General features: G+C 36.4%; 3 protein-coding genes across 5 annotated transcripts; all 3 read left to right on the forward strand.

Annotated features, from left to right (window-relative positions):
* The first annotated feature begins 18,404 nt into the window (after positions 1 to 18,404).
* On the forward strand, positions 18,405 to 23,687 carry LOC127101514 (small GTPase LIP1). Of its 2 annotated transcripts, XM_051038948.1 has the most exons (8): positions 18,407 to 18,640; positions 18,726 to 19,002; positions 20,904 to 20,995; positions 21,088 to 21,229; positions 21,606 to 21,910; positions 22,939 to 22,992; positions 23,082 to 23,206; positions 23,275 to 23,687. In XM_051038948.1, the coding sequence occupies exons 2-8, from the start codon at positions 18,912 to 18,914 to the stop codon at positions 23,468 to 23,470; spliced, it is 1,005 nt and encodes a 334-aa protein (XP_050894905.1). In that variant the 5' UTR covers positions 18,407 to 18,640; positions 18,726 to 18,911; the 3' UTR covers positions 23,471 to 23,687. The 2 variants fall into 2 exon arrangements, with proteins under 2 accessions (XP_050894904.1, XP_050894905.1); XM_051038947.1 differs by having other exon boundaries at positions 18,405 to 19,002.
* Positions 23,688 to 38,557: 14,870 nt separating this feature from the next.
* On the forward strand, positions 38,558 to 39,578 carry LOC127101515 (uncharacterized). Of its 2 annotated transcripts, XM_051038950.1 has the most exons (3): positions 38,558 to 38,673; positions 38,765 to 38,968; positions 39,232 to 39,578. In XM_051038950.1, exons 2-3 carry the CDS (start codon positions 38,865 to 38,867, stop codon positions 39,413 to 39,415), a joined length of 288 nt encoding a protein of 95 aa, XP_050894907.1. In that variant the 5' UTR covers positions 38,558 to 38,673; positions 38,765 to 38,864; the 3' UTR covers positions 39,416 to 39,578. The 2 variants fall into 2 exon arrangements, with proteins under 2 accessions (XP_050894907.1, XP_050894906.1); XM_051038949.1 differs by having other exon boundaries at positions 38,600 to 38,968.
* Positions 39,579 to 58,607: 19,029 nt separating this feature from the next.
* On the forward strand, positions 58,608 to 60,470 carry LOC127101516 (uncharacterized). The gene is made up of 3 exons (XM_051038951.1): positions 58,608 to 58,859; positions 59,139 to 59,381; positions 60,225 to 60,470. The coding sequence occupies exons 1-3, from the start codon at positions 58,842 to 58,844 to the stop codon at positions 60,273 to 60,275; spliced, it is 312 nt and encodes a 103-aa protein (XP_050894908.1). The 5' UTR covers positions 58,608 to 58,841; the 3' UTR covers positions 60,276 to 60,470.
* The last annotated feature ends 11,619 nt before the right edge of the window (positions 60,471 to 72,089 follow it).

A 72,089-nucleotide genomic window follows, 5' to 3' on the forward strand; every position in this document is an offset into this window, starting at 1 on the left:
AATAGGAGCAGGCTTGGAAATCAGTGTCAAAGAAGATTGATTCAAATGCTACATGACTATGTGGAGATTTTTGCTTGGTCTTACGAAGACATGCCAGGGCTGGATACCGATATAGTAGTGCATCGTTTGCCGACGAAGGAAGATTGTCGTCCTGTTAAGCAAAAGGTTCGTCGCATGCGTCCTGAAATGTCCGAGAAAATCAAGGCCGAAGTCATGAAACAATTCGATGCTGGTTTTCTGGCGGTTACTTCTTATCCTCAATGGGTTGCTAATGTGGTACCAGTGCCAAAGAAGGATGGTAAGGTGCGAATGTGTGTGGATTACAGAGATTTGAATAGAGCGAGTCCCAAGGATGATTTCCCACTGCCACACATTGATGTTCTGGTAGACAACACCGCTCAACACAAGGTATTCTCCTTCATGGATGGATTCTCGGGTTATAACCAGATCAAAATGGCACCTGAGGACATGGAGAAGACTACGTTTGTGACGCAATGGGGCACCTTCTGTTATAAAGTAATGCCGTTTGGTTTAAAGAACGCAGGAGCAACGTACCAGCGTGCTATGGTGGTTTTGTTCCATGACATGATCCATCATGAAATAGAAGTATATGTGGACGATATGATAGCCAGGTCTCATACTGAAGAAGAACATCTCGATCATTTATACAAACTGTTTGAGAGGCTGAAGAAATACAAGTTGAGATTGAACCCGAACAAATGCACCTTTGGAGTAAGATCTGGTAAACTCTTGGGCTTTATTGTCAGTGGTAAAGGTATTGAGGTCGACCCAGCCAAGGTGAGAGCTATTCAAGAGATGCCAGTTCCCCGTACGGATAAAGAAGTCAGAGGTTTCTTGGGACGTTTGAATTACATTGCCCGATTTATTTCCCATTTGACCGCTACTTGCAAACCCATCTTCAAGTTACTGAGAAAAAATCAAGAGATGATATGGAATGATGAATGTCAAGAAGCTTTCGACAAAATCAAGAAGTACCTCCAAGAACCTCCAATTCTGGTGCCACCAGTTGAGGGAAGACCTCTAATCATGTATTTAACCGTTTTAGAAAACTCAATGGGGTGCGTGTTGGGACAACATTACGAGTCCGGTCGAAAAGAGTATGCCATATACTACCTTAGCAAAAAGTTTACCGACTGTGAAACACGATACTCACTGCTCGAGAAAACTTGTTGTGCTTTGGCCTGGGCTGCTCGCCGACTAAGACAGTATATGTTGAATCACACCACTTTGTTGATTTCTAAGATGGATCCTATCAAATACATATTTGAGAAACCCGCCCTCTCCGGAAGAATAGCAAGATGGCAGATGATTTTAACAGAGTATGATATCCAGTATACCACCCAAAAAGCAATCAAAGGAAGCGTGCTAGCTGATCATTTGGCTCATCAGGCCGTGAATGATTATCAGTCTATGAATTTTGAGTTCCCAGATGAGGATGTCATGCTTGTTACTGATTATGAAGAACCTGGACCGAATGAAGGACCCGAAGTGGGATCCCGATGGACTATGGTTTTTGATGGATCGTCTAACGCATTGGGCAACGGTATTGGCGTCGTGATCATTTCCCCCAAGGGTGGCCATACGCCTTTCACCGCTAGACTATGTTTTGAGTGTACCAACAATATGGCTGAGTATGAAGCATGTATTTTGGGACTCAGAGCTGCTATAGACCTGAGAATCAAGTTTTTGAGGGTGTATGGAGACTCAGCCTTAGTAATCAGTCAGGTCAAAGGAGAATGGGACACTAAACATCCGAACCTCATCCCCTATCGAGAGCAGGTGTTGACATTAATCCCATACTTTGAAGAGATCACATTCGAACATATTCCCCGAGAGGAGAACCAGTTGGCAGACGCATTGGCTACCATGTCATCTATGTTCAGAGTCAGATGGGACAATGAAGCTCCCCGGATTACCATTGAACGACTAGACGAACCAGCATATTGTTATGAACTTAACGCTGATGAAGTAGAAGAGAAGCCTTGGTTCCACGAGATAAAAAGATATTTAGAAGCTCAGGAATACCCTGAAGGGACATCCATCAATGACAAGAAATTTCTGAGGAAGTTCTCCGCTAAATTCTTTTTGAGTAATGGAATATTGTACAAACGTAACCATGATTCGACTTTGCTTCGCTGTGTGGATAGAAAGGAATCAGAGAAGATTATGGAAGACATGCACGACGGTATCTTTGGGACTCATTCTAGTGGACATACAATGGCCAAGAAGATTCTGAGGTCAGGGTATTATTGGTCTACCATGGAAACTGATTGCCACCATCACTCCAGAACTTGTCATAAGTGCCAGATCTATGCGGATAAAGTACATGTGCCTCCTGCTCCATTAAACGTGTTGACCGCGCCGTGGCCCTTTGCAATGTGGGGCATTGATATGATTGGCGAGATTAAACCTACCGCCTCTAATGGACATCGTTTCATCCTTGTTGCTATTGATTACTTCACAAAGTGGGTGGAGGCAGCCTCATTTGCTTCTGTTACTAAGAATGTGGTGGCACGATTCATCAAGAACAGCCTCATCTGCCGATACGGCATCCCTGAGAGAATTATCACTGACAATGGCACTAATTTGAACAATAAGATGATTACTGAACTCTGCACGCAGTTCAAAATAAAACACCATAACTCTTCTCCGTACCGGCCAAAGATGAACGGCGCTGTAGAAGCGGCTAATAAGAATATTAAGAAGATTATACAAAAGATGACGGTAACATACAAAGACTGGCATGAGATGTTACCATTTGCTCTTCATGGTTATCGTACTTCCGTGCGAACTTCGACAGGGGCAACTCCTTTCTCTTTAGTCTACGGAATGGAAGCCGTTTTACCAGTGGAAGTTCAGATTCCCTCTCTAAGGATCATGAAAGAGGCGGACTTAGACGAGGACGAATGGATTCAGACTCGACTCGATCAGATAAATTTGATGGATGAGAAGAGACTTGCGGCTGTATGTCACGGGCAGATATATCAGAAGCGCATGACCAGGGCATTCAACAAAAAGGTCAAGAGACAAGTGTATCAAATTGGCGACTTGGTAATCAAACGCATCATCCTACCACAAACTGACCCCAGAGGCAAATGGACTCCCACATACGAAGGGCCATTTGTAGTTAAGAAGGTATTCTCAGGTGGAGCCATGATACTCGCTACAATGGATGGTGAAGACTTCCCACATCCCGTGAACGCGGACATAGTTAAAAAATACTACGCATAAAAGAGACCCGCTAGATCGACGTATCTAGGCAAAAGTAAGGGCATCCCGGCGAACCAAAAGGGTTCGGGCAAAAATTAGGGATATATAAAAAAAAATGTACACCCGGCAAGTCGAAAACCTGAAAAGGCGGCTTGGGCAAAAAAGGGTATCCTGGTGGACTGAAAACCTGAAAAGGCGGTCCAGGCAAAAATTAGGGATTAAAGCGTATGACTATGTCCCGTTCTCAGTCAACTTTCATCCAAGTTCGAGGGACTGACCAAGCCAATCACTTCTATCCGACAGCAAAGGATGAGATGCTCGAAGACATAATGACAGTAGTAGGCTTAAAATCAATAGGACTTCTTCCACATAGCTTTCTCTTTGTTTTCGACAATTTCCTCTTACTAGGATTTCTGTCTCCTTGTACACAAATTGCCTGTTTATAGGCCTCCTTTCAAAATCAATACAACCCTCTTTCAAAAAAAAGATGCTTTTGTTTTTACTTTTCTGTTTTGGTTGCGTAAATGTCCATTGATTTAATTTGAATTAATATGTGCATTTGAATATGACTGATGTTTACCAAAAATACATGCATAGAATAGCAATAGCAATTACTACCCGACTTCAGGATCAAGGAAAAGGTCTAATCATGCTTCCAATGAATCCGCTACCAATTCTCTTCCCCAGCAAGCCTTTTTTTTTCCTCAGAAAATGGCAGTATCCCCAGGCACAGCCAGTTACTCCCCAACAGAGGTCGGCGTCACCAGACAGATTGATCATCTCATCCATCCCCAGCCAGGCTCTGTTGAATATTTCCACCATCAGACAGAAATCAAGCATCCCCAGCCGAGAAAGGGTCATCGACACAAATGTCTCAAATCAGTAGATGGGGATTTATTTTCCCCAGTAGAGTCCCCAAGCAGAACTTCTCATACGCATAACTCATTCATTACATCCTTTCACAGCATACGCATGCATACAACATTCACATTTATTTTAGCATAACACGAAACATCTCATGCATCATGACATAGCATGAAGCTAACTTTTTCTTTGCAGGTTAATTATCCTCCTGATATAGTCAAAGTAGAAGGTTCATTCAGACAGACACCTTTATCAATCACATTCAAGATTCAGATACATATTTCAAATACAGTTCATGGGAACATTCATTCTGACAACACTTTGATATCCTCCTAACGATGGCATCTCTAAGCCCATCGCAGACATTTATTGCAAGTACAACATATACAGGTTATCAGATACAGCCTAACGTACGGTTCATTCTGATTCAGCCCAACATATGACTTCTTCAGCAACTCCAATGCGGTCTAACGTACGACCCATTTGGACCTTCAAATCCTCAGATGTTGCCTAGCGTACGGTACATTCAGGGGTGTAGTCTAGCGTACGACTACTTTCTTTTTCAGATGCAGCCTAACGGACGGCTCATTCTACAACTCGGATACGATCTAACGTACGATCCATTCTGAACTTCAACAACCCCAACGCGGTCTAACGTACGACCCGTTTGGATCTTACAACCCTCAGATGCTACCTAACGTACGGTACATTTCTGAAGTGTAGTCTGGCGTACGACTACCGCTTTCATCATCAGATGCGGCCTAACAAACGACTCATTCTGCGACGGTCTAACGTACGACCCGTTCGGATGTCCATCCCCTCAGATGCTACCTAACATACGGTACATTTCTGAAGTGTAGTCTAACGTACGACTACCCCTTTCATCATCAGATCCTACTTAACATACGGTACATTTCTGAAGTGTAGTCTAACGTACGACTACCCCTTTCATCATCAGATCCTACCTAACATACGGTATATTTCTGAAGTGTAGTCTAACGTACGACTACCCCTTTCGTCATCAGATTCAGCCTAACGTACGGCTCATTCTGCAACTCAGATACGATCTAGCGTATGGTCCATTCTGATCCTTTATCCCCAACAGCATATGACACACTCCGACTCCCCAGCGAAGTCGGCAGCCTAATGGATGACTCATTATACGGTCTAACGTACGACCCAGTGTGGCACCCATGTCTTCAAATTGGCCTAATATACGGCGCGATCTGAAGCTTTCGTCATCAAACCTCCCGGATGGCATCTTTAAGCCCATCTCCATCAAGACTAACTGTCGATTCTCAAGTGCAAATTTTTGGGGCATTCTAGTGTTCAATAATCTTCCACCTCCAGACCACGAATGGCGTATACACCATTCTAACTCTCTCGGTCCAAGAATATTGAACAGGGGCAGCTGTCATACCCCAAAATTTGCCCATTAATATTTCAAGACATTTTGCAAGGCATTCCGACTCATATATAACACTGATCTTGAAGAAACAAAGGCCCAGCTCACGGATGGCCCAATCCAGAAAATGGCCCAAACTGGCCTGTTCGCTACGCGCTCGCCTAGCGAAGCTGACAGACAACAAAAATTTCGGGCTTCATTCTGAGCCCCAAAAAAAAAAAAAAAAAAAAAACGAGAAACGAAAAAAAAAAAAAAAAAAAAAGATTTTTTTTTTAATTAATTAATTAATTAATTAAATAATTAAAATAAATAAATAAATAAAATATAACAAATTATTTTGGACTTGGGTCTCCCTCATTCCAAGCCCATTACCCACGAAATTAGTCTATAAATACTGAAGTTTCAGTAGGGGAGTGACACTTGGAGTTACACTGGGAGATTCACTGGAAATAAAAAGAGGAGGAGAACAGAGAAGAACGAATAGAAGTTTTGGCATAGGAACCCTGCCTACCCGGAGAATTCAGAATAAAGAAACCCTGAAGGCAGCCCATCTGCACCGAAGCCATCGCCGTCCAATTCCCGCTGCCTAACTTATTCCGATACTACAAGTGGTCAATCCCTTCAACCTTGAATTGGCAAACAGGTTTGCGTATCTCTATTGTTTATACTTTCAATTGGCCATATCTACATATATAATGCATCATGATTAAATGTTGATATATAATTTGCTTTCGTATGGGAATTTAAATATGCCTGAATACCCTGAATGTTTGATCATGTTATTCCTGTGATAAAATGCCATAAAATTCAAAGTTCCTAATGTGGGGCTGTTTTCAAATTCAAAATCCGTGGCCGCTCGCTAGCACCTCGCTAGGCGAGCCTGGGGCGAGTATTCGCCTGGCCTTCGCTAGGCGAGGCAGAGGCGAACGAGACAGTAACTGACTTTTCTATTCTGTTTTTTTTATGTTTTATCATAGCCATGCATTATTCATCCTATCCTATTTATTGTTGTGATATTTCTCCGGTGTAATCTTCGATTGCACCCTGATTTGGTGTTCTGACATGTTTCTTTTTTTTTGAGTTTCGTAAAGGTTCACATATCCCAGGAAAAGGTTATTGGCTAGGTATTCCACTTTATTTGTGGGATACCCTTGTGGAGTTTCACCCTAAATTAATTTTTAATGTATTAATTTCTAATGTATTAATTTTTTAATATATTATTTTTAATAATTTTAATGTGGAGTTTCATCCTAATTATATAATTAATTGTAAAACTTTGCCTTTGAATAAGTGATCTTGGACCTCTCTTTGTTGCCTTACGATTACGATATTACGGTCATGTCCCGCGAACGTGGGGATACCCTTAGCAAAGACCCTTCGGTTAAATCATCATAAAATAAATTATAGTCCCTCGGATGTTGCCTTCGAATATACAACTTTGTCCCTCGATGACCCTCCGATGTTGCCTGTAACACCCCGATTAAAATAAGAGAATTATTTAATTGAGTTAATATTATTTTATTAATTTAATTAAATAAAGTTGAATTATTGGATTATTATTATTATTATTTGGAGTAATAATTATTTGGAAAATATATAAGTTGGAAATAAGAGAAAGAGTCTCATTTTGGAACAGAAGGGTTTTACGTGAAAAAGCAGAGAAGCATCGTGAAAGAGGAAAAGGGCAAGAGAAGGAGCTGTAGAGCAAAGGTTGGAGAACGGAAAAGCTTGAAGCTCGAAGAGTTGCCGGATTGTTAAGGTAAGGGGGGTTTATCGTCGTTTAATGGGTATTATCGATTAACATGTAATGGGTAGTGATAAGCCGTCGATTGACCCTAATTGGGATTTAGAATGCTGAGAAATTATGTTGAATAAGTTGTATTAAAGCTGAAATTGAATTTGTGTTTGAGTGTATTGTGAATTTCTGAGCGTATAGCTTTTTACGGAAGTTGAATCGGAGGTCCGGAAGTCCTCCAACGGCGGAAAATGCGGAAACTCTGCATTCTGCCTTGTGTTAGCGCAGGAACTGCTGTTTCGCCTGCGTTAACCGGTTAACCCAGGGTGTTAACCGGTTAACACTGTTATAAATTGTGAAAAATGTTGAGTTTTGCCTGCGTTAACCGGTTAACCTATAGCGTTAACCGGTTAACACTGTTGCGTTTTGCCTGGAAGTGTAATTTTCCTGCGTTAACCGGTTAACCTATAGCGTTAACCGGTTAACACTGTTGCAGTATGTAAAAATGGTTGATTCTTATGATGTAAGTGTAATTGGTGATTGGCCTATTGTATCCAATTGTGATAAATAAATTCGTGGAGTCTATGTTGTGAAATGTTGATGCAAATATGTTGATAAGTTGTTTTGTGGAAAATATTAAGTTGTAGGCTGATGAGCCAAAGTTGAATATAAGTTGTTTTGTTGAAAATGTTGAGTTGTAGGCTGATGAGCCAAAGTTGATTTTTAAGTTGTTGTTGCTGAAAAAGCTGTTATGTTGTCGTTGTTATTATGTTGTTGAACTTTCAAGTCGTACATGCCATATACATTCATATGCATTAAGTCGGGGCTTTTGCTCACACCACGTTGGCCTGGATTGGCAAAATTATGGGGCTTTTGCTCACACCACGTTGGCCTGGATTGGCAAAAATTTTAAGTTGAAAGTTGAAGGCTTATGCCTTGATGCCCACTAAACTGGCAATGATTTTAAGTTGGGAGTTTTACTCCAAATGGTACCACATGCATGAAGAGTCGAGTCTCATTTGAGTTGCATTTACGTTGTGTTTGAATATGATGTTGAGTTGAATATGCTGCTACCGAATGCATGATATGATGTGGGTGATTAACGTGTAAAGTTACTTAACATAACATGATGATTTATAATATTTGTTATATCGATTGAGGAACTCACCCTTACAGTTATATTTTTCAGGTAACGAGCAGTGAGTTGAGTAGAAGCTAGTGCTTGAAGTCTAGAGTGGTTTTAGTGGGTCATGCTCTGATAGATGTAACATCGGGACGGGATGTTTTATTTGTTGAATAAATGTTAATTTTAAGATATTACAGATGTTGAATGTTTCTATCCGCTGCGAATTTTTAAAGAAGTGTTTATGTTGAATTAAATAATGAACATGACTGATTTTTACGGTGAATTATGTGAAGTATTATGTGACACCCTTGGTGCATGATTACTCTGATATTGATTTATATGCTGTTGTTTTAATTAAATATTTGGGGTATTTAGAAGGGTGTTACATTAGTGGTATCAGAGCAGGTCGGTCTGTCCGGCCAGTTGTCGTGTCGTTACTGTCTAACAATTGTGTAATTGTTATTAATCTAACGTTAAGTTGTGTTGTATTGATAAGTTGAAATGGCTGAGTTGTATATTGAGAAGATTGTAAGTTTGCATGGTATTCCGTCGAGTATTGTTTCGGACAGAGATCCTAGATTTACATCGAAGTTCTGGGAAGGTTTGCAGAGAGCTTTGGGAACTAAGCTGAGATTGAGTTCTGCATATCATCCGCAGACTGACGGTCAGACTGAGAGGACGATTCAGTCATTAGAAGATCTTTTGAGAGCTTGCGTTTTGGAAAAAGGAGGTGGTTGGGATTGTTATTTACCGTTGATTGAGTTTACCTACAACAATAGTTTTCATTCGAGCATTGGTATGGCGCCGTTTGAAGCTTTGTATGGTAGGAGATGTCGGACACCGTTATGTTGGTATGAGTCCGGTGAGAGTGCTGTGGTCGGACCGGAAATTGTCCAACAAACTACGGAAAAGATTAAGATGATTCAGGAGAAGATGAGAATTGCTCAGAGTCGTCAGAAGAGTTATCATGACAAGAGGAGGAAGTCACTTGAGTTTCAAGAGGGAGATCATGTGTTTCTTCGTGTTACTCCGATAACAGGTGTTGGTCGGGCTTTGAAGTCGAAGAAGTTGACACCTCGATTTATTGGTCCTTATCAGATTTTAGAGAGGATAGGAGAGGTAGCCTATCGTGTCGCTTTACCGCCGTCACTTGCGAATTTGCATGAGGTTTTTCATGTGTCTCAGTTGAGGAGGTACATTCATGATCCGTCGCATGTAGTCCAAGTAGATGATGTACAGGTGAGAGATAACCTGACTGTTGAAACATCACCTATGAGGATCGAGGATCGGGAGTTGAAGCAGTTGCGGGGTAAAGAGATTGCCTTAGTGAAGGTAGCTTGGGGAGGACCAGCAGGTGGCAATGTGACTTGGGAACTGGAGAGTCAGATGAAGGAGTCTTATCCAGAGTTGTTCGCTTGAGGTATGTTTTCGAGGACGAAAACTCTTTTAGTGGGGGAGAGTTGTAACACCCCCATTAAAATAAGAGAATTATTTAATTGAGTTAATATTATTTTATTAATTTAATTAAATAAAGTTGAATTATTGGATTATTATTATTATTATTTGGAGTAATAATTATTTGGAAAATATATAAGTTGGAAATAAGAGAAAGAGTCTCATTTTGGAACAGAAGGGTTTTACGTGAAAAAGCAGAGAAGCATCGTGAAAGAGGAAAAGGGCAAGAGAAGGAGCTGTAGAGCAAAGGTTGGAGAACAGAAAAGCTTGAAGCTCGAAGAGTTGCCGGATTGTTAAGGTAAGGGGGGTTTATCGTCGTTTAATGGGTATTATCGATTAACATGTAATGGGTAGTGATAAGCCGTCGATTGACCCTAATTGGGATTTAGAATGCTGAGAAATTATGTTGAATAAGTTGTATTAAAGCTGAAATTGAATTTGTGTTTGAGTGTATTGTGAATTTCTGAGCGTATAGCTTTTTACGGAAGTTGAATCGGAGGTCCGGAAGTCCTCCAACGGCGGAAAATGCGGAAACTCTGCATTCTGCCTTGTGTTAGCGCAGGAACTGCTGTTTCGCCTGCGTTAACCGGTTAACCCAGGGTGTTAACCGGTTAACACTGTTATAAATTGTGAAAAATGTTGAGTTTTGCCTGCGTTAACCGGTTAACCTATAGCGTTAACCGGTTAACACTATTGCGTTTTGCCTGGAAGTGTAATTTTCCTGCGTTAACCGGTTAACCTATAGCGTTAACCGGTTAACACTGTTGCAGTATGTAAAAATGGTTGATTCTTATGATGTAAGTGTAATTGGTGATTGGCCTATTGTATCCAATTGTGATAAATAAATTCGTGGAGTCTATGTTGTGAAATGTTGATGCAAATATGTTGATAAGTTGTTTTGTGGAAAATATTAAGTTGTAGGCTGATGAGCCAAAGTTGAATATAAGTTGTTTTGTTGAAAATGTTGAGTTGTAGGCTGATGAGCCAAAGTTGATTTTTAAGTTGTTGTTGCTGAAAAAGCTGTTATGTTGTCGTTGTTATTATGTTGTTGAACTTTCAAGTCGTACATGCCATATACATTCATATGCATTAAGTCGGGGCTTTTGCTCACACCACGTTGGCCTGGATTGGCAAAATTATGGGGCTTTTGCTCACACCACGTTGGCCTGGATTGGCAAAAATTTTAAGTTGAAAGTTGAAGGCTTATGCCTTGATGCCCACTAAACTGGCAATGATTTTAAGTTGGGAGTTTTACTCCAAATGGTACCACATGCATGAAGAGTCGAGTCTCATTTGAGTTGCATTTACGTTGTGTTTGAATATGATGTTGAGTTGAATATGCTGCTACCGAATGCATGATATGATGTGGGTGATTAACGTGTAAAGTTACTTAACATAACATGATGATTTATAATATTTGTTATATCGATTGAGGAACTCACCCTTACAGTTATATTTTTCAGGTAACGAGCAGTGAGTTGAGTAGAAGCTAGTGCTTGAAGTCTAGAGTGGTTTTAGTGGGTCATGCTCTGATAGATGTAACATCGGGACGGGATGTTTTATTTGTTGAATAAATGTTAATTTTAAGATATTACAGATGTTGAATGTTTCTATCCGCTGCGAATTTTTAAAGAAGTGTTTATGTTGAATTAAATAATGAGCATGACTGATTTTTACGGTGAATTATGTGAAGTATTATGTGACACCCTTGGTGCATGATTACTCTGATATTGATTTATATGCTGTTGTTTTAATTAAATATTTGGGGTATTTAGAAGGGTGTTACATTGCCTACGGTTAAAAGATGATAGTCCCTTCGAATGCTAAGATATCCTCGTAACTGTTGCCTTCAATGACCTATCGATGACCCTACGATGACCCTTAAACATCCAAAGGATAAAACTACTTATTTCTCAATAATAAGGACAGTTTTACCCTCATAAGGATAGGAAATGCTCATAAAGACCTTGGGTCGGTATAACTCTTAATTGTTGGCTCACAATCTAAAAACAATTTTCACACCTCACACCTTTCAAAATATCTTTAGAAAATCACCACTTGGTATATATTCATACTAGAATCATTACCGAGTTATATTTTTCTAAACAATTTCCAAAACTAAACGAGATAACTACTTTGTATATATTCATACAAGAATCATTACAAAGTTAAATTCTCTTTTCAAAACAATTTTTCTAAACAATTCACAAACACTTTTTTTTTTAAAAATAATATAAGTGATCGAGCAATTAAGAGCCCATGGATAACCATGGATACAAAGGGTGCTAACACCTTCCCTTTGTATAATGTACCTCCCGAACCCAAAATCTAAATTAAGGTCTTTCCTGTTCTTTTCCACCTTTCCTTATTGGATAAAAGAAAAGTCGGTGGCGACTCTTGCTAACCGCGACATTGCGATTAAAAAATACAAAAAGTCCAGTTCACCGTATGACAATCACTTAAGCGTGTGGTGCCTTACCATATTTCGTATTCTACTTAAGTACACCGTACCTTACGATGTCCTACAATTCACTTAAGTGCACCGTACCTTACGGTGTTCCTTAGTTACTCTATCTCTCATCAATCCGTCCTTTTGTGTGTGACCCTGTAGGTTGTTGCGGCATTGACAATTATATTAAATCACGTATTTAACATAATAAACAGTGAGCGGTATCTAGCAACACATCACTGCTACCCAAGACACGAAAATGTCATGTGATATGACAAATCCTTTTGTGGTAATACTTATGTATATAATTACTCTTTTGCCCTTATATCTATATTGAACACAAGGCATAGACCGTGTCATCCTTGTCCAGTTCAATATTGGGCCCATAGACATTTATCCTGTTACGCAGGATGGGCAGATTCCATCTAGGTCACTCATGTCCCTTAGCATACTTCGTGGAGTACCCATCAATTGTCTTTATGGTCATCCAGTTACGGATAATGTTTGATCAATAATAAGGCACTCGACTCTACATCTAGGGTTCATAGTAGTTTCTGGTCGAAGGGTGGTATACATCATTATCACCATGAGAATAACTTATGACACTTTGCATAACATTCTATATAGTATTCTCATAGCGAGTCAATCCAGTATAAATATTACTCTTAATATTCATACCTATGTTTAAGACTTGATAACTCCTTATCCATGATCCATGAGATGTGATCATCAGTCTATATACATAATAGTCTTAATGCTTTAATGTTATCCCACTTCACAATAAGGCTCGACTACAGATACTTAAAGAATAATGTCCTTATGTTTAATGTGATCTCATGATTAAGTCACACTTGATACATTAAACGGACTAGCTATTCTAGGGACTTTATTAAACAACCATAATAAAGAAAAATCGTTTTATTATTAATAAATAATTCGATACAAGTACCAAAAGTATTGGCCTCTAGGGCTTACACCAACAATTTTGGGTGGTTTTGGATGCTTATTTTCATGTTTTCTTTTGTTGTCTTTTTGCTCTCTCTAAGAACTAAATCCATTTTTCAAAATCAACTTCTCTATTTATAGACAAAATTTTGAAGTTTCTTTGACTAAAGGATCAAGCATTTGCATGATTTGTGTTGTTATTTTTCAAGGGTTGAGGTTGCATAAAGTTGGTGAATATGGATACCCTTTGTCATAAGCATGGAAGAAAAAGTGGAGAAAATGAAGCTTTTCATGGAGGAAAGTTGGATATGGAAATAAAAATGTTAAAACAGTGATGATGAATAGTAGTAACCAATACAATAATAATAATTTTAAATTTTTGTTTATTTATTTCTGATTTTTTAAATTATGTATTTTTTATGAAAATATGTTTTTAATGCAAATGATTCTAATGCTAACGGGCTAGACAAAATATGGATTGATTAAAATATTTTTTTTGCATGTGTTTCTTTCACCTGTGTTTTCTATGTAACAATCTCTCTCTCAATTCATTTTGTGAACTGGTATCACAACTTTGTGTACACAATCACAAATTCTTTAACCTCTTACATTCTCAGTCATAACCACTTTGAATATTTTCAATATTCTTCTTATATATATGTTGAAAATAGATACGCTGAAGATTGAAACTACCAATGGTACAAGTAGCCATTGGAGGTCTTTAGCTAGAGCACGTGAAGTGTACTATAAACTAGGCTAGCATAAAGACATTGAGAGGAGCAGGGTAAAGTTCAGAATAGTTGAAGATATAAGATCCTGACAATGTTACTCTTTCTTGATTTGACATAAAGTAGTGTACGTTGTCATGTAATCTTATTTAGATAACTTCTGACTGGAGACTTCTTGTAGACGCTAGTTGAAGCTTGATCTGAGTCATTGTTATCTTTATACTTAACTTTCTGAGTCAGAGGCTTTTTTTATAGAATTAGTTAAAGCATGATCAAAAGTTAAATCATGTCTTTAGAACTTTGTTGGAATGAGACTTCAGAGTCTTTGGTTCATAGGTTCTGAGCTTGCCTTATATCAGAGTCTTGATTAGAATTAATCTGGATAAATACTTTTAGAGTTGTTGACTTGATATAAACAAAATTCCTTTGAAGGAAAATCTTTAGAACTGTTGATGAAGCTTTTCTAGAAGTTGCAGAATCATTTCATATGACATAGTCTACTAGCTTCAAACTACTCCAGTCTTCAGAACCTTGTTGATCTTTGAATAAGGTTGACCTTTTTAAAGACTTGAGTTGACGAATCTTCAGAGTCTGAAGGCTTTGGTTCTGATCCTTCAGATTCATAACCACTCTGCTTCTTTTTAATGATTCTTCTAAGTGATTAACTTGATTTATATCAAGGTTAATATCTTTTGATCCTGCACACTAGAACAACCATTACTAAACCCTATTGTTATTTAAATACTTGTTATCATAAAAACCTTTTAAGGACATGAACAAATCTTGTTCCAACAATCTCCCCCTTTTTGATGATGACAAACAAATATATTTAAGAATAATGGTTGATGATTTAATTAACACAGTCTAACATCAGAGTTTGAGGTATGTAAGCTCCCTCTAAGTTATACAGTCCATTAAGGTGAGGTTTGTAAGCTTCCCCTAAGTATGAGAGTCCATTAAGACGAGGTTTGTAAGCTCCCATAAACTCCTTATCTATGTTAATTGAATCCTATATTTTTTAATCAACAAATTCTAACTTCAGGGTCTGAGGTTTGTAAGCTCCCCCTGAGTTTGACATGCCTTAGGTTGAGGTTTGTAAGCTCTTCCATTAGTCTGACAGTTCATTAAGGTAAGGTTTGTAAGATTTCCTTAAATTTTTGTATTTGTTTAATTAAAATTAGTAATTTAAGCTTAATAAGATAAATTACTCAAAAATATAAATAACATAAAGCTTATAAATCAGAAGTTGTTTTGGCAGAAACTGCTTTGCTCAAGTTTTGATGCTTCAGTCTCTTCTTAAATGCTTTATGCATTTTCTCCCATTTTATCATTATAAAATAGATTTGAAAAGAAAGAGAAGAACAATAAAACTGAGAAAAATAAAATGAAATTTAAAACAGTTTAAATGCACAAAACTTCGAAAGAGTTGAAAATATTGAAATATTTAAAAACATTTAAAGGATTAACACATTTTTCAGAATAGATAATTTAAAACAAATTAAAGTTCTTTTTAAAAATCTGAAAGAAGTTCTTTACTTCTTATGGTAAATCACTACAATTTCAGTTTACAAGGAGTAATTATGATTCAGTGTGACATGCTTAATTAGTGATTGACCTTGCGAATTCCAAAGATCGGAAACTTAAACACGTAAAGTGTTTGATCTTATGAAAATTTCATTATAAAGGTACATGTTCAGACCAAAACACAAATTCTTATTCACTTAAGATAGATCTGATTCAAGATGAATACAACTTCTGAATAATCTACTACTCTTATTATTTAAGAGGCTCTTTTAGACTCTAAGGCAAAAAAGAAAACTAAGAATTTGCAATAAAGAAAATAAAGAAAATAAAGAAAATAATATTAATCACATAAACTCCTTTGGTTATTACAATCAAAGGCTAAGAAAGAATACATAAAAATAAAACTAAGAATTTGAAAATACAAGTCTTAAGCAAAAATAAAATTACAAAGGAAAGACACAAACAAATCTTAAAAAACAAAACAATTAAAGATCTTTTGTAAAGAACCAAAATGAACTTAAAACAAGTTCTAAGGAGAAAAAGGACATGAATTGACAAGGGAGAGGTTGAAAATAATTTAAAGAGATACACATCATTACTCCACAAATTATGCATGTACAACTGTAGAGCATGCATGATAAATTTTCAGACCCGTGAATTTTTAAAGTGAAATGGACGTTAAAAGGATTTTTCACTTAAGTACTATTTGAATATTTCTTATCCCTTTGCGAGTCTCATATTCTGATATTTTTCAGAAGCCATACGTCATCAAAGACTGTTTTTTTATTTCAGATGAGGCTTCTTCTGATCAACATCAGTCTTTGAAACTTCTTTATTCATAACCAAAATCATAAATAAAGATATACTCAAATGACCATAACATTTATCCAACAGGTATAAATACTCTTTTCATAAGTTTGAAAATCCTTAAGTGAGTTGTCTAAACTGGTCATGCATAGATTGATAATATACATAGGCCAATTTCAGATAATATATCATGCATATAAGCTATCTAAAGAAGGAAGATGATTGACATAACTTTGGTAGATTTTGAACATCCTATGTAGATTCTCGTTCGGAAGGGAATTGAAGTTTAGAAGACTGGAGACAACGACCCTCTTTTCCTTTTTCTCCCTTGAGTTAGGATCTAGAACATAAGCTTTTCTCTTGATGTAGGTTGTAGATGTCAATCCCTCGGGCTCTAGAACAAATGTTTCACCTTTTATCTTAGTTTCTGAAGAAACATGGATCAAAGGTCTTTGGTTTAGGTTTCCTTGTAACCTTTGACTTGGAGATCTTAGGTTCTGAATTCCTTTCACCTTTTGACCTATGGATCATATTGTCTTATTTCTTCAGAGCATACTGACTTTGAAGTTTTAGGTTCTTTTCCAATAAAAACCTTTAACTTATTTGTCATTGATTATGGTGTATTCATAATCTTGCTACACTCAACAACAAATACACCAGAGTCTCTAATCCTTTTATCAGTAGCTTGAAGAAGATGATTCTTTATATTTCGAGCAGCAAGACAACATTCTCATTTTTATCATATTTTGAGCCAAACTCTGACTTAGTTTCAAAATTAGAGAGTGTATGAGCCATTAGTGCAAGAGAGGCTTTTTCAACTTCTTTGTCTAAATCTTCTTCATCACCAAGTTTATCCCATGTTACCATGTGACCTTTTTTGAACTTGCTCTTGAAACTTTCCTTTAGAAGGTTTCTCTGAAATGATTTATCCTTTTGTAGATCATGACAATCATTTCAAAAGTGATCATACTTGTTACAACTATAGCATATCTTCTAATCATTTCTCTGTTACTTGAACATAAACCTTTGAAGTTAGAGCTTCTACCAAATAGTCTCTTGTGTATATGGAAATTTACTTCTTTTTCTTAAACCTGTTCAGAACCTGAGATGTCAAGCTTTAGATTCTGATCCAAGTAAGAGTCTGAATCAGATTAGAGACTGTCTTCAAAGTTTGTTGCACAACGGAATATGAATGCAGAAGTAAATAAAGAGATACACAATATGTGGTAAGTAAAGTTAATATTGAAATTTTATACCGCTGCATCCATTAAAAGCATCTCCATGTGCTCAATTTCCTTACTGTTGATTACGCTCCATGCATTAATAATTCGAATCGCAAGCCAACATGTTTCTTTTGAGTCGTTGATGTCTTTTATGCAATCTAATCTTCGACTCATTGTCATTGTAACAAAAATACAATTAGGGAACATTAACTGCGTTAAACGTCAATAGATTATAATGAAAATGTATAGTTTTTTTTTTTTATCAAAACGGATAACATATTTAGTATAATGTAGTGTTAAAAAGCCAAAACACATGTACACCTAATGAAAATGAAAATTGGAGAAGATGAATTTTACAAAAAAAAACTATGTAATTGTATGAGACAATCAATTCAAACAACAATGGAAACGAATAGTAAAACTAATAAAAAACTCATAAGGAATACCAATGCAGTGAAAATGTTAAGAACCTAGATAAATAGTAGTAACTGAAGAAGATGAACTTTACAAAATACTATGAAATTGTATCAAGATAATCGAGTCAAACAACAATGAAAATAAATAATAAAAATAACCATAAACACATAATAAATATCAAATCAATGAAAATGATAAGAACTTGGATTTGTAAGAAGTTGTAGATAGATGAAAGAAGATTTTTGTATGGAAGAAGTAAATAAATTGACAATTTAAGGAATCAAATTAATAATCAGGAGTGAAAAAGTTTTTATTGAGGATTTTCATTTGAGATTGTTACTATTTATTAGTAGAGATAATCTAAAATGATAATTAGGATTTTGAAATTAACTCTTTAAATTTATCAAGGGTAAAATGTAATTTTGGATAAAATGTAATTTTTGGTAGTAGTTAGTTTTTATATATTAAATTAAAAGTAGATATCGTGTGTTACTAATTGATAGTATTAGACCACTTGCTCTCTAATCGCGTGTTTTACACGAATGAGTATCGAGATCGCATCATCATCATCATTCCTTCAAGGGTTCCTCCACCTTGATCCAAACCAAACCATTTCTGCAAACTCTTCAACTCTTTCTTCTACTCACCCATAGACACTGCATACATCCAAATCAATCTTCATCCCAATCCTTTTCACCACTTCTCAACTATTCAGATCCGTTGCTGAAGTGGTTGATTTCACTTTCTCGCTTTTTATGGTTTTTTCCTTTCTATCTTCAGAGATGCGTAACTATGGGGTTTTAATCTCTTTTCCAGATCTCGTTGTGATTCTCATGTGACATGGATTTTGGAACGAAATTCGATACAGCCATTTTGAAAAATCGGTGGTTGAATCTATTTGACGGAACTTGATTAGTGTATATTTAGCGAGAAGAAAACGTTTTTCTGTTTGAATTTGGACTTATTGTTTTTTGTTAAGAAGGCCTGGAGGGTTTGGAAATCATGTTCTGGAGGGAACGTGAGAGGGAGAATAAAGAACACAACGGTGGGGTGCTTTGTGGACAAGTCAGAGTGCTCGTTGTTGGTGACTCAGGTTCATCATTCTTACTGTTAATCTTTTCCAATTTGATGTATTTTAATTTGAAAGTGAAACTGAGTGATTTTATTGTGTTCAAGTAATGGTATGTTCACAGTAAGTTTAGTTTACAACTTGTGGTGATTTTGATTCAATACAAATACATAGATCAACTTACTTTAGAAGAGCTTTAGGCTTGAAATTGAATTAACTAAGATTTTCCAGTGGGAATAGAGAATTTACAGATTGTGTAATGTAGAAATTCATTGAGATTTTGTAACAGTGCTGCTGAGTCATGGGAATCTTAGTTATTGTGTTGCTGTTTTTTTATATGGTAAAATAGGCTTCATTCAATTGCTAGAACAAGGGTAGTACACTCGAAGTGAACATGTGTTGAGGTATTCCTCGTCCGCATTTTGAGATCAGCATAACTAATTATTTAAGCAAGCTAAGTACACGACAACTATACAAGTAGAGAGATCACAAACATATGGGGCATTAACAAACCAAAATCTTAATTTTTACAACCAAACTAGTTTCTTCCACACTTGGCAATAGCCAAGGAGAAATAGAGATCCACACTTTTTAATCTCATCTGGTTGTGGATATTTAGCTTGTGTATGTGTCTAAAATTAGGCGTCACATATGGTGTGTTATGAACAAGGCTGTAGGGCATATTTATATCGTCTGCTTTAGTACTTAGATTGATAAAGGATCTACGACTCTACATCTTATAATGTAAGAAAGCAAGTAGAAAGATGGTTGAAATTTCTGAGAAACCTTCTGTGGTTTGACAAAATGTTTTAACGTCTTCGGACATACTTTCCAGACCTATCCTCTCAGCATTCAGGCTATTCAAAATTAGCTTGACCAAGTATTACAGGACAGTAGGATAACTTTGTATATGGGTGTTTGACTCCACCAGGTTTGTATTTCTTGAGATTGTAACATTCTACTATGAATTGTGTGAGAATAATTGGACTAAATCTTAAGGAGATTCTCAGTAGCCGATTCTAGTGGTTGAGTGAAGCAAATAACTTTGGTTTTATGTGAACATCGAATCCTGTGATGGAATTAATATTATTTGATTGAAGCAGTTAAAGTTCAGTAGCTGAGCAGAGTTCGTGTGATGTGAGAATAACAACATTTGACTCAAATGATGACATTAGATAACTTGTTTTTAATAGGCTGTGCAGGTAGTGTCTTAAGTAAAAACTATTTTTATAAATTATTTCCGGGGGAAAAACATCAAAATATAATGTTGTTTATTACTGGGGTTAGAAATAATTGATGCTTATAATTCCATTGTTACATTACAGTAGGCTTCAGTTGCCACAGATTTATCTTGGAGGAATATGCACTGGAAAATATTCTCTCACATATGGAGTTTCTCTGAAGCTTTTATATATTTATTGGTATTGTTGCGTCACGTACATTAAATTAGCTCGTTAGTGCTTGTTTGATTTGAGGAAATACTTTATGTCTTACTGTTTTTATTTCTTAATTTGCGAATAATCACAAAAATGTATTATTTTTTCACTTTTTTTTTTCCGATTTCACCTCATACAAAAAAATGACGATTTTACCATTTATTGTATAAAAAATATCAGAAGACGGGAAATCAGATGGAAGTAAGGTGGCACTTTGTAATTTTTTAGAACAGAAAATATAAATAGGAAACATTCTATTACACCAAACTGTCCTTAAGTTATATATTCTTTGGCATAATTGGTGGTACTTCCCAAGTCCAAACTTATGTCCTTGGATGTGCATTAGTCAATTGTAGGTAAATGATGAAGAAAATACTGATTTTCTGAACATGTGATTACATGCCCTTCCCCCTACTTTATGACTCGCTCTATAAGCATTTTTCAGAGATATATCAATTGCAGATATATGACACTTTCTCATTCTTGCAGGTGTTGGGAAGTCTTCTTTAGTTCACCTTATTGTTAAAGGTTCTCCTGTTGCTCGTCCTTCTCAGACAATTGGTTGTACAGTAGACGTGAAGGTAAGTATAGCATGTTAAAAGGTTATACAAGAGCATATACACAGTTTATGTTGTTCAATGTCTTCACCGAACTTTCTCTGTTTCATTTCCAGCATACTACTTATGGAAATTCTGGCAGCTCTTCAAGTAGCCTCAAAGGTGATTCTGAAAGAGATTTCTTTGTTGAACTGTGGGATGTCTCAGGACATGAACGTTACAAAGATTGCCGATCTCTGTTTTATTCACAGATTAATGGTGAGTAACAATTCCTATTGTTTCAGTTTGCTAAGCTGTATAACTGTTTACATTTGAAAGAATTAGTTGTGTATATTAAATCTGATAAGAGGATGTGTGTACAAGAAGGACAAGATTTATTTATGTATATTCATCGTTTCTCTTTTTCAACCATTGCATACTCAAATGAATTGCATGTTTTAATATTTTTATTTGCAAAATGCTTTGTTACCACTATCTTGGATAATTACTTTAATATCTTAATAGCATTTGGGTATTCTAGCACTTTTACAAAATCTGGTCTTCTAGATAATGAGACCTCAACAGTAAGCACACCCATATTAGATAGTTATTTGTCTGGTTGCAAACTAAATTATAACTTGAACTTCATTTGCAGGTGTAATTTTTGTTCATGATCTTTCACAGAGAAGAACAAAGACTAGCTTGCAGAAGTGGGCAGCTGAGATTGCTGCAACTGGGACATTTTCAGCTCCTTTGGGATCTGGTGGCCCTGGTGGTCTTCCTGTTCCGTATATTGTTATTGGTAACAAAGCTGATATTGTTGCAAAAGAGGGTACAAGAGGAAGCAGTGGGAATCTTGTTGATGTTGCACGCCAGTGGGTCGAGAAGCAGGGTTTGCTTCCATCCAGTGAGGAGCTTCCATTGACCGAGAGTTTTCCGAGTGGTGGAGGTCTTATTGCAGTAAGCATCTCAACTACTTTTTCCTTGTCAGTTCACAAGTTTGGTCTGCCACTTTCCATGCATTAGATAGAATGCTGGTAACATGAATAAATCTGATGTTAATGCTAACCGAACTTTTAGATGTGTTTGTTTTGTGCTTTAAAGTCTACTATTGTCTTACAATTACATGTTAAACATGTTTTACATAAATAATTTTGATTATATATTTTTTTATGACCATATATCACTGTATATGAAATGGTACTTTAGCCTTTAGGTCATGGATGAAGTGGATTTTATAAGAGTCCTATTGAAAAAAGCTTCTCCATGCTGTCCCCCTGTTTTGAATATTCTTAAATTATTTCAAATCACATGAGCAGTTATTCACATTACTAGGGAACACATGCTTTTCTACTTGGTGTTTGACGGTCTCTTTTATAGAGATAGAATTCTATAGAGAATGTGGAATATATTATATAGAATAATTTAAGATATTATAATAGAAAAATGACATGTGATAAAAAGAACAAAGTGTTCTTATTTAAAATGACCTATGGTACAAAACCATGTCTGTTTCTTCAAGGTTCGAATATCATGAGTGACTTGCAGTGAAACTTCATGCTTCACTTTGTTCCAATCTATCTGGATCAGAAGTAGATTTTTTTTGCTATAATTTGTTGTCAAAATCAAGAGGGCAATGGTTAAAAATTAAAATCATATTTCTGACATCAGTTTACTGAAGCATGTCAAATCATTTTTTTTGTAGTCACTCATTATGAATAATGAATTTAGCAACAATCATTGTGGCATTGCCCCCTGTGCGGTTCTTCAGAAAATATTGAACCGGAGATGCTATACTATTTCAGATTCTTGATTTCTCATGTAGTAATTCTTTACCTAAAGTATCATTTTTGCGTATGAAGTTAGTTACAAATCACATCTTATAGAATTTAACACATAGATCAGCCTTTCTTTTCTTTTTGTAATAGTAGCTATTCAGTTCATTCTTGGTATAGTAGTTTTAATGTTTTGTTGTTTGATGTCCACAGGCAGCAAAAGATGCTAGGTATGATAAGGAGGCTTTGATTAAATTTTTCCGCATGGTCAGTAATGTCTTTGGTTCCCCGATCCTTTATTTTTTTGTTTAAAATTATGGTCTGTCATCTAAATTTTCTTGTCCCTCTACTTTTAGTTGATTAGGAGAAGATACTTCTCAGATGAAATACCTGCACCTGCATGGTCCATTCCTTCACCTCAAAGATCTTCTCAGCGGATAGATGAAAGTTTTATCGAAGAAGATCAGTCTTATATTACAAGGTATTTTCTGCTTCTCTTCTAAATCATTTTCAATTTTGTGCCACTATTAATTTTATTGTTGATTGCAGTCGAGCCAGTGATCCATACAAGTACAACACGCTTCCCCCACTTCCGGCTCAACGCAATTTAACTCCACCACCCACACTCTATCCTCAACAGCCAGTTTCAGTCTCTGAAGGCTACAGTTACCCTAGGTTTTCTTTGTCTGGTTCCTCAGAACTGAGTTCTTCAAGTAGAACAAAGCGATCAGACATTAATGTTTGAAGATCTTTCTTTGTATTTGGTAATTAGTCACTGCTATTACACTGATGTATTATTGAATGGAACAAAGTTATATGTTTGTTTTGACTGTTTGTTCCAATTGTAAACTGTCCACTGATTCATTCATTTTTTAGAGGCTTTCTCAGTGGGAGAAGGGGAGCTACTTGTTCAAACTATGGAGAGAATTTATATGATATATATAGTCGATTCTTTAATAGTATCATACATTTCTTTTTCTGCCACTGAGAAATCTCAACATACTATATGCATTACACACTGAATAAGATTGGTTTTCGGAGTCTTGAATTAGTCTTGGAAGCAGTTTTTGTTGGTTGATGCTTAAACTCAAAATAAATTGGAACTGAAGCGTTTTTTGACCGCTAGCTAGCTCCATTGTTTCGATAATCCGCCAGAGTCATTGAATTGATATTGGTAAGAATTAAATTATATATTTCAACAAATCGATTCACATATATGAAATAACGTTTGGTCAAAATATAATAGGAGTAAGTTGATAACAATAAAAATTAACCGAAATATATATTTATAAAATGTTTACATGAGAACTATTACTTTGTTAAAATTGATAAAAATGGAAAATAAATGTGGTTTTTTTACCGAGATAATCCAATTTTTCAAAAAAAATCCCAAAATATCCCTGGTTTCAGAAAAATTCCCAAAGTACTCCACTTTTAGGAGGAGTCTCCAATTGAATTGGCGACTCCTCTTAAAACTTGAATGGAGGCGCCAATTGGATTGGTTAGGGCAGGTGCCCTAGTCAATCCAATTGGCGCCTATGTGTAAGTTTTAAGAGGAGTCGCTAATTCAATTGACGACTCCCTCAAAAAAGCCTCAAATGACAAAACCTCCAACATGAAAGTTGTAGATCTTTTCAAGACAATGAATTTAGACATAAATTTTGCATCATTTGGATTTTTTATGAGAAAGTTATGGGCACTTGAAGTTGGACTTTTGATTTTTTCAACTGTTATCTGACCTATAATGTTTTGTATTATCACATGCGTTTCTTTTAGAATTATGAAATTTTGTCCAACATAACAATTGAAGTAGACATCTCAAACTTTCCAATGCACTTGGTCCCACCTCAAAATAATAAAAAATGAAGGAGTTAGGTCCTTGGGAAGTTGACCCAAAATTAGGGTTTATGTCAAAATGACCTATAATGTTTTGAAATGAATGATGAGCTTCCAAGTTTCAAATGGATTTTTGACGAACATGAAAGTTGTTCATATGGCGACTCTTCTTAAAAATTGAATGGAGGCGCCAATTGGATTGGCGCCTATGTGTAGGTTTTAAGAGGAGTCGCCAATTCAATTGGCGACTCCCTCATAAAATGCCTTTTTTGTCTTATAAATAGATGCGTTGTGTGATCAATTGTTCTACAACTCATATAATCATTTGGCTATCATGTTTGGTGTTCGTCGCCGATACGGTAAGGTGATTTATGCGAGAGACAAACCTCAAATGCTGATGCTGTTTTGGAACATCACCACGTTCGATCAACTGAAGGGGGAGATGGTTCGATGGTTAGATGAGAAAATACCAGAAGGGGAAAAAATCAGAAGTATTGAGAGACTTGACAATATATTTGGTTGGGTGCGAATGAAGACTGATAAGGATGCTAGGGAAATGATGTTCGGTCGAGACGACATTAATTTGATTGTTGTAATCAGTTAGAATTATTTATGTTTTCAGATGTTTTGTACTAATGTTTGTTGTGAAACTCGTTGTAACAAGAACTTAATGATATATAATGATTGAATGTTACAGAAATACAATGTTACAAAAAGCTTAAGATCTAGATGATGCTCCTTGATTGGGACTGTTGTTTTTGTTGTGTCCTGGTTGACGACAAATACTACATAATCTTATCATTTTATCTGTGGAATCCATCTATGTTCTGATACGTGTGCTGTTTGGCCTTCCTTTCTTCTTTCTACGCATCTCTTCATTGTCCCAAACAATATCTCCTTCATATGGAGGCCAGTAATCCTCCATTGGTAGTACTGAGAAGCTTTGAGTATATACATTCATGATGGTGTTGGCCTTGTACACATCAGATAAATGGTTGTAAGTGTCTTGACGAGTATAAGCGCATGCTGCAATGACATGGGAGCAAGGTATGCGGAAGGCCTGAAATTTTCCACAATCGCACCAACTTCGGTTTAGTCTAACAGCGTAGGCTAAATTTGGTCTCCCCTCGTTGTTGCCCATTGTTTCTTGGACGCTGAAATTTTGTCTATGACGGTCAAAGACTGTTACAGCGTGTGTGGTAGCTTTGATGCTCTCCTCTTTCATGACCTTCATGCAACACTCACTGAATACTTGTCCGGACATTAACACTGCACTCCATCTTTCACCTCTGGTTGCGAACATAGAAGCCAACCTATAATAGGTTGATCTTACCAAGGCGGTTATCAGAAGATTTTGAATTCCTTTGAAAACCCCGTTCATGCATTCCACAATGTTTGTTGTCATGTGGCCCCATCGACAACCACCGTCAAATGCTCTTGTCCACTGCTCTACTGGTATGTTATTTATCCATCTCCCTGCGTCTTCATTAGACAGTCTAATTTCATCACGATAATATTGAAATGACGGTTGAGTTAAAGCATACCCAGCATTCACCAGCTTCTTGCGAAGATTCTTATCTTTTATAGCACGCATGAAGTTTTGTGCAATGTGTCTGATACAGTAGACATGTGTAGAAGGAGGATCATGCCATCCATTGTCATGGTTGTTGTAGGCACTCTCAATGGCAGCATGTCTATCAGAAATCAAACATAGATTAGCTTGTGGAGCCATATGCGTTCTGATATGTCGAAGAAAGAAACCCCATCCACCAGCCGTTTCACCTTCAACAAGAGCAAAAGCAATGGGAAAGACATTGTTGTTACTGTCTTGTGCAACCGCCATGAGCAAAGTACCCTTGTATTTTCCGTATAACCAAGTGCCATCAATTTGAATAATAGGTTTGCAGAATGCGAAACCTTTGATGCATGAGTCAAATGCCCAAAAGAGACGGTGAAATATTGTATTACCTGTAGCACAGGTTCCTTCTGGCATCATTGCTGGCACTGTCTCCATAATTGCCACAGTTCCTGGGACATATGTTTTTAGTGCCCATAAAAACCGTGGCAATTCCTTGAATGAATCCTCCCAGTTGCCGAAAACCTGTTCAACAACCTTTGTCCTCGCAATCCATGCTTTCTTGTAAGATGGAGTATAATTATATGTTGTTCTGATATGGGATATAATTATACTCACCTTCACTGATGGGTCTTTATTTACCAATGGCAGAATGTCTTGACATATCAAAGTTGTGCTCAGTTTACGGTGATCTTGTTCAACGTTACTTGCAACGCAACTGTGCGGTGGGTCTATTGAAGCGATCTCCCAAGAGTCATTTTTCTTCTTGTAAGACGCAGCCAAACGAAACTTACAAAGCATGTTACGACATTCGATAACATACCTTCTAGAATCAGTGCGTTTCACTGTAAAGTCAGCAAAGTTGTTCATGTGGAATTTTTTGATTGCCAAAACACATTCTTCTTTGGTACGAAACATGTCTCCCACCTTTAATTCGCCTTCTAATCTCGGATACGGATTATAGAAGACACTGTTGGATGTTTCATCGTCGTGAAGATCCATATTTGTCGTATGTTGAGGCGGATTGTAGACATGACTAGGAGGTATTGGTTGTGGTTGATCATCATCTTCATCGTCGTTGTTCAGCATGTGATCAACCTGTATCTCGGTCTCCTCTTCTTCTTCATCAACAACGTCGACTTCTACTTCTGCTTCTAGGTTGAGTTCATCTGACCATTGTGCATCATCTTCACCAGCTTCATCCTGATCGGTTAGTTGAGACTGTTGAGATGGTATACATGGTTGTAGAGTAATGTACAACTCGATACAGTTGTTGCCTGAATGTTCATGACTAACAAACATGTATTCAACATCTTCATCGTCTCGTACCTTAAGGGGGAAAAACTTGCATTGACCATTCTCAAAAAATATTGGATTTTGATATGTGATCTTTGACACAATACCCGATCCTATAAAGGATTGTATTCTTTTTTTCAAATGCAAAAAGGTTGCATTTCTCTTAATCGTGATTCTAATGGTATCAGTGTTTCGAAAACAAAAACCATGAAGCTCAGACTCAAAAGTTTCACCGTTGCAGTGAACGTTGACACTGTATAATGATGAAGATGACATTGTGGAGACGAAAACTATTTTCTGACTGCAGATGAATGTGAGTGAAGTGTCTTGGATGTTGATAGTAACACACTTAAATAGATGGTATCAGTGTTTCACATGCAAGCTAGTTCTGAGATGATGTGTCAACCATGCAAGCTATCAAGAAGTGACTCTTCAGCATGCAGGAGACGAGACAACCACGTGTCAGACATGTAAGATAGTGAGAGATGATGTGTCAACCATGCAAGATAGTCTGAGATGATGTGTCAACCATGCAAGCTATCAAGAAGTGACTCTTCAGCATGCAGGAGACAAGACAACCACATGTCGGACATGTAAGATAGTCAGAGATCATGTGTCAACCATGCAAGCCATCAACAAGTGACTTGTTCAGCATGCAGGAGACAAGACAACCATGTGTCAGACATGCAGATGGTGTCTCCAAATGGATTGGCGCCTCCACTTAATCCTTGTACATGGTCGCCAATTCAAGTGGAGACACCATGCATTCATACCTCGAAACCAAGCATTCAGACCTAGCCTTGCATACATGTCCCTATGGAGGCGCCAATTTGAATGGCGACCCCTCTTAAGGATTGTACATGGTCGCCAATTCATATGGATACACCATGCAAACACAAATTTTCATGCTCCCATCCATTTGCCTATAAATACATCCACTCCTTCAACACTTCTTCCACACCATCACTCTCAATACTTCCTCTACAATACTTCTTTTACAATTTCATCTTCAACAACATCTTCTAGTTTCATCTACACCAACTCCCCAACAATATGTCTTTACTCACAATGGGCGAAGCACATAGAGGAACAGTTGCAAACATCGCAACATATGTAAGTTTTTTCTTTTGTTAACCTTTTTTTCTTTCATCTTCACCAACCCCATTTTATTTTGACATACCAACTTAGTCAAGTGTTTTATTCTTTCTATTATAGGATGTATCAAGGTTTCGAACTCGGGTCCACGAATATGTCCAAATGGACCCGATGATCCAACCTTATGTTGAACTCGCCGGTTTTGGTCATATTAGCAAGATTATGTCTTGGTCTATAGATAACAAGTTCATTCTAGCCTTATGCGAAAGATGGAGGCCAAAGACACACATATTTTGATTTCCAACCGGTGAGTGTACCGTGACGTTAGAAGACGTCTACATGCTTTTAGGACTACCAATTGAAGGCAAAACTGTTAATGGTAAGACCAACTATGCAAATTCAATTTGCATGGAGCTTTTAGACACTGATTTGTTAGATGATAATGCTAGAGGTCAAGGTATACTACTCTCACGCCTAAAGTCATATTATAATAGTTTATATTTAGATGAGCATTCTACCGAAGATGCTCGAATAATAAAAACTAGGTGTTACATTATGCTGTTAATAGGATCCTTTTTATTTCCCGAAGGTAGTGGTTCTAGCATGCATATTATGTACTTACCTCTACTTAGACATGTAGATAGAATAGGAAGTTAAAGTTGGGGATCTGCTTGTCTAGCCTATCTCTATAGTTCGTTGTGCAAAAACTCCCACAAAGACACATCTACATTTTCTGGATGTGTTGTTTTGCTACAAGCATGGGGTTGGTCAAGACTACCGTCTCTAGCACCGGTTAATAACAACCCTTTCACTTTTCCATATGCAAAAAAGTAAGTTGTTTAAATTGCTATATCTTTACTTACTTCCTTAAAGTTTATTACCTCAAACTAATTTTTTTTAACTTTTTGGTGTAGATGGTCGGCACGTGGTATGAGTTACAACAGATGTCCGAGACATTGTATTACTCAGTATCGCAACCTGTTGGATCACCTTCGACCGACAGACGTAAGCAAAATAACTTAATTATTTCGTTATATTATGTTAACTTTTTCTACATTAATTATAATCCTATCTTCTTTAACATTTCAGTTTATTTGGCGTCCATACCTTAATCTGGATCATGACCATGAGGTCAACGCTGAAGACGCAGCCGTATGGACAACATGCACACCGATAATACGGTTCACAACTGTGGAGATGCACAACACCGATCATGTGAAGCTACAGTTCGGTATGATCCAGAATATCCCAGATCCCCCAGCTAGCCTAGGAGAATGGCATATGCGTAAAGTGAACGACCAATGGAACTTCAACCCTTGGCAAACCTTCGCAAGATCAGAGTGTCACAAGTGGAAGCACCGTCATGACCATGTCTTAACTGACGCAGTCATGCCAAATGAGGTAAAACCAAGTCGTACTTATATGGCTTGGTACAGATCGGTTGGTTTTCAATTCATCGCCGAAGATATGTACCTCTACGACCCACGCCAGGCAAGTTACACACAAGAAGGATCAACAACTAACCCCCAACAACATTCTCAGCCCGGTTACTCACAACCCCCTATCCGTCAAACGTTCCGTTCCACAAAAACACAAACATACAACCAAAACATGCCATTCACCCAACCCCAATACCAAGAACATACCCCATACCACCACCAAAAAATTGACCATCAACCTGAGACCCAACATTGCTTCGCACCCACACCATCACCCTACCAAAGTCGCCTTAGCCAAAACACCAACCGCCCCTCCTCCTACCGTAGCCAAGAAGCCCAAACATCACAAAACCAAAACATCCCACAACCCTATCTCTACCAAACACCCTAACAACCTTTCCAACCTTTCCTAGACGCATCATTCACACCCATGTCTCCCTTCAACCACCCGGTCGCCCATCCATGAGTCAACCACATCCCAACTTCTCTGGCATGGGTCATGAGCTCAGCTACGGCGGTACACCATCATTGCATACTGAAGACTATGCTGAGTTGGCTGAATACCTCAACGGACCTTCTCCTGTAGTTGGTAGTGATGCTCCTGGCCCCTCAGATGAACAAACACCGGTGCAGAATCGTCAACGTGGGTTAGGGCCAAGGGTTAGGGTAGCTAGGGGATGTGGGACCGGAGGTCGGTTAGGTGATCCCGGTCATCACCATTAGGTTTCTTTGTGTAAACTCCAAACTTTATTAATATCAAGTCGTATTATATCAAATTTATCTTTCTGTAAACTCCAAACATTAGGTTTCTTTGTGTAAACTCCATTTTGGCAAAATTCACATACACATGTTTTGACTAAAACCCTAATTTTAGGTCAACTTCCCAAGGACCTAACTCACTCATTTTTTATGATTTTGAGGTGGGACCAAGTGCATTGAAAAGTTTGGGATGTCTACTTCAATTTTTATGTTGGACAAAATTTCATAATTCTAAAAGAAACACATATGATAATACAAAACATTATAGGTCAGATAACAGTTGAAATGTGAAAAAGTCCAACTTCAAGTGCCCATAACTTTTTCATAAAAAATCCAAATGATGCAAAATTTTAGTCCAAATTCATTGTCTTGAAAAGATATACAACTTTTATGTTGAAGGTGTTGTCATTTGAGGCTTTTATCATTCAAATAGAAGGGCTTGAAGTTGGTCCCTTTTGGCAAAATTCACATACACATGTTTTGACTAAAACCCTAATTTTGGGTCAACTTCCCAAGGACCTAACTCCTTCATTTTTTATTATTTTGAGGTGGGACAAAGTGCATTGGAAAGTTTGAGATGTCTACTTCAATTTTTATGTTGGACACAATTTCATAATTCTAAAAGAAACACATGTGATAATACAAAACATTATAGGTCAGATAACAGTTGAAAAAATCAGAAGTCCAACTTCAAGTGCCCATAACTTTCTCATAAAAAATTCAAATGATGCAAAATTTATGTCCAAATTCATTGTCTTGAAAAGATCTACAACTTTTATGTTGGAGGTTTTGTAATTTGAGACTTTTTTGAGGGAGTCGTCAATTCATGTTGGAGGTTTTGTCATTTGAGGCTTTTTTTAGGGAGTCGCCAATTCAATTGGCGACTCCTCTTAAAACTTACACATATGCATCAATTGGATTGGCTAGGGCACTTGCCCTAACCAATCCAATTGGCGCCTCCATTCAAGTTTTAAGAGGAGTCGTCAATTCAATTGGAGACTCCTCCTAAAAGTGAGGTACTTTGGAAATTTTTCTGAAAACAGGGGTATTTTGGGATTTTTTTTTGAAAAACTGGGTTATCTCGGTAAAAAAGACCAATAAATGTGTGAATGTATGACTTGTGTGAGACTTTTTACTTGTGGTGGAAGGTCAGGTATCTCATCTAAACCATCATATTCCCAAATGTCCTCTGATTATGAAATCTCGTATTGCGGATCATTTCAAGCTCAAAATGTTCGATCATAACATGTTTCCTGAATCAACGACTCCAATGATTATAGAACATAATCTTGCATTTCGCTTTGTTGAGTGGGATAAATTTAGGGCATTTGCGAAATTTGTTTCTCATGATGAGGCTCATTGGTTTTCTAGATATAGTGTTGCGAATGATGTGATTGAAAGTTTACTTGCTTGGAAAAGAGAAATTGAGAAAACAGATGGCTCAGATTGAAGGTAATGTGTCTCTGAGCTTCTGATCGTAGCTATGTCACTCTAGCGGCTCATTTTATGGATGAAAAATGGAATTTGGTTGTCAAATTGTTGAATTTTTGTCACATGATGATTTTGAGCTATCAAGGAAGGTGATTGGTTATTTGCAGGCATGGAGAATAGAGAGAAATATTTTCTCTATAACTATGGATAATGCTTCAGCTAATGATGAAGACTTCCAAAACTTGAAAATCAACTTTGCACACTTGATAGTTTGTTGAAAACTTTCATCACATCAGCAACACTGACATTTCTAGAAAAACATTTTAAGTGTTGTGCCCCTGTCTTGGATCTTATGGATCAAGAGAGTTTAGAGGTAGTAAGTGTTCTATTGGACAAAATAAGGAAGAGTCTAAAGTATGTGAGTGTGTCAAACTCTAGGCTGGAACAATTTTATCAATGTGTCGAAGAAGTTGGTTGCGGTGATGATACCGATGGTTTCTTCATATATGATGCTTATGAGTGCAATCAAATATCGCAGTGCCTTTAAACTCATGTATTAACAAGATTCAACATATAACCATTGGCCATCGAGCCAAGAGTGGGGAAGAGGAGAGGAAATATGTGCATTCTTGAAGATTTTTTATGGACTTACCAATACTATTTCTCAATCTACTTATTCTACGTCCGAGACTCATTTAATTTTTTTTTGCAGGGATTGAGTTTTGATTGAAAAGAATGATGTTGAGCGAAGACGGGAAGATAAGAGATATGGCTTCAAAGATGTCAAATGAGTATGATAAGTATATGAGTGAATATAGCATGGTTCTTGCATTTAGCAGTGTTTTAAATCCTTGTCTGAAGTTTGAATTTTTGGAGTTTGCATAGAAAAAATCAGTTCATGATATAGAGACAGTGTGAGGAAAGCTTTATATACTCTTTTTAATGAATATGCCAACAAAGTTCCATAAATTTCGGTAACGAATTCCCGTTCGTCAAAAACATCATTCGAAAGGACATCATATGAATCTAGAGTTTTGTGAAACTTTTGTTTTGTTTTGTTGTCTTTATGCTTAAATAATACATGAGTTTACTGTTACCAACAAAAACTGTTACCAATTTATTTTGAGTTTAAGCGTCAACCAACAAAAACTGTTACCAATATCAATTCAATTTGTTTTGTTTTGTTTTGTTTCTCATAAATAATATTTCACTATATTAATGTTGGTTATTATATCAATACACAAATCAATTTGGAGATGTGATCAAGGAGACAAGAAAAATTGACATAAATATATCGAAGCAAGATCAATAATGAAAACAAAACTGAAGATTAATAGATTTGAAGTTTGTTATATTTTGCAGTCATGACAGATTTATAGATTATTCACAACCTATGATCAACATTCTATTGTACAAATCTATTATGATATGTTTGCTCAACAATGATATTGCCTTAGAAGTTAGATTTATGAATCATATCCATACTTTATGAATGGGTTATCTTCTAAAGTTTCTTCTACCTCTCCTTTCGGTTACAATTTTACAAGTCTTTTTTGCACTCTTCAATACGAGGAATATGCTTGTAATATAAATAACATAAACTATGAGAGACAAAGATTTTTAGTGATGGTTAAATTAAAGTGAAAAGACCCGGATAATAAGGGTGCAGTATTTGATTTGAAGAGAGTTGAGGGAGGGAAGAGATTATTCTAAATTTGGGATGTTTATTTAAATTTTTAGTGGCGGAGGAGAGAGGGGATTAAAATCCCTTTGGGGTGGTGTGAAAAAGCTTCTATGTTAAATTTGGACTTAAAATTTTCTTTTACCTTAACTATCGCTAATATATATACCAAAAGAAAGGGTAACTCCTATAGTCCAAGGAAGGCTATAGGTAAGTTACTGTCGGGATGTCTTGGGTGCCATAAACAGACGACTTCTGTTTTTTGGGCTTGTGAATGAGAATGCTTGCATAAATGGCATTCACCTGCAATATCTTCTGCTTTACAAGTTGACAAAGCAACAACTGGTTGCTCCTTGAAACACCAAGAAATAGGACTTCCTAGAAACTTAAACAAGTATCCATAAGTACTTCTTTTGTCAACTCTGTCTCCACACCAATCCGAATATGAGTAACTCCGAAGTTATAAGTCAGTTTCAGCACCAGAAGGGAGCAAAACTCCATACTTCAGAGTTCCCTTTATATACCTCAGAATTCTGACAACAACTTGATAATGAGACCACTTAAGTATACTCATAAACCTACTCACCATTCCAACTACATAACAAATATCAGGTCTGATATTACACAAATACCTTAGATACCCTACCAACTGCTTGAACATTCTCGCATCTACATCATCACCATCAGAATCAGAATCCAATTTCTGATTTGTATCAGCAGGTGTGACAACAACTTTACAATTCAACAGCTCAAATCTCTTCAGAAGCTCAAGTTCATATTTTAGCTGATGTAAAATTATGCCCTTCTCAGAGTACATAATCTCCATCCCTAGAAAATAAACCATATTTCCTAGATCAGTCATCTCAAACTCATTCATCGGATCCTTCTTGAACTTAGCTATCTCACAACTTCCTATTAGTAATATGTCATCAACATACAGACACACCAGAATCATATTACCTTCAGAAGTATGCTGAACATAGACACCATACTCCATCTAAAGTCCATGCTTCTTGAAAAATGGATCAATTTTCAGATTCCAAGCTCTAGGGGCTTGCTTCAGTCCATATAAAGTTTTATGTAATTTGTACATCATCCCTTCCTGATTCTTTTTCTCAAATCCAGGAGGTTGTGACACATAAACCTATTATTCTAATGGATCATTCAGAAATGAAGATTTCATGTCTAAATGCATCAAAGGCCAATTCCTGTTAGCAACTATCGCAATCACCAACTTGATTGTTTCATGTCTTACTACAGATGCAAATACTTCAAAGTAATCTAACCCGGGTTTTTGCAGAAAACCTCTCACAACTAACCTTGCTTTGTGTTTGTCAATTGATCCATCTGGATTTAGCTTCACCTTATAAACCCATCTCATGCCGATGACTTTCTTGTTCTTTGGAAGTTCTGTCAGCTTCCAAGTCTTGTTTCTCTCTATGGCATCAAGTTCTTCTTTCATGGCCTTCAACCATACTTTCTTCTTGAGAGATTCTTCCATACTTACGGGTTCAGAGTCTACTAAAATGGCATACTGAATAACTTCCCCTTCAGAATCTTGCAACATGTCAAACTTTGCAAACTTTCTCGAAATTTTTCTGATTCTTTGTGGCCTCTGAACTTGTTCAGAACCTTCTAATTCTGGAACAATATCAGATGCTGGAACTCCAGAAGTACCAACTTCAGAAGCATGACCACCTTCAGAATCTGGAATATTCCTAGAATCTGGACTACCGCTAGAATCTGAATCACCATCAGAATCTGAATCACCATCAGTATCTAGATCAGGATCAAATTCTACCTTAGAATCAATTTTGTCTTCTGATTCTAACTCACTCTCATAATCATTTTCAGGCTCCGACTCATCTTTAGAATTAGAATCAATATCTTCAGAAGTTAACTCTGCACCGGAGTTGGATTGAGACTTGCTCCAATCCCATACTTCTGACTCTTTCGCAACAACATCTTTGTTGACTTCAACCTTATTAGTGAATGGGCAATAAAACTTATATGCACCTGTATTGTGATACCCCACTAGTAACATCACCTTGCTTCTATCATCCAACTTCTTTCTAGTAGCATCTGGAACGTGTTTATAACAGACATAACCAAATACTCTGAAATGAATCAAACTTTACTTATCTCTAGTCCACCTCTCAAAAGAAACAATTTCCTTCAACTTCTTGGTTGGACACATTGAGCATATATGCTGCAGTGGCAACAACTTCTCCCCACAAAGTCAGGAAGTTTCTTCTCCTTCAGCATGTTGCTTGCCATATCAAACAAAGTTCGGCTTCTCCTTTCAATAAGACCATTGTGTTGAGGAGTATATGGAGAAGTCACTTCATGATCAATTCCATTCTCCTCACATAACTTCATGAACTCTGTAGAGTTATACTCACCTCCACCATTAGTTCTGAGAATCTTCAGAGTCTGACCACTATATTTATCAGCATTGATTCTGAATTTCTTAAATTCAGCAAACACCTCGTGTTTGAATTTTATAAGGAATACCCATATCATCCTTGTGAACTCATCCACAAATGACACAAAATATTTATTCCATCCTAGTGAAGGTTCTGGAAATGGTCCACACACATCATAATACACTACTCCTAAAGCATATTTTGCTCTTGGAGCTACTTCTGATGCAAATGACAGTCTTGGTTGCTTTTCATGCACACAATGCATGATTTTTTTGGTTTCTTAATTGCAGGAATTCCATATGTCGGTTTCCTTGAATTCAGATGCCTTAAGCTTCTGAAGTTCAAATGGCCAAATCTTTTGTGCCACAACTCACTTTCCTTCACAACACTTGTTGCACTAAGGCATTCAGACTCTATAGTTTTAACATTCACCTTGAATGTTCTATTCCTTCCCTGTTCTGAATATATAATCAGCTTCTGATTACATTCATACAACTTCAAACGATTGTCATTCATGGTAACTAAGAATCCATTTTCAATTAATTGACCTACACTCATCAGATTGCTCTTCATGCCAGGAACATACCAGACATTCTGAATTAACGCAAATTTGATGTTATTCATAATCACTCTAACATTCCGCATTCCTTCAGCATTCAGATACTTATCATCAACACATTTGATCTTGATCATCTTCCCAGAATCAAAATCAACCATCAATTTCTTATTTCTAGTAAGATGGTTTGAACAACCAGTGTCCATATATCACCAGTCTTCTAGAGACACACTATCAGAATAAGAATTCATTAATAGCACATGTTCATCATCAGAACTTTTGGCTATATTCGTTTCTTCTGATTTCCTCTCCTTGTTTGACCAACAATCTGCAGCGAAGTGGCCAAACTTCTTACAAAATTACCATTGAACTTTTCTCTTGTCTTATTTCTCCTTTCCCTTATGACTCCCAGAAGTTGAGGTTTATGACTTCTGAGACCTACCATGTCTTTTCTTGGCTTCTGACCAAGAGTGCTTCTGGTCTTTCTTGATAAAAGAAGCTTTCAGAGTCTGCTCTACCTTTCTCTCAGAGGTTCTTTCAGTCAGACGCAACTCTTGTGCCTATAGGCTACTTTGGAGCTCTTCTATTCTCATGGTGCTCAGATCCTTAGAAAGTTCAATTGCTACAACGATGTAATCAAACCGAGGAGTGAGAGATCTAAGTTCCTTCTCAATGACACTTTCTTCAGAGAGAGTTTCTCTACACACTTCATCTCATTTGTGATCAGAATCACTATGGAGATGTAATCAAGTACCTCCTCATTGTTCTTCATGTTGAGATTCTCATACTGCTTGCATAGTGACTGAAGTTTCACCTTCTTCACTGATGCATCACCACCGTAGCACCACACCAGTGTTTCCCACGCAGCTTTCGCCGTCGTTGAATCAACGATTTTCTCAAACACGTTCACATCCATACAATAATGGATGTAGAATAAAGCCTTATGGTCCTTCTTCCTCAGATCACGCTGAACATTTCTCTGCGCATCTGTTGCATTTTCTAGAACAACCTGAACGTAACCGTCGTTGATGAGATCAAGAACATCTTAAGCTCCAAACAACACACACATCTGAATCATCCAATGATTCCACTTCTTGTCATCGAACACTGGAAGCTTGGTGCTCAGATTGTTTTCGTTCATCTTCAACCTTGTGCAATATACTTAGATCTCACATAAACACAGTATTTCTCAATCCTGCAGAATCAAGATATGTGATTCTGTTACGATTCTGAACTGAAATTCAACACAAATTCTCCGAACTGAAATCAATCATACAACGCCTCACTGTTTCACTCGTGTTTCCCGTGGTGTTTCTATGTGGATCTGAACTGGAGCTCTAGATGTCAATTGTTGGTGCATAAGGTGATAAAGATGAACAATAGAAATAAGAGAGAGAAGAGAAAATAATAATAAACTTTCAGCACTCTTAAAATGGTTACAAAATGGATGCAAGATGAGAGAAGAGAAGAGAAAATAGCCTCTAACAAATTTTATCTACAAATTTCTAAAATTGAATTAATTATAACAAATTTCTAAAATTGAATTAATTATAACAAATTTCTAAAATTGAATTAATTATAACAAATTTGAACACCCAATCCACAATATCCAACTTATTCACATTAAAACTTTCATCATCAAACTAAATTAAAAAAAAAAAGTTCATCTTTCCGTTTAACCAAACAAAAAATATATATTTTTAAATTCTTTTTATATTCCGTAATTATAGTTATTTTTTTGACATTAAATAGTTATAGTTATAGTGTTTGAAATATTCAAATATATGAAGCACGAGATGCAAGATGAGAGTCCCACGTAGTGCAAACTGCTAACTTCCAAAACAAGCCATATAGTTTTGCATCTGTTTCTCTTTTTCACTAATCTTCAACAATGAGTTTTATAATTAGAATGGAAACTAAGTTCCAATTTTTTGTTCTTTTCAGCATCTTAACAATTCTCCAGTTCCAACAAGTAACCCCTAATGAAGGTGGCCAAAATGTTGCACAAGATCATCCAGAAAAACCAGGCCTTAGCAAGTTACTGATGGACACAGTTTCTCTACTCAGAAAATCCAAAGAAAGTTCATGGGAGAAAATCAAAACCGTCATTCATGATCTTCAGATGCAGTTTTCACCACCAAATTTGGAGTAAGTTAGTGCATTCACAAAAGTTTATTTAATATTTAGGAATGAATCATCAAAATAATCATGAGATTATAAGATCATATAATTCAGTTCATAGTTACGTAGAAACATCTGACTCGGACGGTTAGGGCGTGAGTTGGATCCCACCATTAAGGGGTGAAGATCCGACTATTAGGTTATTAAAAAAAATATAGTTTAATGAATTTACAATTTTTTTTATATATGAAGAGCAATATATGATGATGTTGTGTATTTATTTTTTTCAGTTTTAGGGGTGTGGGAAAGGGTGGTGTAAAAGAAGCAGTTGAGAAGAGTTTTGACAAAAGCATAGAATCAGTGGAAGAAACTGCTAGATCAGCAGCTGAATTTGTTGGAGAAGCAATTCATAAGAGAACAGAAAAGGTGAAAGAGAATGCTGGCTATGATAAGGATACTAAAGATGAACTTTGATTAAAATCTTTTTTTTCTTCTTCTTTTAGGCATTTTAATCAAAAATGTAATGCTGTATACGGAGATCTTTGTTTGTATTGTAGTAAAGTAAACTTTTTTTTTCTTAGCTTTTCATACATTTTTCCAATAATCTACATGTTGACAGGAAATAATCTTTTGAAACCATTTTTCTATTTTACAAGGTTGCTTAGAGCTACATCGTTCTCCAAAAAAAGTTAGATGTTTATGTCTCTATCTTAATATATCTTTATATGTATTGACAACCAATGAAAAGATATAAATTCAAAAAATATAAGAGTAATATAAATTGTTTTGATTAAGATTTGTAGTAGAATATATACGAAGAAGTTGATTGAGATTTCATCCCCTATAATAATAATATGCTTAAATTAATAACTTAATTTATATTTATATAAGGGACAATAATTTTGAAACATTAAAACAATACATCACCAATTAAGTAGTCAAATATATTTGACCCAAAAATTGAAGGAGGAACGGGTTACTTTGAGAAACATTATTGTTAAAAGTTATAAAAATTAGCAAACAAATAAATTTGATATGAACTTGAAAATGGATCTTTACCTCATTTAATTCTTGTATAAGTTGAGACCATTATTTATAAAACAGCTTAGATACCTATGTGATAAGCTCGCTGCATATAAAGTTTAATGCATTAGAAAGTATTAAATTTATACACAAAATGACTAAAGTATAATGGAAATGTACTTGTTAGTAAATGATCTCCAGAATTTTCCTCCTCCGGACCGTTAAAAATAGTCACGACCAGATACGTGAAATATAAACACAATAATACAAACTTTTTTTTAGCAAATTTTAGCGTTGGAAACCTTCTCAATATGAGTAAGGAAAAAATCACAGGATCCTTAGGTGTTTTAAACTTCCACTATAGTGATAATGAGAATACAACAACTAAAGTTATAAAAATTAGCAAACCAATAAAATTGATATGAACTTGAAAATGGATCTTTACCTCATTTGATTCTTGTATAAGTTGAGACCATTATTTATAAGAGAACGGAGAAACCTTCGTGATAAGCTCGTTGCATATGAAGTTTAATGTATTAGAAATACTATTAAATTTAGAGATTAAAGGTAGTGTACTGTCTGTGTAAACTTTCTTTACACCATCATCCAATAGAATTATAACGTTCTGCTATGTCATACTAATATTTTAAAATTAAATGTACGATTTGGCAGGATGCACGTCTCTGATTGGTTGACAGTGTAAAAATATTTTACACCGTTAGTGCATAGTCTTTTTTCTCTTAAATTTATACACAAAACAACTAAAGTATAATGGAAATGCACTTCTTAGTAAATGACCTCAATAACACAAAAATAATTTTAGTCTAAAAAACCTTCTCAATATGAGCAAGGAAAAAACCGCGGGACTCTTAGACCTCTTAAACTTCCACTATAATGATCATGAGAATACAACAATTTCACCCTTAGGTGGATCTCACTATAATGTATCTCTCAGTTTGTAAGGAGCATTCTCACAAATTGGCTCACTATTTTTCTCACAAAAATACTTTTTATGAAAATCACTTTTCTCTCTTGAGTAAGACTCTCTTTTCTCTTGCTTCTTGTTGTTCTTCTCTTGTGTGTTATTTTGAATGCTTGCTCATGGTCCTATTTATAGGAGAAGCAAATCAAAGTTGCCTTACATGCATGAACACACTTATTTTTTCGTCTTCCATGCAAAGCACAAAGTGTCCATTGCAAAACATGCACCATAACATGTATTGCTCATGCACTATACCATGTGTACACCATACACCTTACTATTTGTCATCACATGCAATCTTCCATTTTGTCAAATTTATGTTGGCCATGTGGCAATGACTGAACCCTATATTTCTCTCCCTCTATCCATATGGGAATGACCTTGATTAGTTTGGGGTTGCTGCCAATCCAGCAACTTGTTTGTAAAACTTTATCTTCTATTTCGATATAGATTTTGTCATCTTGTATTCCCCATTCTTATTGGTGTGAAATTTATCTACTTTCAAAAGTTTACTCTCCAACACATCACGAATCCAATGATACCTTACGTCAATGTGTTTTGATCTTGAATGGTATGTCGATTTCTTGCTAATATGAATTGTGCTCTGACTATTGCAATAGAGAACATAACTTTCTAGATTATGGCCTAACTCTTGTAGCAACTTCTTCATCCATAGGATCTCCTTACAACCCCCAATGATTGTGACTTATTCAGCTTCCGTGGTACTCAAAGCAATGCACTTTTGTAATTATGATTGCCATTAGATAGCCCCTCATGCAAAAGTAATAACATATCCATAAGTAGATTTTCTTGAATCTACATCTCCTGCCATATATGCATCTACATACCAATGAGTAATTGCTTTTCATTGCCAAAACACAAACATTATTTGACAATTTCTCTAAGATACCTCAGTATCCATTTCACAATATTCCAATCTTCATTTCCTGGATTCGATAGGAATCTACTCACAACTCCTACAACGTAAGAAATGTCTGGTCTTGTGCAAAACCATTGTGTACATAAAGACTACTTACAACTGAAGAATAAGACACCTTGCTCATTTCTTATTTTTCTTCTTCATTGCTTGGACATTGTGTCTTACTGAGTTTCGGGTGACCAGGTAGTGGGACATGCACATGTTTAGTATTATGCATGTTGAGCCTCTCAAGGACTTTCTTGATATAATCTTCTTGTGACATCCACAACATTCTTTTGAGTCGATCTTGAATGATCTTCATTCCAAGAATCTTCTTTACTGCACCAAAATCTTTCATGGCGAAGGGTTTTCTCAATGCTTTATTTAGAGCAACTATCTTTGTCTTGTCTTTCTCAATAGTGAGCATATCATCAACATATAACAAAATTATGATGGATTCACCATTATCATGTTTCTTCACAAACACATAGTGGTCTGCAGATGTCTTTTCAAATTAATGTTGGGTCATGAAGAGTTCAAACTTATTGTACCATTGCCTTGGAGCTTACTTCAACCCATATAGAATTTTCTTCAAGCGACACACAAGGTGTTCTTTTCCTGGTTTTGCAAATCCTTCGGGTTTCTCCATGCATATTTCTTATTCTAAGTCTCCATGTAAGAATGGTGTTTTAACATCAAGTTGTTATATCTCCAAGTCTAGCGTTGCATCTAGACCAATGATTGCTTTTATGGATGTCATCTTCACTACGAGTGAGAATATATCTTCAAAGTCTATGCCTTTCTTCTGATGGCACCCCTTTACGATAATTTATGATTTGTATATGAGGTTTGGGTTATTCTATTCAAACTTGAGTTTAAACACCCACATTTTTTACAAAGCCCTTCTTGCCTTTGGTAATTTCACCAAGTGATACGTCTGGTTCTCCTTCAGTGACTGTAATTATTCTTGCATGGCTTGCATCCATTTTTCCTTGTCATCCATCTCAATAGATTCCATGAAGCTTTGAGGTTCTTCTTCATCGATGAGAGTGACATACTCATCTAGGGAATATCTTTTTGATGGTTGTCTTACTCACATGAATCTTCTCACTTGAGGCTCTTGGTCTCTATGATCAGTCCCTATCATTTTCTATTCCTATATTTCTTGACCTTTTTCTATCTGGTCAGGTTGCTCCGTATGATGGGGTTGTGATGTCTGATTAGGTTCGATATCTTGTTGAGGAATCTACCCTTAAGTTTTGTACCACAATGGTATTTGGCTTCTTAGATTGAATATCATGGATTATATGATCTTCATAAAATACCACATCTCTGCTTTGGACAATCTTCTTATTTGCAGGATCCCATAATCTGAAGCCAAGTTCATCTCTTGGTGAACCACGGTATATGCACTCCTTCGTCTTGGAATCGAGTTTTATTCTTCCATCTTTAGGAATATGGACAAATTCCCTACACCCGCATACTCTCAATTGGCTGTAGGAGAATTTCTTTTGATACCATACTTCATCTAGTATTTCTCCATTTAACAGTCTTAAAGGAGACAAGTTTATCAAATCTACTGCAGTTCTCACTGCTTCAACCCAAAATGGTTTGGGAAGTTTTGCATGAGAAAGCATGCTTCTGATTTTGTTTACAATCGTTATGTTCATCCTTTCAGCTATTCCATTCATTTAGGGAGTCTTCAGAGGTGTCTTCTCTTGTCTTATCCTATGAGCTTTACAATATACCTAAAACGGACCTAGGTACTCACCTCCATTGTCACTTATTAAGCATTTCAACTTTCTTCAAGATGTTCATTCTATAAAGGTGTGAAAATCCTTGAAAGCTTGTACAACTTGATCTTTCTTCTTCAATGGACACACATACACCTTTATGGAGTGACTTTCAATGATGGTAACAAAGTATTGTGCACCCCCAAGAGACCTTTCAGATGTGAAGCAAACATTCGAGTGAACAAGATCTAGGATTTTCTTTCGTGTTCTTGCATCATCTGATCTTTGAAAAGATACTTTATGTTGCTTTCCCGCTAAACAGACTTCACATGATTCAAGTGACTGTCCCTTGATATTTGAAAGACGATCTTTAGAAAGAATCTCTAAACCTTTCTCGCTCATGTGATCATGTCTTTTGTGCCACAATTATTTGGCTACGTCTTGAGAAACATTATTCTCTCCCTTATTTATGTTTCCCTGCATGATGTATAATGATCACACTCTCTTTTATAAGCTTCCATCTACCACCACCGAACTGGTTTATCATCCCTAGATCATCCAACTTTCCTACTGGGATAAGGTTTAAACACATTTCTGGTACATGTTTTACTTCCTTCAACATGAGCTTATTTCAATTCTCTGTGATCATATTCATCCCACCAATACCAACAATCTTGCTTGTGATGTGGTTTCCCATCTTCACCGTACTGAATTCTCCTCTTTGGTATGATGAGAATAATTCTTCACGAGGTGTAACATGGAAATATACTCATGTATCAACTATCCAAGTGCAGTCATCAAATGCAAATTTTAGATAATTATCATCTTCAACAAGTAAAAATTCTCGTTGTTCGAGGCTACTGTAGTTCTGGTTCCATATTCATTCTTCTTCTTTGGATTTATCAAATCTGGACGCACTGTTCCAACATTTTGATCTCTCTTCAAGAATCTGCACTCAGGTCTTTTGCGGCCTGGTGTCACACCCTAAGTTTTTCCCTAAGATTTTTTCACCATTTTAATTGCATCTCATTTGTATCATCATAGGATAACTATAACACCAACATATAATATATGTCTATAATACATATTATACATAGTGTAATACTGGTACTGAAATACATAAGCGCCTAGTGACAATAGTGTACATATTACATGCCCAAAAGAAAACACTACATGACACTAAATATACATAAAGGTACCCAAAATAATACTAGGAACTAGATCATTGTAGAATGATCTAAAAATATCTACACAGCGGAAAAGCCATCCAAAACATCAGATAAGCAAAGATATTGCACTATCTTGTCCTTACCCTTTACCTGATTATAACTACCTGAAAAATAATCAACAACATGGGGTGAGATAATAATCCCAGTGAGTTCCCTATCTTATGGGTCCATTCGGCTCTACAGGTATTTCTAACAAAATCCAACTTAAGTCAACAAGGGATGGAAGACTTAAGTGATGTGGAAAAGTATCACAATGTATGGCACACATACTCCTGAGTTCTCACAACTCAAAATAAATCACTATTCAAATTCACGAAACATCAATCCCTGAGCGGACCTACGTCTAGGGCAAGCTCAGTTCATGCATGCTTGTATGATTTGACTTTCGCGGTGGTCATCAGATCCTCTATGAGTCTCAAACTCAATCCAAGCGACCGTCACCCGAATGTCAATCGATTGATTCCTGAAAATTTTCACTTTCTTCAAATGCAGGAAGACAACATAATTAATTCTCACCAAGGGTCAATCGGTTGGTCCCAAACATTTTTCCACTTCTTCATAACTCATAAGCTCTACCCAATCGATTGGTCTGAAAAAAGTTCCAGGACCAATCGATTGGTCTCTGTATATTTCCAAAACTTTCCTCTGCAACAACCCCATTTTCAACCTACATAATGGTTTTTATCTCTAACCACCAAAATCCATAATTTCTCCACAAAATACATCATACAACACACACACGCACACACACACGCGCGCGCGCACACACACACACATACACACACAAATGGGGTTGTTGTAGAGGAAAGTTTTGGAAATATACAGAGACCAATTGATTGGTCCTGGAACTTTTTTCATACCAATCGATTGGATAGAGCTTCTGAGTTGTGAAGAAGTGGAAAATTGTTTGGGACCAACCGATTGGCCCTTGGTGACAATCGATTATGTTGTCTTCCTGCATTTGAAGAAAGTGAAATTTTTCAGGAACTAATTGATTGACGTTGGACCTCAATCATAAATCACATGTTCATAAACCCATATTCATAACATCAGCCATATCCAAACATTGAGTCACAAAATCATGAATAATATAACAAAACACTTGTTCATGGAAATCATCATAGTCAATAGAAAACATTCATCATATTAGCATGGATTCTTCTACTTAACCTATGATTCTACAACTTAAACTCTAGAAAATTTTAGGGTTTCTAACTAGAACTCACCTTAGGAAATGGAAGAGGAGGTTGAGGAAGATGGTGAGATGAGGTGGTGATGAAGATGGAATCCAAGTTTGTTTCCTCCTTCTTCTTTCTCTCTATCCTCCCTTTCCATATTTTCCTTTTTATTGATAAGTTGGAAATGAACATGGTACATAGGAGGTTGGTAGAAGTATAGATGGTAGAAAGAATATGTGGCCACAAATGAAATGAAAAACATGTGGATAGAAAGAATAAAAAATGGTAGCAACAAACATCTTAAGTGGTACAATACTTAATATTTGTTCTACTAGAGCAATTGATCCATTATTAATGTTACCAAAATGTCTCAGTTAATAAAAGGCCAATCCCAGATAATATTAGTTAAGTCAATCTGAATTCACTATCCACTTTATTTATTCCAACTGATAACTTTTAGAGCACATAGGAACTCAGTTGATCTCAACTAATATGAATTTGAGTATTTAAGGAAACACGGGGTATTACATGACCATTTTCATTTGGTCATTAAGTCTTATTTATATGCATCATTCAATAGTCCAAGACCTTATCTGCATAGGAGTCGACAAAGGAAAAGTCAACAATTTGACTTATCCATCTAGTCGTGTACATGGTTAGTTCATACATTAAATTCCCAAGCATGTGTTGCTTCATATGTATTTGCACTTCATTGATTCTCCCCTGGGCTCAATACTTATGGGTTATGGTTTGAAATTTTGAGTTCAATTTCAAATAAACAAGGTCCCTTAAGTCTCATTATTCAATCCCTACAATCACACTATCCATGAGTCATTGATGAGTATTCTTTCAAATTGCATACATTTATTCATTTTGGTTTTATTGTTAAAGCAAGTTCAAATTCAATTCATTCATACATTCAAGCATGTTACAATAAACTTCAAGGTTTGGAACTTTTGAATTCAAAGTATTACATTCTCATTTTTTGTTTGTTTCAAATATTTTCCAATGTTACAAGTAGCTACACATTACATTAACAAGAAGTGCAAATTTAACATTTGCATAATTCAGTTTACAAGTTTTTTGTATATTTTGAAGCAATTTCTTTACATTTTGAACCAAATCTAATTGACCTACAAAAATCAAGCTTAATGCTACCAAGTGTCAAGCTTGACATCCAAGAAATCTTCAATCCTCCACAAGGCCTGACTTGGATCCATTAGTCTACCACCCAAAAGCTTCCAACTTCCCCATTCTGAACCGTATTTCAAGCCATGATGCCTTGAGACCTAGTTCAAAAAGAGAGAAATTAGTCCCAAGCAAGCATATTCATCAAACACAATGCAAGGTAATGCAAGAGGATCATAATGCAACATATTCATCAAATTACATACAAGGCCAAGTTCATTATGCAGCAATACACATGAATTTAGAAAACATGGCATGATATTTTGAAAATGAAGATGAGCATAGGGCAACAAAGACAAAGACCAATTTGATTTTCATCAAATTGTTGTTTAAATCAAATTACCATAAAATTTAACTGCGGTAAAAGGCAAGCAGTAAGAGAATTTGGAAATAAGTTTCAACCATGGTAATTTTAGTTTTCACATCAAGAAGTGAAAGATAATTCATTCACAGATAAACACATGAGCACTCACGATCTCTTCTTCCACTCACACAAAATCCAACATAATATGGGTCTATTTCAAATCCCTTCTAACATCTATTTATTTTATTCTTACCCTATTCCCAAAATCAAAAAAGACACACACGCTTAAGAGAGGAAAATATCCACTCACACGATTTAATTTTTCATCACTCATCTGTTGATATAAACTGAGTCTTTTGTTTCACAAAGGAGATAGGGAGAAAAAAAACCTAATTAGAGAGCACTCAGAGCATCAAATCCCCAACCTAAATTTTTTCTAAAGCTCGTTTCCTGTAAGTTGTTAAGAGCCTCATATCAGAAGCTCTGAAGCAACTGAACTAAACCAACACAGATAATAACAACAATACATAACACATACAACAACAACAATTAGAATCAAAGAAAGGAGTAGAAGAAGTAAGTTTTGAGCCAAATAAGTTTCGAGAAAGAAAAGATAGAGGAAAAAGGAAAGAAGAACTTACCTTGTAAATTTTCACTCTAGGAACATCTAGATTGGTACCTCCTTTGCTTTCTTTGTGATTTTTTCTTACTTGATTGTTGCAGTATAATGCCTTTTAGCCCCCTCCCCTTGCTAATTTCATTGTATTCTTGCTGATTTGGGATAAATTGTTATTTTGGGGAGGTTATGGTTTCTCTATTGTTCGCCTTATCTAGGGGTTTTGAGGAGTTTTTTTTAGTTTTGATTTGGACTCAGGGAGTCCTTTTACCTAGGGAGAGAGGTTAAGTCTGAGGTGAGGTGGTGGTTCAGAGGCTACAGGATGAACGCTGTTGTGGTGTTCATATGCACCACCATGGTGTTCTTGAGGAACCAACGACGTAGATCCATTGGTCGACCACTTTTGTTTATGTTTTATGTTGTTAGAGAGAGAGAGAGAGAGAGAGAGAGAGAGAGAGAGAGAGAGAGAGAGAGAGAGAGTTGGAGTTAAGAGAGATAAAATAAGAGAAGAAATGACCTCTCTCTCTCTCCATCTTCGCCCGATTGTTAACACGTGGATGAGTCATGGTATTTTGATTAATTAACTCAACCCAGTTAACATGTTCTCCCATGTGTGCCCCTAGCATTCACTTGCATCCACAACCTTTGGATTCGTTTTGACTCCCTATGAATATTCAAATCTAACATACCAGATTTTGTTTTTAGATCATGTGACTTGTGTTGAGTCAAACCTGTTGACTCTGGTCCAAGCCTCTCTCCTTGGGACTTTTGGGCTATTTTGTTCAGTCCATTTAATTTTTAAGGCCCATTGACTTGCGTTTTGACACCCCTCCTTGTTGGGCTTCTTAGCTAATGTTTCTCTTTTCTTTTGTATTTCTTCTCTCTTTTTTTTATTTTTTTGTACTTCAATTATTATTTGTAAAAAAATGAATAACTATAATTTTCTTAATGTTGTATTTTTATCATTTTATTTATCTTGTTGATTTTATTTTTTATGTATGTGGATGTGAATATTTATAATTATTCTTATATATTTAAAATGTATGTGTATATTTATTTCTTTTAATTTGTTAGATCAATTAGATAAATGATTAATAATTAATTAAAAATCAACAAGATTTATAAACCCTAAAATTCTATTAGTACCATTTTATTCTTCAATCTACTTTTTACTTCATTTCATTTCATAAATCCAAATTTATTCCACATTTATCCATTTAAATCAAAATCCTATTTTTTTAATAACACCATCCCTCACTACTATTTGCACCTTTGTTTTATTTTACTTTGATTATTTTCCAATTAAACTCAACTCATTTTTAAATTAAAAAAAAAATCAAAATAACTTCTTACTCATACAAATTTCATCACCATTTCACCATCGATCAAACCATTTTTAAACGCAAATCAAACATCGATCCATATTGAGTGCATTTTCTAATTCAAAATAAAATACCTAATCGTTTTCAAACATCTTTTCGCAAATAATATGAGAAATGAATGGTTTGGTGTATACCACTTTTTTCTTCTTGTGTGCTTGGATACGAGTCGTATAGCTCAATCATTCGAGCATTCATCATCCTTTTAAAACTCTTAACTAGATTGATACCAAAATCACTTTCATATTCAAATCTTGAGCAATCTCATTTTTACAATTAATTGGGTGAAAAAAGAACGATTTGATGTATATTATTCTTTTCCCCTAATACATGGATACGAGCCGCATAACTAACCATTTGAGTGTTTGCCTTCCAACAAAAACTGCATAATCATATCTAACCATTTCACAATTAATTGGTTGAAAAAGGAACGGTTTGGTGTATACCACTCTTTTCCCCGAGTGTTTGGATACGAGCTGTATAGCTCGACCATTCGAGCATTCGTCATCCATTCAAAAATATCCAACACATTCAAACCTTTTGTCTTTTGGTCTTAAAACTTAAACCCTTTTCATAAACAAAATATGTTTTGTCTCGCGACGATGCAAAACAACACTTCATCCTTATATGTGTGAGTAAGCTAGCGATGTTTTCCTGCGAATATGGTATGTCTATTTATTCTGTTGTGATGTAAATGTTCCCTTTCTCCACTATTTTGGCTAGTAACCAATGTTTTCTATTCGATTGTGACTAAATATCTTTCGCTAAAATTGACCAACAAATAAATATTCTATACCCAAAACTATGTAGCATTGAGTTCTCCATCGTACATGGAGATACGTATGAGCGGGATTCAACGTCTCGTCAGACACCCTAATAAAAAGCTTACCTTTTAGTCCTTTTATTTTTCTTTCACACTTTTAAGGAACGCAAACATTTTTAAGCTAAAACTCATTTGCAAAGCTAACTAAATGGTTCCCGTTGAGTACAACGAATGTGAGGGGTGCTAATACCCTCCCCCTGCATAATCGAATTCGAATCCGAATTTGGTTACGACGACCATTTTCTTTTTTTTATTTTAAGGGTTTTTTTTCCCGATATTTTCCCTTTCCTTTTGGAATAAATGAAGTTCGGTGGCGACTCTGTTATTATCCCGAGCGTGCGAGCGCTCGTGGTCATTTTTTTGTGCCACGAGACATGGCGTCTTTGTTGGGGATCTTGGTTCCCTAAAGAGAGTCAGAACTAGTTTAGTTTTTTATGTGCTAAGTGTTTGCTTTATTTATTTAGCTCTCCTCTATCATATGCTTATGTTTATCTTATGTGCAATGGGTGGTTGACTGAATTTAACCAAACAAGAGGTCAGGTGTGAAGCTGGAAGATAAAAAAGCTTAATGGTAGAAGGCACGAGAAAGACTTTCATACAAAGAAAGAAAAACAACATTGATAAAAGATGTGTTATTTGTCCCTAGTATGAAATATAACCTGTTGAGCATTGGCCAACTGGTAAAGAAAGGATTCTCAGTAATCATGGAAGGAGGCTCACTGAAGCTATATGACAATAAGAAAAGAATGGTTCTGAAATCAACTATAACCAAAAACAGAATCTGGAAGGCTTATTTGAAGGCCTAAAAATCACACTATCTTTATTCATTAATTCCTGATGAAGAAAGTTGGCTTTTGCAAAAAAAGGTATGGGCATCTGAATTTTAGAAGTTTAGGCAAGCTGAATGCTATTAATTTAGTAGAAGGATTGCATGTGCATACTAATATAGTGACACCCGATAAATCAAGAGACATATGCATCCTTAAGAAGAAAAATAGGTTACCTCTTGTGAAGCATTTGTCAATGAGAGCCAAACATGTACTTAATGTAGTTTCATTTGACATTTGTGGTCCTTTTGAAGCCCTTTCTTGTGGAGGAAGCAAGTACTTCATCTCATTTGTAGATGAGTTCAGTAGAATGTTGTGGGTGTACATGATAAAGACCAAACGAAAAACTTTAAACATGTTCAAAAGGTTTAAGGCTATGGCTGAAAACCAGAGTGGAATACTGATTAAGATACTCAGGACAAATGGAGGAGGGGAATAGAATTCCTATGAATTCAAGTAGTTATGTCATGAAAATGGCATCTTGCCGGAAGTAACTCCCCTACACACCTTAAAACAATGGTATAACTGAAAGAAGGAATAAAAGCTTGGTTGAAATGGCTAGGAGCATGTTAAAACAAAAGTCATTGCCTCATAAGTTCTGGGGTGAAGCAGTATCTACTGCTGCTTATGTTCTAAATAGATGTTCTACCAAGAATTTAAATCATCAGGTGCCAGAAGAATGTTGGTCATGAAACAAGCCCTGCATCACTCATCTCAAGGTATTTGGATCATTATACTATAGACATGTGCCAGATGAAAGAAGAACCAAACTTGAAGATAAAAGTGAACCTATGATCTTAGTTGGTTACCATCCAACTGAAGCATATAGGTTATATAATCCAGTTACTAAGAGATTGGTGGTTAGTATCCAACTCAGTTTAGATCAGTTGTTGGTGCCTTGCAATATGCTACATTAACTAGACCTGAGATCTCCTTTTCTGTCAACAAAGTTTTCCAGTTTCTGTCCAACCCTTTAGAGGATCATTGGAAGGCAGTCAAGAGGATCTTGAGGTACTTAAGTGGCACTCTGCATCATGGTTTGCTCATCCAACCTTCTTCTGTCCAGCAGCCTATGCAATTGTTAGGGTTCTGTGATGCAGACTGGGCATCAGACCCTGATGATAGGCGGTCAACTTTAGGGGCCTGTGTCTATCTTGGTCCTAATGTTGTTTCCTGGTGGTCTAAGAAGCAGCAGCTGGTATCCAGGTCTAGTGCTGAAGCAGAGTACCGCAACATGGCTCAGTTGGCTGCTGAGCTTCTTTGGATCCAGTCTTTACTTAGGGAACTTCACTGCTCCACTCAGGTGCCTAGGATCCTGTGTGACAACTTGAGCACTGTCACACTTGCTCATAACCCTATTCTCCACAACAGAACCAAGCATATGGAACTTGATATCTTCTTTCTGCGTGAGAAAATTCTCAGCAAAAGCCTATCTGTGGCACATGTCCCAGCTCATGATCAGTGGGCTGATATTCTGACTAAACCTCTGTCTGCTGCCAAATTTGTACCTCTGCGTGCTAAGCTGCGTGTATTGAACAAAACTGATTTGACAAGCCCACCAGCAGATTCTAAGGGGGACTAATAGAATAGTTTTGTATTCTGTTAGTATATTTCTATTTCTGTTAGTCTAGCATTGTTGAGCTGTTAGGTTGTTATAACAGACTCAGCCAGTTAGCTAAGCAAGTCTATATATATATATATACATAGAGCCCTTTGTATCTAGAAATTAAGGAATACAATGAGAAATTCTTTCCTTATTCCAATTCTCTAATTCTATCAGAGGGCAAGTGTGGTCTTGATCCCTTTCTGCAACAGGTTCGCTCTGGTGGGGAGAATGTTGTTTCCCAATCTCCACATAAAGTTCCTGATTCTAGTATGAACGGGGGGTGTCCAAAGCTTTTTCCATATCTTCGTTTGATTATGGCTCGAAAGACCAGGTATAGCAGCATTCCTCTTACTTCCAAGCAACTGATAGGTCATTTTAACTTAATAATTCTGATCTTTTTCATAATGCCAGATTAATTTATCATCGGGTTAGCTCTAGGAAAGTGGTATACTTGTGATTTGGGTATCAACATTGGGATCGAAACAAGCTTTTATAAGATCCTACTTCCAGCAACGAAGGTTCTCATCAATGAGCTTACTCACTACTATGTCTTTGTCGAGTCCTCGAACAGGACCGTGGATCTTCAAACAAGTTGCATTGGGGAGTCAGTTATCTTGCCAAAGTTCCACTTTGAGACCATACCAATCATAAATCTTGTGCCTTCTTCCACAAGTTCATCGAAGCCTAAGATACTTCTCTAGACATAATTAGGAGCGAATCTCAATTTTGCTTCTCCGAGGGTGGTCCTTGGGTAGTACCTACCCTTGAACACCCTTTCCAACAAAGAGGAGCCTCCTGTTAAGAGCCTCCAGAAATGTTTCCCAAGTAAATTGAGGTTAAAGTCTCCAATTCCCATAAAACCCATACCTCTCATGCCTTTTGCCTTAGCCAACTTGGTCCAACTAATCATGTGAATTTTCTTGTCGTCTTTGGAGGATCCTCGCCAAAATTTGGCCAAGAGAGATCCAATCTCATTGTAGCACCCTTCAGGAAATATGAACCAAATCATAACATACGTGGTTATGGCTTGAGCAACCGATTTTATCAAGACTTCTTTTCCAGCCCCAGATAGATACTTTTCCTTCCATCCTTTCACTTTCTTTCAGACACGATCAATCATCTGGGTAAAAATAACCTTCTTGGATCTAACAAAAATTTCCAGTAAACCTAAGTACCTTGAGTGAGCCGCCACAGTCTTTACTCTCATCCTATTCTGAATCATCTCTATAACTTCTTCTTCAACGTTTCGACCGAACGATGCTTTTGATTTCTCAAGATTGACCATCTACCCTGATGAACCCTGGTACTTTTAGAGAGTTGCCATAATATTGTTTACTTCCATACTTGAAGCCTGGGCAAAAAGCAAACTATCATCAACAAAGAGTGGAATACTGATTAAGATACTCAGGACAAATGGAGGAGGGGAATAGAATTCCTATGAATTCAAGTAATTATGTCATGAAAATGGCATCTTGCTGGAAGTAACTCCCCTACATACCTTAAAACAATGGTATAACTGAAAGAAGGAATAAAAGCTTGGTTTAAATGGCTAGGAGCATGTTAAAACAAAAGTCATTGCCTCATAAGTTCTGGGGTGAAGCAGTATCTACTGCTGCTTATGTTCTAAATAGATGTTCTACCAAGAATTTAAATAATCAGGTGCCAGAAGAATGTTGGTCATGAAACAAGCCCTGCATCACTCATCTCAAGGTATTTGGATCATTATACTATAGACATGTGCCAGATGAAAGAAGAACCAAACTTGAAGATAAAAGTGAACCTATGATCTTAGTTGGTTACCATCCAACTGAAGCATATAGGTTATATAATCCAGTTACTAAGAGATTGGTGGTTAGTAGAGATGTAATCATCAGAGAATTAGAATCCTAGGGTTGGAAACAAGGTGGAGAAAGAACAATAGTGGTTCCAATGTAGGCTCCAATGCAGTTTGATTCTGATGAAGTGAATCTAGTCTTAACTGAGACTCCAATTGATGCAGTGGATTCTACAAAAAGGGCAAGACCAACCAGAAACAGATAGATACATGCAAGGCTGAATGTTTATGAAATTGTGGCTAAAAATACAGTGGATGAGGAAGGAAAAATAATACACTTGGCAATTTTAGCAGGTGAAGAACCACTGAACTATCAGGATGCAATGCAAGACAAAGTGCAGAAAGATACAATGAAGGGGGAACTCAGTTTATTTGAAAAATGTGACACATGGAAACTGGCTCAACTACCAAAAAGAAAGAAGTCGATTGATGTGAAGTGTATTTTTAAAGTTAAGCTGAGTCCATAAGGAACAATAATGAGCACAAAGCAATACTTGTGGCAAGGGTTTTCCTTCAAAGACAAGGTCGAGATTACTCTAAGGTATTTGCACAAGTGGCATATTTGTCTCAACCTCCAGGCTTTGAAGTAAAGGGAAAAAAAATATGGTGTATAGACTATATAAGTCTTTGTATGGTTTGAAGTAGGCACCAAGAGCCTGGAACATGAGAATTGATGTTTACTTCACATACATGGCTTTAAAAAATGTTCAGTTAAGTACAATGTGTATGCAAAATATAAGCAAGGTGAAATACTATTGCTGGTATGTTTTTATGTGGATGACCTCTTGATAACTGGAGAATCTCAACTCTAATTTGAAGACCTCAAGAGTACAATGAAGTCAGAATTTGAAATGTCAGATATGGGTAACTTGTCCTACTTCCTTGGTATAGAATTTCTATACAAAGAAGGTCGAATAATCTTGCATCAAGCAAAGTATGCTACTGACTTGATGAAAATATTCAACGTGTTGAACTGTAATGCTGTTATGACTCCTGATGAATCATGTCAAAAGCTGGAAGAAGATAACGATGAAGAAAGGGTAGATGTCACTCTGTTCAAGTGGATGATTGGATCATTGAGGTACATATGAAATAATCGGCCAAATATCAACTTTGTTGTAGGAGTATTGAGCAAATTCATGCATGATCCAAGGAAGTCTCATCTACTAGATGGAAAAAGAGTGCTAAGATAAATCAAGGGAACCTTGAGGCATGGTGTATTATTCTCATGTAGAAGAAAGATAAGAAAAGAAGAGGTGATAAGATTTTATGATTCATATTGGCGTGGTGACAGATTGGACAGGAGAAGTACCACAAGTTATGTCTTCAAGTTTCAAGGAGCTCCAATCTCTTGGATCTCCAAGAAGCAATTTATTATGTCTATGTCTAGCTGTGAGGCTGAATATATTGCTAGTTGTTTAGCTGTTTGTTAAGTTGCTTGGATTGAAGTTGTATTGACTGGGCTTGGAGTAAACATTCAAGTACCAATCAAGCTCCTTATTGATGACAAATATGCAATAAACTTAACAAAGAATCTTGTCTCTCATGGAAGATCCAAGCATATCGAAACAAGGTTTCATTAAATAATAGAGAAAGTGAACAAAGGAAGGTTGACAATGAGATATTGTTCTACCAAGGACCAAAATTTTGATATCTTGACTAAGGATGTAAAAGGAGAATAACTTTCTAAGTTGAAGATATACATATGAATGGTGGCATTTGATTAAGAGGTTGGAACGACTTCTGGATCGCTAGCCTTTGAAGCTTTGATAGCTTCTGAACCATCAACCTTTGAAGGAGTTAGATATGGGAACTACTTATGAACCTCTAGCCTCTGAAGCAACTTCTAAAGTGTGGTTGGAGTCTGAAGCAGCTTCTGAAGAGTGGACGGAGTCCAAAGCAACTTCTGGAGAGTGGTTGGAGTCTGAAGACGCATAGTCTGAAGTATCAACTTCTGATGTGTATCACTTTGTGAAAGTTTGAATTAAGGCAGCGTGTTATGTATTAATTCAAACTTTGTTAGTTAGTTACTCAAATGTATATATAATAACTAATGATGTAGTTCTGTAATAATCTCTCTTCTATAACAATAATCTCTTCTCATTCAACATTCATTACTCTCTCTCTTCTTCCCTTCCACTCCAACACTCTCTATTTTTCTCTCAATTAATTCTTTATTCGCAAGGTGTATTAATACCAACACCAACACTATATAATGTTATTGGATATTTGTAAGCTTCAGAAGACATTGTCATATATACTAATATATAAAGACAAAACATGAATTTGGTGTAGCCTTTTTTTCTTTCAAATATACCCTTTTCAGTTTTATTTTAAATCTTAACTTCTCTTTCCCACAAACGACGGTTATACATGTTGAAGGGTAATTCAGTATTTTAGTATTTTGCCTATGTGACATTACTATTTGTGTATATATATAGTAATGTAGTTGTTAATTGTTGTATCCACTAGTATTATGTACAATGTGTGTGTGTGTGTGTGCAACCATTTGCTGTAACCGTTTTAGCAGAATAATGGGAGTTTGTTATTCTCTCTTCTCACTTTTCTTCCATCTTCATATTCTTCATCTTGTGCACCAACAATTGGTATCTAGAGCTCCGGTTCAGATCCATAGAGAAACACATGGAAATAAGAGTGAACGGTGAGGCGTTGTGTGATTGATTTTGTTTCTTGAGTTCGTGTGAACTTTTGATTGGAATCGTAACAGAATCATATTTCTTGATTCTGCAAAATTGAGAAACACTAGTGTTTGGTGAGATCTAAGTTTTGCACAAGGTTGAAGATGAACGAAAATAGTAATATGGGTACCAAGCTTCCAGTGTTTGATGATAAGAACTGGAGTCATTAAATGATTTAGATGTGTGTGTTGTTTGGCACTCAAGATGTTCTTGATCTCATCAACGACGATTACGTTTCGGTTGCACTTCCGACCAATGCAACGGATTCACAGAGAAATGCTCAGTGTGAAGATCAGAAGGCATTGTTATACATCCATTAGTGTGTGGATGTGAATGTGTTTGAGAAAATCGTTGATTCGACGACAGCGCAGGATGCGTGAGACACACTGGTACGGTACTACGGTGGTGATGCATTAGTGAAGAAAGTAAAATTTCAGTCTCTATGTAAGCAGTATGAGAATTTCAGCATGAAGAACAAAGAGAAGGTACCTGACTACATCTTCAGAGTAATTCTGATCACAAATGAGATGAAGTCGTGTGGAGAAACTCTCTCTGAAGAAAGCATCATTGAGAAAGTACTTAGATCTCTTATTCCTTAGTTTGATTACATTGTTGTAGTAATTGAACATGCTAAGAACCCAATGTTGCATGGGAGAAGCAAACATATTGATACTAAGTATCATTTTCTGAAAAATCAGATTCAGAATGGAGTGTTAGAAGTTATTCACTTAGCATCCAAAACAACTGACAGATGTTTTGACGAAAGCGATCACAATTTCTCCACTTGAAGGATGAAATTGATGTTATTAGTTTTGATTAGTTAAATCCTGAACTAAGGGATGATGTTGAAGGGTAATTCAGTATTTTAGTATTTTGCCTACGTGGCATTATTATTTGTGTATATATAGTACTGTAGTTGTCGAGAGTTGTATCCACTGTATATTGTGCGTACAACCATTTACTGCAACCGATTTAGCAGACTAATGAAAGATAATTATTTTCTCTTCTCTCTCTTCTTCCATCTTCATCTTCTTCATTTTGTGCACCAACAATACATCGGTTTATTATTTTTCATATCATTATCTTTAACTATTTTATAAATAATTTAAAATAAAATTAAAATAAAATTAAAATAAAATAAAAATATAATACCGTTTATATTTTATACGTATCAGATAAAACATTTTAAAACAAAAGCTCTTTTATTCAATAATCTTTCTTATAAAAGTTAAACATCTTGAAACTAATGCTTTTTCTTTCCTTTATAATAATAGTAAATAATTATTATTTTAATAGAAAATGGTTTGAGCCCGGGTCTGTTGCATAGATATGATATAACATGGTGAGCGACCAATGAATTGAATTGAACCTGAAATAGTCAGCAGTGTGCAGTAGTAGCTTTCATAAAACCTCCTTTTATCTTCTCTGCTTCATCAATTCACAAACTCGGAAAGGAAAGGGGTCCTCTCTTTCTCTTCTCTTCCACTCGCTTCGCTGTGTGTTTTTCCTCACTCTTTTTCTAAACCCTTTCGCATCCAAATTAGATCTCAATTCGCAGTTATGGACTCTCGCAAAAAGGTTCGTTACTTCCCCTGTTATTCGATACTACAAGTTTCAATTCAATTTCTGCTACAAGTTTATACGCAAAATCTCTTACGAAATTCTTGTTTTCTATCCTCTCTTATTCGATACTACCCTTCAGTTTTATTCATTCCCCATGCATAAATTCAGTTATTGTTCTTAGTCTTTTATTTTTAGATCTTTGAAATTCATCTGGTGGTGTTCCTGTTACTTAGTTATTGTGCGTATAGAAATAAAGTAGTGAGCCCTAAGGCTAATATTATGAGTTGAATGTAGAAAAATGCAGGTTGGTTATCAGTGCCACAGTTTGGGGATTGGGATGAGAAGGGGCAAGTACCTGACTATTCACTTGATTTCTCAAAAATAAGAGAAACAAGGAAACATAACAAGTCAAACATTTCAAGAGCGAGTCTTGGAAATGAACAAGACTTCAACATGGATTCAACCTCCACCACCACTACTGCCCAACAACAACAACAACAACACCTCCCTCCTTATCATCAAACACACTCTCCAAATGTAACATTAATTCTTTCCCAAATTTCTCACTATTCTTTTATTTTATTTTCTATATAAATTACTAGTTGATGATAAAATTAACAAGTTATTTTTTTTGAGTTTATTTGAGTCGGGGTTCTTTATTCAACCATTATATGTCATGTTACTTTTTAAAATTGATTTATTAGTAATTTTTTAAAATTAAAACCAATTCAACTAAATTAAAAATATCTAAGACTTTTTCTTAAACCATCTAATTGAAAAGATAACTTTTATTTTTGGTACATGCAAAATGTCTTTTAATCGATAAAAGTGTTTTTCAACAATCAATGCATTTTAAATCTGATTTAAGTTTCATGCTGGATGAAGTCTTCTTCTCACTTTTTGAGCATTTTTCCACTTGGGTATTTTCAAACATTTTTAGCCTAGAAAGGTGCTTGATCAATTCATCCTTCCTATTTAAAAACTCAGTTTGGGTTGAACATTTCCTCCCAAAACTACGGTTTCTATAAAAAAATATTATTATTTGAATTCTTTTTTCCTCTCTATATTCTCCTTTGATTTCTGCTATTAAAAGAACTTTAAGACTCCGGACAAAAAATAGAATGGAATAAATTTAGAAATATTGGGACATGACATTGTAGAATAATGTAGTTGAAACTTACACATATTTTTCTACCCAAAGAAATAAGAAGGCATGCTTTTAGTGGGACCCAGACTGGGTTGAAAGAGATGTAAATTGATATGGATGTTTTATCTGCAATTCTAGTTGATGCACATGCAATGGATGTTTGGAGCCATTTTTATTACATTCTTAAGTATTTTTACATCATTTTTAACTATTTAATTTTGTTTCCCTTACAGACAAGGAAGAGCTTTTTCCTCAGCTATTTCAACTGCTGTTTGAAAGCCTAATATGATGCTTAGGGGCAGTTATGCTTCTTCTCCTTTGGTGATAATTGCTTAGAGACAATTATGATGCTTCTAATTATGTGATAACTATTTTGTTCTTGGTTCAGAGTTAAAAGATGAACTAAAATAAACTTTTCGTATGTGATGCTCTCTATGTTTAAATTTATTAATTGTCATTGTTGCTTGAAATTTGGCTAATTAATCTAGTTTTTTTATTTTTTTATTTTATTGAAAGACTATTTCATTAAAGAACCTAAAAGCCAATTAGAGAGGAAACATCTTGAGTATGAGGGACACACCCCAACCAAGTTTTAGAGCATACTCGACCGATCAAATGGTGGATAACCTATCTTGAGTATGAGGGACACACCCCAACCAAGTTTTAGAGCATACTCGACCGATCAAATGGTGGATAACCTGATTATGAGACATGTTCAAAAACATAACAGCAGTATCTTGAAAGTTTTTAGATAAAGACAAACAATGAAGAATAATAGGTTCTAACACAGCATTAACAGATACTCGATTTATGCAGTCCATGACCGATACTTCATCAGATTGGATTAGAACCATGTCCATCTTTAAGTCCAAAGCCATTTGCATAGCCCATCTTATAACCAGAGCTAATGCCATTGTAGGGTCAATCTCCATAACCAGAATGATATCTTTGTCTTGTGTTATCATCACACACCCTATGACATCCATTTGAAGTACATTGAAGCTTTTGAATTTTGGATCTGCATCACCTGTCCACACATGTTTCTTTCTTACTCTCAGGTCCAGATTTGATGAGTTAAACTCCTGAACCCATTACGTCCACAACACTTTCTGCCATCAACCGAGGAGCAAAAGCTTATGTTGGTTCTATGTGTTGGCATCAATTTTGGTAAAACCTAAAGTTTTCACAAGTTGTCACAAATGTTGTCTTGACATGAGATAATAGCTTCCTGCAGGGTGTTTAAAGTATGGTTGTGTAGGATTTTGCTGAGATGTCAGACCCGATGTCAAGACATCTGTTTACAGAACATTCAGTCTGAATGTTATGTATTTTGTGATTGCGCTTTTTATGCTAATCTATGTGTGATTGATGTGAACATTGAACGCGTCATTCAATCAGTAATTAAAATCAGATTGATTTATTTTCCAACAAGATATGATCAGCTATCATAAGAAGATACGAATGGAAAATAGTTTTAGGATTTTATGATGTCCAAGCCCAGTCAAACACTTCTATATAAAGGGCATGGAAAACATGATTTTAACACACAAGAAATAACGAACGAAATAGTGAGAGAGAATAAGGGTTTTAGTCTTGTGTGGTCGTGTGTATTGTGAGCCATTCATTCATCCATTGATGATTGAATTGGACTGACTTTTGAGTTGTAATTTGTCCACTCTAAGCTTTGAAGCATGAGTGTGTGTTTACTTGGTTGAAGGTTTTAAGCAAGATCAAGTATGTGTTCTTGAAAAGTGTCTTCTTTCATTGTAATATTTGTTTTTACATCACTGCTGTGATTGAGGGGGAGTGAGTAGGATCTCTTATCTAAGAGTTCTTAGATAGAAGTCACATGGGTAGAGATTATGTGAAAAGACTGTAACTTGAAGTTTTTTACTGAGAGTCTTTGAACTAATTCTGTTTAGTGGATTTCCTTTCTGGCTTGGTAGCCCCCAGACGTAGGTGAGTTTGCACCGAACTGGGTTAACAATTGCTTGTGTCACTTGTACTACTGTTCTTTATCTTTTATCCTGTTTATATTGTTCAGATATTAGTGTCATGACATTACCTTCGACATCTCATATCTGATACCAGAATTTCAATTGCTATCAGAGCAGGCATCCTGCTCTGGTTCTGGGTGAGATCCAGGGACATTACTTTCTGGTACTATGGATAGAGGCGGAGGATCTGTTCACAGACCACCAATTCTGGATGGATCCAACTATGACTACTGGAAACCTCGAATGGTAGCCTTCCTGAAATCTTTGGATAATAAGGTTTGGAAGGATGTTCTAACAGGCTGGGAACATCTAGTTATTACTAAGGAAGGAGAAGTTACAACTGATAAGAAGGCTAAGGAACAATGGATCAAGGAGGAGGATGAACTAGCCCTTGGAAACTCTAAAGCATTGAATGATATATTCAATGGGGTTGATAAGAACATCTTCAGACTGGTGAACAACTGTGAGGTGGCTAAAGATGCTTGGAATACTCTCAAAACCACTCATGAAGGTACCTCTAGAGTGAAGATGTCTAGATTGCAGCTGCTTACTACCAAGTTTGAAAATTTGAGGATGAAATAAGATGAAAATATTCATGACTTTCATATGAATATCCTCGAAATTGCTAATGCCTCAGGAGCCCTGGGTGAGAAGATGTCAGATGAAAAACTAGTGAGGAAAATACTCAGGTCACTTCCCAAGAGATTTGCCATGAAAGTGACAGCCATAGAAGAATCTCAAGACATTTGCAATATGAGAGTTGATGAGCTAATTGGATCCCTCCAAACATTTGAGTTGGAAATGTGTGATGGATCTGAAAAGAAAGTCAAAAGCATAGCCTTCATGTCAAACACTGAAGAGAAAGAGGAAGAAAGTGGTTAAGATACTGATGAAGATTTGGCAAATGATGTAGCATTACTAGGGAGACAGTTCAACAAACTTCTGAAAAAGATGGATGTAAGGTCTAAGTCTAATGTCAAGAACATCTCATCTGACATCAGTAGGTCCAATGATGCTGGAAGAAGACTGGTATTTTGACAGTGGATGCGCTAGACACATGACTGGAAGCAAAAACCTGTTAATTGACCTTCATCCTCGTGCCACCAGCTATGTAACCTTTGGTGATGGAGCAAAGGGTGAAATCAAGGGGATTGGAAAGCTAAACTTCCCTGGAGTCCCTAACCTTGACAATGTGCTACTTGTTAAAGGACGGACTGCAAACCTAATTAGCATCAGTCAACTGTGTGACCAAGGTCTAAATGTAAACTTCACAAAAACTGAATGTCTGATTACTAATAAAGAAAATGAAGTGATCATGAAAGGAGTCAGGTCTAAGGACAACTGCTATATGTGGAGTTCTCAAGAAACTGGTTATTCATCAATGTGTACTCTAGCCAAAGAAGAAGAAGTGAAGCTATGACATCAAAAATTGGGCCATATGCATCTTAAAGAAATGAAGAGTGGTGGATAAATAAATCCAGCGTCACCCTTAGAGATTCGAATGGGCTTAACATCCCAACCCATGGCGCTTAGAGGGAGCTTACAAACCTCGCTTTAGGTGCAGCCCCTGAGGGCTCATACTATAAGGAAATAAAGTTGCACCCTCACTAACAGCAATTGCTTTTAGCGCAGTGGTAAGCGCTTGATCCTACAAGTGGTATCAGAGCATGGTCATGGGTTCGAATCCCCCCGGCTGACACTGGGGGGGAGATTGTTGGATAAATAAATCCAGCGTCACCCTTAGGGATTCGAATGGGCTTAACATCCCAACCCATGGCACTTAGAGGGAGCTTACAAACCTCGCTTTAGGTGCAGCCCCTGAGGGCTCATACTATAAGGAAATAAAGCCGCACCCTCACTAACAACAATTGCTTTTAGCGCAGTGGTAAGCGCTTGATCCTACAAAGAGGATTATATATTTTGAAGCTTGGAACTTCTCCACATGGACTTGATGTGACCTATGCAGGTGGAAAGTCTTGGTGGGAAAAAGTATGCTTATGTGGCGGTGGATGACTTCTCCAGATACACCTGGGTCAATTTTATAAGGGAAAAACTGATGTATTTGAGGTATTTAAAGATCTTTGCCTAAGACTTCAAAGAGAAAAAGAAAGTCAGGTTATCAGAATCAGAAGTGATCATGGGAAAGAATTTGAGAACATCAAATTTGCTGGATTCTGTTCATCTGAAGGAATTAGTCATGAGTTCTCATCTCCCATTACCCCTCAGCAAAATGGTGTGGTAGAAAGGAAAAATAGAACTCTCTAAGAATCTTCCAGAGCTATGATTCATGCTAAGAAATTGCCCTACCACTTCTGGGTTGAAGCTATGAACACAGCCTGCTATGTTCACAACAGAGTAACCTTGAAGAAAGGGACTCCTACTACTTTATATGAAGTCTGGAAAGGAAGAAGACCTACTGTCAAATACTTCCATGTGTTTGGTAGTAAATGTTATATCTCGATTGATCGTGAACAAAGAAGGAAGATGGATCCCAAGAGTGATGAAGGAATATTTCTGGGTTACTCAACAAACAGCAGAGCATTTAGAGTCTTTAATTCCAAAACAAAAGTAATGATGGAATCTATCAATGTTGTGGTTGATGATGAACAGACTGATGTCACAGATGATGTTGAGACATCTCTAAATGATGCCCCAGCTGATTTCCTAGACAAAAGTAATGAGAGTGAACTCACTCAAGCTGAACCTGAAGCTGACAAAATTAATAAGGGACCCTCTATCAGAATTCAGAAGGATCATCCTAAAGATCTCGTTATAGGAGACCCAAATAAAGGGATCACAACTAGATCAAGGGAAGTGATCTCACATGGTTGTTTTGTGTCCAAGATTGAGCCTAGGAATGTCGAGGAAGCCTTAACTGATGAATTCTGGATCAATGTCATGTAGGAAGAGTTAGGCCAATTCAAGAGAAATGAAGTACGGGAACTGGTTCCAAGACCTGAAGGAATAAATGTCATTGGAACAAAGTGGGTTTACAAGAATAAATCTGATGAACAATGGGTGGTTACTAAAAATAAAGCAAGATTAGTAGCACAAGGATACACTCAAGTTGAAGGAGTTGACTTTGATGAAACATTTGCCCCTGTAGCTCGCCTTGAGTCCATTAGACTATTGCTTGGAGTGGCATGTATTATGAAGTTTAAACTGTTCCAAATGGATGTAAAAAGTGTCTTATTGAATGGTTACTTAAATGAGGAAGTGTATGTTGAACAACCTAAAGGGTTTACAGATCCAAATCTTCCAAAGCATGTGTATAAGTTGAGGAAAGCCCTCTATGGTTTGAAACAGGCTCCTAGGGCTTGGTATGATAGACTCACAGTGTTTCTCATTGACAATGGATACAAGAAGGGAGACATTGATAAGACCTTATTTGTTAAAAATGAAGGAGGAAAACTCATGGTGGCTCAGATATATGTGGATGATATTGTGTTTGGTGGGATATCAGATAAGATGGTCGAACATTTTGTTAAACAAATGCAGTCTGAATTTGAAATGAGCCTTGTTGGAGAGCTAACCTATTTTCTTGGGCTACAAGTCAAGCAGATGGAAGATTCTATCTTTTTATCTCAAAGCAAATATGCCAAAAACATTGTTAAGAAGTTTGGCATGGAGAATGCAAGTCATAAAAGGACACCTGCTTCTACTCATCTGAAAGTCTCTAAAGATGAAAATGGTGTTAGTGTAGATCAAAGTCTTTACAGAAGCATGATAGGGAGTCTGTTATATCTCACAGCAAGCAGACCTGACATTGCTTTTACTGTAGGTGTTTGTGCTAGATATCAAGTTGAACCAAAAGTCAGTCACATAAACCAAGTGAAAAGGATACTGAAATATGTCAATGGTACTAGTGACTATGGGATGTTGTACACTCATGGATTTGGATCTGTGTTGACTGGATACTATGATGCTGATTGGGCTGGAAGTGCTGATGATAGGAAAAACACATCAGGAGGATGCTTCTTCTTGGGGAACAACTTAATATCATGGTTTAGTAAGAAACAAAATTGTGTGTCTCTGTCCACTGCTGAAGCTGAATATATAGCAGTTGGAAGTAGTTGTTCTCAACTGGTTTGGATGAAACAGATGCTGATGTAAGACCCCAATTTTGTCCCTAAGATCCCTCATGACATCATATCATATCATATCATTGCCTCAAGGATCATTGTGCACCTTGCTTCCTTCCCTGTGGGTGGGTTGTCTTTTGAGAGTGGTTCTTGATCACCAAGCATGTTTTGCATTTGTATATCATTTCTTTTCATTTGTTTACTAACCAAAAGTGCAAAAATATGTCATCTAACCTTGTTACTTGCAGATGAAGCAATTACAGTCAAAGGCAGCCATCGAGCAATAGATGGTGGCCATTCTGAAGAATTTGGGCACCATGATCATTAATCAAGAGTTCATATGAGTTGTGACATCATTTAGAATCAAGATCTCAAGTGGTAGAGGCTTGAACTTCATCTGAGCACAGCTAGGTCAACTGAAACCCTAGAAAAGTCAACACAAGTCAATTGTGCATTCAATCATGGATTTGAAGGTGGGAGATGGTTAGAGAGGCCTCATTCATGTCCATACAAGTCTCATTTGACATTTCAAACATCAACAATGAAGAATTTGAGGTCAGATGGAAAGTTTCCAAAAATAGTAAGTGACCTGTAATTTGGAATTGCCAAAAATGGAAAGGTCTTCTCCTCAAGATTACATCATCAAGAAAGCTTCAAATGAAATTTTGTCCAACATGAAAGTTGAATATATTGCTCTCACCTTTCCAAAAAGTCCAAGAACATCCATTTCTCATGTATGGTTGAGGAATTATGATCAAAACATGGCCAAGCAAATTTGAACTTCAAGCTTGCATAACTTTTGAACCATAAGGCCAATTGAAGTGGTTCTTTTTGGAACATTTCTCTCTTGATCTCTACTATCCAAAACATGCATCACATACCATGCATCTCCATCATAAAAATATTGGCATTTTCATTTGAATTTCATTTGAATTTTGGAGGGAAATTTCCAATTTGAAAAATATCCATTGCCTTTACCTTTTTCCAATGGCATTTGGTTCTAAACAGCATTTGCAAGTGAATTAGCACAAAAATCGTGCACTGTAGCATTGCCATGCACATGTAAGGGTGATTTTGCCATTTTGCATCAACACTTGAATTTCACTAATCCATTTGCATTTGGTTTAATTGTGATTAGCAGCTTCATTAACAGATGGTATATATAGCTAATCCTAACAGAAAATCAAAAAACACTTCCAAAATCTCAGATCTGAAAATTCTCTCTCAACTTTCTCTCAACTTTTTTCATCCAAATTCTTCATATCCTTTGCTTGGTTCGTGGTTTGTTCATCATCTACAAGCATCATTGAAGATTTTTGAAGCAAGATCTTGAAGAATTCATCAAGAATCGAGACTGTTGAACCTTGCATCCTTTCATGGCATCTGAAATTTCTGGACAAATCAAGTACTGTTGAGCTACAATTCTCCATCCATTCATTCATCTAAGCTTGGAAGAACATCTGTTTCTGCGTTTGAGGACTTGAATTGACCTGTTTCAACTCTGCATCTTCATTGAGGTCAGATTTCGAATGCTCCAATTCTTGAAACTATTGTGTGCATTTGATAGATCTTTGAACATAGAGTATACTGAGCTTTAGATCCATGATTTTCGTGGAGAAATGACATAGTTATGGTAGTTTAAAGTTTGATGGATGAAACTTCATGTGCTTGAATCTTTTGATGCGTGTTGATTTAGAATAAATTAGTTATGGCATGATGATGTATGTTTGAAGACGAGTCCATTGGTATGCGTTTTATGAATTTCTGTGATGATTTGTTCTTGAGGATGATGAACATGATGAATGCGCATGAACTTGTTAGGTTTTCTTTTTCCAGAATTGTTTTGATCTTCATGAGCCTTGTTTGCATGCGTTTCTCTATTAGTGCTCATGTACTGGTCCAGCGAGGCATCCATGTGGCCTTTTGATTGGTTGATTTTGATTTGCCGTGCCACCTCAGTTAAGTGAAACGGTGCGTTTCACTTAACTGGCGCCTAATTTGAAATGGCGCACAGTTCGATCCTGCTGATGGACATTTTCCAATTTGCTTTGTTGAATTATTTCATTTATGCTATCCATGTTCATATGCTCCATTCATGCATTTTTAATTTTTTCTCTTCACTAAAAAATTCATAACTCCATAAATACTCATCCAAATCACATGAGATTTTTTGCACATTGTTCCTAATGATGTCTACTATTTTATGGTTATTTTTCCAGAATTTGTGCTCGGTTGGATTTTAATTTTGCCTAGGGTTTGTGTATGCATATGCTATCTTGCACCTTGCTTGCCATTTTCTTTGTGAAATAATGATGGTTGACCCAATGAATGTGAAAATTGACATGCTTAAACTAGACATCCTAATTGACATCTTGGCATTGAGTTTTCATTTTTAGCATTTCTGGTTGTTGAGATATGATCTGATTAATGTAGGTGTGACAATGTGTGTCACACCATTTCTTGTCCAATTTGATGATTTTCTTTGCCATGCCAAATAAATGCCAAATGATCTGATTTTTTGCATGTTGATTCTTCTGGATGTTAGGATTGATCATGAATTATTGTAGAATTTTGGGATTTATTTCTGATTTGTTTGATATTTTTCTTTCTGGATTGCCATTTGTGGATTTTTTGATAGTCATGAACTTCAATGATTTGTGAAATGCTGGATGCTTATCATATGAACTTGAAATTTTACACATGTTTTCTAGACACTTTGAAGTTTATTGTGGCTTTGGTTTGAGTCATTTATCATTTGTCATCTCTGTTTTAGGATTGCCTTAAGTTGATGTATCAAATTGTGCCTCATTTGAGGTTGTTTGTTCTTACCATGACTTGATGAATTTGATTGCCATGCTTATACTTATCCAAATGCCATGATTTTTGGTGTGTTGATCATTTGATGTGTCCTGTTTAGCCATGATTTTTCTTGAGATTTATTGAGCCATTATGGAATTAATATACATTTGATCATTCTGTTGCCTCAATTGAGCTTTCAATTTGCATGCCTTGCCTTATTTGATATGTGAAATGAATTTGGTAATTGATATTGACATGAGACTTTTTGGAATAGTTTCTTATTTGATTAATCTTGATTCATGACAATTTTCATATTCTGTTTTGAATTATTTCTCCCCCTTTGACCCTAGGCCTTGTCCTAGTGGTTTGCCTCTCATGTTTGAAGCTTTGTTTCAGGTTGCATATGCAAGTTACACAATTGATGATGCCTCATCTTGAGAGCATTTGATATTTGCTTTTGATTACTAATGTGTGTTTTGTAGGTTGATGTTGACTCTCTTGAGTTCAACTTATGGCTTATGCCTTTGCCTATATTGGTTGACTGTTGATATTAACTGTTGGTTGTTTATCTGTATAGCATACTGATTTGATTGATGTTTCCACAGGTACATTAGTTGCTTAAGTTCACTTTGAACTTGCTTTTGCTTGGTTGCTTAACCACTTTAGGTATAACCTCTCTTCTTCATGTAGTCTGGAAGACCTGGCTTGTTATGTGGCCAGACAACTGTCTGAAGTCCTCCTTAAGAGGCAATGCTTGTGATTGTTTATCTTTGCCCTAAGTAGGAAAAGTCCTCATATGAGGCAATTGGTAGATAAAAGAGATGTGTAGTCCATCTCCTACTATTCAGCGTGTCATCCCTTTGCTCACATTTCATGTTGATGCATTGTGGATACTAACCCAAGATCTATAGAGTCATTCTCTTGTGGAGAGAGTTCCAACTTTCTGAACTCCCACACCTTCTATCATTTGAAGCTCTCCCAGGCCAGGGATAAGAGCTATGAGGCACACCCCTCATCTCCATTTCATCTGCTTCACCTTAACTCTCAATGTTAAGGTTAAGAGCACCACTTACCCCATTCCAGTTGACTTTAAAGTCTAACCCTTGCTTGAGCCTAATTGCTTGTATATAGTGTGTGCTAATCGACTTTGTTTGATTGATTGCTTGATTCATTTGTGCATGCTTGCTTGTGTGCTTTGTGCATTTATCATCGTTAATTGTTCATTATTACATGATTATCATTTCATATCTCTGTGACATCTTTGGTTGTCCATTGAGGAATCAATTGTAAGTCCATTCATTGGCCTTTGTTCCTATGATTTGGAAGGGATTGAGTGTAAGACCATTTCATTGGCAACTAGGATCTTCTTTACTTAGTGCTTTTGTTTGTTTGTTGTATGTGAGGATTCAATTGTAAGTCCATGTTGTTGGCATTTGTACTCCTATGATCATCCTTTGGAGATTGGTATAAGCCCAGATAGATTGGCATCTGACATCCATGTTTTGTTTTGCTTTAGGAGATTGGAATAAGTCCATTTATTGGCATCTGATATCCTTGTTTGTTTTAGGAGATTGGAATAAGTCCATTTATTGGCATCTGATATCCTTGTTTGTTTTAGGAGATTGGTGTAAATCCATTGATTGGTATCCGGTATCCTTGTTTGTTTTGTGAGATTGGTATAAGTCCATTTATTGGCATCCGGTATCATTGTTTGTTTTGTGAGATTGGTATAAGTCCATTGATTGGCATCCGGTATCATTGTTTTGTTTTAGGAGATTGGTGTAAATCCATTGATTGGTATCCGGTATCCACCTTTGTTTGTGAGATTGGTATAAGTCCATTGATTGGCATCCGGTATCACCTTGCTTTGTTCATTTGCTTACTTGCTTTGTTGTTTATTCCAAAGGACACACTTGAATCATCTTCCATATTATTTCAAGAGGTGAACATCTAAGAAGTTTTACTTCCTCACCCTTCCATTTTTGTGTGTGTTTCCAAAACTCCCTTTTCACATTATTAATTTAAAAACTTTGAACTATTGTGCAAACATTCTCATCTCTTTTAAAATTAGAAACCTAGGCTTTAGGCCTTTGATTTTTCAAACTCCATTTCATAACACTTCTTTGAATTGAATTCTAATCATACTTTGACCATATTTTGTAAATACTCATAATTGGTTAATCACACCCATTCAATTGTTTTGTGGCTTTGTCCATTGTTGATATGTTTTCATACATTAGCCATAGGTTTCAATTATCATAGTGGTTGATATAAATCTCACCACATCCTTAGTGAGTTGATTGTGAGCCCTCCATACTTATTATAGGGTTAACCCCTCACTAGTATGTTGAAGCTATCCTCGCATGGTGGATTGTTGGTCTTGGTTGAGTTTTCTCTTGTTGATAATGAAAAGCCTTAGTGCTCTTATTTTAAAATCAATTCACCTACATTTTGGAAATTTTTTAGCCGAACTACGGCGTTTTGATCCTTACCTTCCATGGAGAGGTACGTAGGCAACGGGTTCATCCGTTCAAACACAAAAATAATAAATTGTACATTCTTTTCTCATCTTCCCAATCATGTTTGCACAATATGTCATAAACAAATAAAAATTTTATACAACAAGTGTGAAAAGGGCTCCCTAGGAGTACCTAGGACGTTTTGGGTTCCTAACACCTTCCCATTGCGTAATTAACCCCTTACCCAGATTCTCTGATCTTTTCATTAGTTTTCTACGTGTAAAACTTCTTAGGCTTTTGTTCGCTTTTTAGCCATTCCTTTGGATAAATAAAAGTACGGTGGCGACTCGATTCTTTGTATGCTTTGCTTTTGATTTAATCAATAAATCATAAAGTGACGAATACACTGCTACAACTGACTGAATACAATGTCACGCAAGATGTCATGACATTATACTGTGGCAACCTAAGTGCTATAAGTATTTCTAAGAATCATATTCAGCACAGCAGGACAAAACATATTGATATTCGTCATCATTTTATTAGAGAACTAGTGGAAGATAAAATTATAGCCCTAGAGCATGTTGCCACTGAAATGCAGTTAGCTGATATTTTTACAAAGGCCTTGGATGCAAACCAATTTGAATCTCTAAGAGGGAAATTAGGGATTTGTATTTATGAGAATTTGTAGCAATTAATTTGGAGTGGAAAAGGTAATAAAACTATTGTCTGCCTACTTAAAATAAAGTGCCCCATTTATG

This window comes from Lathyrus oleraceus, chromosome 7 (genome assembly GCF_024323335.1).
Source record: "Lathyrus oleraceus cultivar Zhongwan6 chromosome 7, CAAS_Psat_ZW6_1.0, whole genome shotgun sequence".
Taxonomy (NCBI): domain Eukaryota; kingdom Viridiplantae; phylum Streptophyta; class Magnoliopsida; order Fabales; family Fabaceae; genus Lathyrus; species Lathyrus oleraceus.

What these genes read in the sequence shown, in the direction of transcription:
- LOC127101514 (XM_051038947.1), top strand. Translation starts at nt 18,912, where the DNA reads ATGTTCTGGAGGGAACGTGAGAGGGAGAATAAAGAACACAACGGTGGG. An exon ending in GCTCGTTGTTGGTGACTCAG is followed by an intron (nt 19,003 to 20,903) that starts GTTCATCATTCT and finishes TCATTCTTGCAG; the next exon opens with GTGTTGGGAAGTCTTCTTTA. An exon ending in GTTGTACAGTAGACGTGAAG is followed by an intron (nt 20,996 to 21,087) that starts GTAAGTATAGCA and finishes TTTCATTTCCAG; the next exon opens with CATACTACTTATGGAAATTC.
- LOC127101516 (XM_051038951.1), top strand. An exon ending in ATCAAACACACTCTCCAAAT is followed by an intron (nt 59,382 to 60,224) that starts GTAACATTAATT and finishes TTTCCCTTACAG; the next exon opens with ACAAGGAAGAGCTTTTTCCT.
- LOC127101515 (XM_051038949.1), top strand. Translation starts at nt 38,712, where the DNA reads ATGAGTTTTATAATTAGAATGGAAACTAAGTTCCAATTTTTTGTTCTT. An exon ending in TTTTCACCACCAAATTTGGA is followed by an intron (nt 38,969 to 39,231) that starts GTAAGTTAGTGC and finishes TATTTTTTTCAG; the next exon opens with TTTTAGGGGTGTGGGAAAGG.